General features: G+C 37.5%; 3 protein-coding genes and 1 pseudogene across 9 annotated transcripts; 2 read left to right on the top strand and 2 right to left on the bottom strand.

Moving 5' to 3' along the window:
- Positions 1-6,051: 6,051 nt before the first annotated feature.
- On the top strand, positions 6,052-24,828 carry BTNL2 (butyrophilin like 2). Of its 4 annotated transcripts, XM_033093526.1 has the most exons (10): positions 6,052-6,096; positions 6,315-6,666; positions 10,561-10,644; positions 12,319-12,669; positions 14,330-14,611; positions 16,534-16,554; positions 20,357-20,704; positions 21,741-22,022; positions 22,695-22,791; positions 23,388-24,828. In XM_033093526.1, the coding sequence occupies exons 3-10, from the start codon at positions 10,566-10,568 to the stop codon at positions 23,437-23,439; spliced, it is 1,512 nt and encodes a 503-aa protein (XP_032949417.1). In that variant the 5' UTR covers positions 6,052-6,096; positions 6,315-6,666; positions 10,561-10,565; the 3' UTR covers positions 23,440-24,828. The 4 variants fall into 4 exon arrangements, with proteins under 4 accessions (XP_032949417.1, XP_032949427.1, XP_032949408.1 ...); XM_033093536.1 differs by lacking the exon at positions 10,561-10,644 and having other exon boundaries at positions 6,053-6,096; XM_033093517.1 differs by lacking the exon at positions 6,052-6,096 and having other exon boundaries at positions 6,315-6,391.
- LOC117015137 (ubiquitin-conjugating enzyme E2 L3-like) lies at positions 8,899-9,585 on the bottom strand. Its single transcript, XM_033093560.1, has one exon. It carries the CDS (start codon positions 9,550-9,552, stop codon positions 9,088-9,090), a length of 465 nt encoding a protein of 154 aa, XP_032949451.1. The 5' UTR covers positions 9,553-9,585; the 3' UTR covers positions 8,899-9,087.
- An 11,481-nt stretch (positions 24,829-36,309) lies between the features above and the next one.
- On the top strand, positions 36,310-58,836 carry LOC117020324 (butyrophilin subfamily 1 member A1-like). Of its 4 annotated transcripts, XM_033102716.1 has the most exons (11): positions 36,310-36,588; positions 42,165-42,275; positions 45,907-45,924; positions 46,162-46,194; positions 49,308-49,328; positions 49,471-49,491; positions 50,887-50,907; positions 51,248-51,274; positions 52,055-52,081; positions 57,828-57,854; positions 58,062-58,836. In XM_033102716.1, the coding sequence occupies exons 1-11, from the start codon at positions 36,528-36,530 to the stop codon at positions 58,667-58,669; spliced, it is 975 nt and encodes a 324-aa protein (XP_032958607.1). In that variant the 5' UTR covers positions 36,310-36,527; the 3' UTR covers positions 58,670-58,836. The 4 variants fall into 4 exon arrangements, with proteins under 4 accessions (XP_032958607.1, XP_032958608.1, XP_032958610.1 ...); XM_033102717.1 differs by lacking the exon at positions 50,887-50,907; XM_033102719.1 differs by lacking the exon at positions 50,887-50,907 and having other exon boundaries at positions 51,216-51,274; positions 58,062-58,194.
- An 8,795-nt stretch (positions 58,837-67,631) lies between these two features.
- On the bottom strand, positions 67,632-70,350 carry LOC117020343 (nuclear autoantigenic sperm protein-like; annotated as a pseudogene).
- Between the last annotated feature and the right edge of the window lie 1,739 nt (positions 70,351-72,089).

Below are 72,089 nucleotides of genomic sequence, written 5' to 3'. Positions count from 1 at the left end.
ACATTGGGGATATTGACCAGGATTGTATCAAAGAGAATTGGTATTTGAACAATCAATTCTTCCTAATGCAAACATATTATATAACTCTCCAGATATTTGGGGTTTCATTAATTTCTCTTATCAGTGCTTTGTAGTTTTCACTGTAAAGACACCACACATATTTTCGTTAAATTCATCTCTAAGTATTTTATGTTTTTATTGCTATGGTAATGAAATTATTTTGTTATTTTATATGCAGTATTCTGCTGCTAGTATATAAAAATTACAATTTTTTTTGTATGTTGCCGTTGTTAAGTTCACACATTCTAGACATTTTTAATAGCTTTAATTAGAATTTTCTGTGTAAGCATAAAAAATACTTTCTAGGATGCAATAGTCTCCCAAAAATAGTTTCCCAAAAATAGTCTCAAATGATATGAAATCTTCTTGGCTCATTGAAAATAATATCATTTTGAGATATAAGGCTTACTTAAAATATTTAAACAATATTTTAAAAAATATATGGTGATGGAAAGAGAACTGACTCTGGGTGGTGAAGACACAATGTGATATATAGATGAGGTATTACAGAATTGTACACCTGAAACCTATGTAACTTTACTAACAATTGTCACCCCAATAAACTTTAATTAAATTTTTTTTTTCATGCCCAATGTTAAATTACAAGCAGACACAGTTAGTTAAGTATCTTATACACAATCATGGAACTGAATAGTTATCAATTCCCAGACTGCCTTTTAAATCACTGTAAGGGCCAGGATATCCTTTAGGGTGTAGGTTTCCTCTCTGCCAATGCCTGAAATACTCGTTGTTCTCATGTGTCCACAAGCACGTACTTCCTTGACACTGAAAGCGCCTTGTCCCTAATAGAAAATGCTCCAGCTCCTGCCACCGGCAGCACCTGTGCCTCAGTGAAGTATGAGCCATGCCCATGTTCCATCCCACACACCACGTCCTCCATGAACGTTTTGACTCCTTCGTTAGTCATTGAATTGTCATAATTCGGTGCCTATGTTCTCTCCTCTTAAAACTGTAACTGCCCTTGAGAGCTGAGTTACTAGTGTTTCAGCGAGGCTTCCTTAAGAATGCCTGGTAATGAAACATGATGACTTTAAACTTAAGACAGTGAAGCAGCCTCTCTCTCAGTAAACCTTTCCCCTTTCCTTCCGCCTCCTCTTCAAACTCTCTTCCCATGCCTCTCTCCCTCTCTTCTCCCCTTTCCAGGATGGTTCAGTCATCGAATTTTTCTGGGGCCCGGAGGAGGTTGAATTATGTTCGGCAGCAGTAATTTTCCTATTATTCCTATTATTTTCCTATTATTTCCTATTACTCCCATTCCGCACAATTTACGGAAGGAGGAAACTGAGGTTCAGATCTGGGACGTTTTAGGACACAACTCTCAGGCCTTCCTTCCTCACTCTGAAGTCGCTAAGCCTCCTTGAAACGCGACGCACGTTCTTGGGCACACATGCCATCTACTGATGACATGCGGAACTGCAACAGTCCGCTAGGTTGTGGCGTCCAAAGGGTCCCGTGCTGCACAGGAACCAGGAATTATGGTAGGTAGGGTACGCGGGTGCAAATGCGGGACGCTTGGTAGGCTGCTGTGCTTTTCTTAACCCTTTTTCTCCTACATTCGGCAGCTTCTCCTAGTTCCGGTATGAGACCTGCCTGGCTATGTCTGTGAGTGCACTCTCTGGAGTCCTGGAAGCAATGTAAAAGTATTAACACGCATTCGTGGTTCTTCTAATTCTCCACGCGAGTCATCTGCGCTGGTTTGCTAGTCAGCTAGTGACTGGTGTGAGTTTCACCAATGTTTATATCTCTTCCCAGGAACTTCACTCCTACAGGTTGAATCCGGCAGCGAAATCAGTTTTATATAATCTATCATTTTTCAAAAAAAGAATAATAATCATGGATAATTAGTGATTGTTTTTACACTTTTGTAACTTTTTCATAAAAGTTAATTTATAAATAAAAAATTTAACATACATTTTTAAAAACTTAAACATTTCAGAAGAATTGGTTTGTCAGGCACTTTTGGGATTCTAAGGCGGTGATGAATCTAAGAGTACAAGAAGCTCTTCAGCTTGGACTATAGTCGGTCAGAACAGGAATCACCTCAGTGATTCCCCATCCCGGGGACTTTCAAGTACCACTATGACTGACTTCTGGTGGAAAATCTGGCAAGGTCTGTTATAAAAGCTGGGTCTGGACGAGAGTCGTTGGGGGGCAACTACGGTATCAAAGTTACCTTATTCTGGTGGCATAAACTTTAGAAATCACCGTCTTCTTCATTCTCTTTTAAATGATTCCTCAGTCAATCCACAGGATTTCACTGTGCCACTGATTCTTTTTCTTCCTTGGGTTTTGGCCAGACAGCAGTGCTGTGCTTCCGTTTGATTTGAAGGAACATTGTCAGAGCCCTAAGCCCTGGAGGTCTCAGCTGGGGCAGCCCAACTCTATGTCCACTGTGTCCCCGGCTGAGGCCAAGTTAAGACGACATAAGGAGGATAGGACGAGGAGGCTCACACACCACGGAGCCCTCGTAGCTGTGTCTTGAGAGTTTATTCCTATTCCACCTCTATCTCGACGGACCTGAGATATCAGAGAGGGACCTCCAATATGGCCATGGACACAGAACACCTTGTTTCTATCCCTTCGGGACTTGAGCTAATCTTCAGGCTCCTTACACCTTGGGACACAGCAGTCTGTGAGACGCAGCCTTCCCAGAGGTCGGAGTTGTTGACTTGCCCCGTCCCCCTGCACACGTAGCCCCCTCTAGGGTCTGCTTCCACCCTCACTGACCGTAATGAGCACCCTGCGCCAATCATTTCAGGCTGGGATACTACCGTAAAGCGGGGATCACTCCCCCCTCTCAAAGCCAAGTAACTTTTACCCTGTGTTGGAAGCATACATTTGCAAGAGGAACCAATCTAAGAAATGTTGTTTAAAACAATATTTCAGAGTCTCGGGCTTCTTCTGAACAGCAACTGTGAGAGTCAGATGTTTTTGTCTGTGGCTGTTCCAGAGCAGAAAGAGTAACGGAAGGACCGGGATCCCCTTCCCCGGTGCCCACTGGACTCTGGCCGGCTTATGAGGAAAGGCCGCCATCCACCCTTGAGCATCAACCCTCAAACCTCCTGAGCATCTCTGGGGAACCCCAGGCCCAGGACCCGGCATTTGGGTGGGAGTCTCAGGGCTCTGCCAAGTTTTCTCCCCTCCAGTCAGAAAACAAACCACAAGGACTGTAGAATGACGTACAGCTATGACACCAGGAAATGAGTGTAGATAATTTCCCTTTCTTTTCCCTGAAGGAACTCTGCATTTGTAAGACCCATGCTAGGGGATTCCATGAAATCAATAGTTATTGTCTTTCTGGTGAGTTGACCTGACAGCTGTCAAGAAGGTTTCCAGCAAGTCCCCAAGAACTGACCTGAACTTCTCTGAATTCATAGCAAGACTTCTGACATCCTCTTACATTACTGTTGTTTTCTTATTTTCATTTGCTACCTTCTTTCCATGACTCTCTACTTCCAATAACGGAAACTTTCACCTAAATTGGGATTTTGCGTCATGATTATATTCTCACACTACCCTTTTAGGAATATTTAAATGTGAGCTGTGGTCAGCTGGTTAGTTCAACTGGTTAGGGGATCAAGGTTGCAGGTTCCATCCCTGCATGGGGCGTTGAGCTCTTTAAAAAAAAAAAAAAAAAAAAGGAGGGTAAATGTGAGCTGTGCACATATCCTTATTTTAAAGCTAAGGAAATTGAAGCCCCAGAAATGAACAAACATCTAAAGTAAAGTTTAGCAAAATTTATAGCAAAAACTAGATTTAAAATCTCAGACATCCTAAGCTCAGGGCTCATTTTGTCAATGACTGGCTGAGGGGGCCATGAATGTGGGTCACACATGACAGCAGCATTTGGAGGAGGAAACATCTGTGAGTGAATCACGTGTTGAAGAAAAAGCCCTGGAAGGCCAGACAGTGAGCGTGTCTCTGCTGCCCTCTGGTGGCCATGTACATGCATGACTCTGCTTCCCTTCTGTTCGTCCTCCCGTGGTCTGTCTCCTCAGTGATATGAGCATTTGCCTTGTTTTCCTGTCCCTCTCTCACACATACCAACGTGTCCCTACACAAAATGGACGTTCATAATTCATAGCATAATTCTGGATACAGTATTTATTTAAAAAATGGTATACCCTTGAGAAAGAGCCTTTTGAGAAGAGATGCACAAAAATTTAAACAGAGCTTCTTTAAGTGGTCAGTTGGTGCAAATGTAACTGGCCATAAACAAAATGCAAAGACGGGTACAAAGATACTTGGAAGAGTTCCAACACTCTACATCATTAAGATGATACCGAATATATGCAATGAGTAGAATATTTGCACACCACAAAATGAGGTGTGAAAAATAAATTTCTGTATTTTCTTATTGCTGATTCCAATTTTTATGTCAAGCATAATGTGTTATAACAGAGGAGTTAATACAGTAATTTCCAGATAAACTCAGTGCTTTCACAACAATTAATAATTTAAAAACAGCCGTCCACCCAGGGTTATTTCTAAGTTCTGAGGTAAGAGATGGGTTCTCCTCATACTTCTAGCGTTGACTCCTACCGTCATAGTCACCTCGTGACCCCCCTTCCACACCCCGCCCCATTGTCCCCCTGTGTTGATGACTGTTAAATCTATAACATCAATTTCTGTAGCCGAGCCCAATGTCATTTTAATGTCCCCAGTATTTTTTGGCAGCTAGAATTAAGTAATTTAATTCTTAATTAGGCCTTTGTTCACATGTTAACACTCTTCCTTCTTAACTTCTTTTGTTCTCAAGAGTGTAGTCATAAGTTGCTGATGTGAAGTCTTTTTGTCAGCAGGAGGAGTAAACTTCAGCGTCTTGAGGAGAATTTATGAGTTTGTTTTGGCAAAGGAGAGAAAGTCCCCAAGGTAGGTGGCACTGATGTGGAAAAAGTGTTACCTCAGACTGAAGAAACAGACTTCTCTCTCAGTCCCCGGACACTCCTCCTCCCCTACTCTCTAGCTGCATAAAAACTCCCTACTTTTGCTCTCAGGGGAGACAGATTTGAGAGATCCTGCCCTCCTGTCCTGTCGCTTTGGCCAAATCGAATAAACCCTCTCCTTCCAAGCCCCGTGTCTCAAGGTCTGGCGTACTAGCGCATGCGGCACAGGGACTGGAATTTTGGGCGGTGATTTCCTAACCTCTCCTCTTGCTGTACCATCCATGCCCGCATTTTAGGCAGCAAACTTCCATGTCAGTATTGGAGTCTTCCAGGACCCACCACCTCTTCTTGTCTTGGGGAACTTTCCACTTGCTGCTGCTCTTCAGTGCTGCTGTGGGGAGGGAGTCTGTGGGCACCACTGCCATTTGGGAACCAGAGGGAAGTGGGCGCTGTGCCCTCTACTCTATGAGAGAGAGAGAAACAGGGTAGAGACTCTCACCAATGCTTTTTTTTTCTCTCTCTCTTCAAACGTCTCGTCCTCCATAGTGGAAAAGGTCTTTTCTATAGTGAAGGATGGAGAAAAAATTCTTATATTAACAATTGCAACCTGAAGTTAGGTCGTCAAACGTGGGCTGGTCATAACAGGAGAGGGGAAGAAACTTCAGGGGGAAAAATCAGCTTAAACTTTATCACATCAAAATGTCACATATACTTACATTGAAATGAACATCTCAAATTAAATTTAAAATAATTCTGGACAACTCTGGAATCCCTGAGAATACATATGCAGACCCCAGGGGTACTTGCACTCTGATTAAAGAGAAACTGACTTAAGGGGAATTTAAAGGAAAACCTAACCTAAACAACACATATACAAAAAATGTGCCTCCAGCCTCTATTTTGTTATAATTTTTGTGCCTAAACATTGTGTTGAGAAGCTTATTAAATTTCTTTGGTCAATATCTGAGCGTAATTAAACTCTTTATTACCCGGCAAAGGAAGATAAAGAACCCAAGTAAAAAGCAATAAACTAGCACACAAGGGACCTTGGCCTGGGGCGGTGATGCTGGAGAAGGTTAATTCCATTCTCTGGGCCTCTTGCTTTCTCATCAGGAAAACGAAGGATGAGGTAATTAACATCCAGTCTTGCTTTCGACTCTAAGCCCTATGAGTTCTGTGTTCTGGCAACTTGGCACTAGGTGGGCAATCCTTATGGTGGGGCAATGTGAGGGAAGTGTGAAGACAAACCGCTCCACGTGCTGTGTGAGGACGCTAGAGAGTGTCAAAGGGGGGCCCTGGCTTTCCCGGGAGGGGTGAGGAGTGCTAATGTCACCATTCTGTCTGCAGGTCTAAACTCATCACTAAACCCAGTCAAAGTCCACTTGTCTGAGTTTCACTTTTCAGAGGCTTAAGGCTGATGGGAGGTGAGCACGCTATTCTGGCTGGAATTTGATTTGCAGAGTGGGCCTTGGGGATTTGACTCTCCGTTCAGCTTGGGCGAGGCAGCACAAACCCTCCCTCGCCCAAAGCCCGGGCACAGGGCCGCCTCCACCCCATCTGGCTGTCTCGCAGTTCTCACGCGTCAGCACCCCAGCCTCTGACCTGCCTTTGGATACCTGGGTGTGGATGAACGGTGTATCTGAGACCGAGTGAGGAGACCCAGCAGCCGCCGGTTTACCCCTGAAGGGGAGAACGACACGTGAGTGGGTTGGATTGTTCCCAGCGGAGGACAGCCAGGGGAGTTGGGGAAGAAAACTAAGTTGAGGAAATAGGGCATAAGGCCAGCACTCTGCAGGGAGACTGACACTCGTCCTAACACCTCCCACTTGTACTTTATACTCATCCCCACTGTGCATTTTTCAAAGTGCTTATGTGATTCTCACAATATTGCTGTGAATCAAGCTGGGTGAGGGAGGGGCACTAAATAACACTCAGAAAACCAGGATCACACCAGTGGTTTGTCAGGCGTGATGTTGTGCTTGTCCCTGAGCCTTGGCTGCCCTGTCTGTCACATGTCGATGACACAGCTGGGAAAATGTGGGGAATAATTGTGTTTACCAGAGAGGAGAGAAGGGGGAGTTTCAGGAAAGTACGGTAAGATTCTCTAGGTCACAGAAGTAAACACAAAGTCACCTTGTCTCCAAGAATTCTTGTTTTACTTGGCTTTTCCTCTCTAAAAATGTGTTGTTTAAACATGTGATAAACTGTATCTGCTTTTGAAGTTATATACATATATATAAACTTCAAACGTTGTGAACTGACTTAATTTATTCTCACCAATTAATTACTGAGGTTACTTGGCATTTGAGAATTTAAGTTTTGAGGATTTTTTACTTGGGAAAAGAAAACCGCTAATGACCCATGACATGTAGCAATTTGTAACTTTTTTGGCGTGAACTTTAATAGTGTATGCACAGACGTTGGAATTCAGAATTGTCGTTCACCTAACACCTAAACACAAACCACCACTCATTACATCTTAACACTAGTATTTCATCCAGAAAAAAAAATGAAACCGGTTTCTGAGCTTTGTGACACATAAACATATTAGATCATATTCTTGACAATATCAAACTTTCCCATACTGAACATCAATGGTAGTTTCAGAAGATTCTTGGCCTACATTGAAATAGTAAAAGGGAAATGTTAAAAACACGTATAATTAAAATGCTTTGTTCAAAGCTTACCAAAAAAGTCCAGTTATTTATTTACAAAAAATGTGCCAAAGGGGCAGCCGGGTGGCTCAGGCGGTTGCGGTTGCCGCCTGGTGCTCCTAACACCAGGTGGCGCGTTGGATTCCCACATGGGCCAGTGAGCTGCGCCCTCTACAGCTAAGATTGTGAACAACAGCTGGACCTGGAGCTGGGCTGCTGGGAGCATTTCCCCCACCCCCCCCCCCCCCCCCCCCCCCCCCCCCCCCCCCCCCCCCCCCCCCCCCGTGGGGGTAAGCTGCCCTAGGCTGCTGGGAGCTACCATGAGTTGTTGGCGGCGTGAGTGGCTGGCAGCCAGAGCAAGTTGCTGGAAGCTGCCCGGAGCTGCCAGGGGTGGCTGGCCGAGGGCCCGCGACCGACTGCCTCAGCCCGGTGGAGTACAATGCTCATAATACCAACATGGGCCAGGGGGGAGTGGGTGGGGAATGTGCCAAAGATTTTCAGCACGTTTACAGCTGGTTGTCTATGGCAGTGTTTCTCCTCAGCACTACTGACATTTTGGGCAGGATAATTCTTTGCTAGAGGCACTTTCCTGTGCATTCTAGGATGTTTAGCAGCTACCACCTATGAGATGTTCCCTCCCCTGTTGTGACAGCCAAAAACGTCTGTAGACATTGCCAGATGTCCTCCAAGGTCAAAACTGCCCCCTTCAAAAAAAAAAAAAAAAAAAAACTGCCCCCTTCCCCATCAAGAACCCTGGTCTAAGGCAGTTTTTGTCCTCATTTATGCGCATGCATGGATCTCTCTCTGAGCACCAGTGATGGTTAAAGTGCATTTTCACAACTTTCTTCAAAAGCTTCATTTATTTGCACAATTTTTTTTCTAGAGTGCATTTGTAGGTTCCCCTCTGCTTCAACATAAAAGTCCTAAAGGAACACAGACCTATAAACTGCTCTGCAGCAAGTGTGGGTCCTTCGTAGTTCCCACGATCGAGCGACGGTGCTTTGCACGGTCTTGGTGGCCGCTCTTTGCTTTTGGTGGGGAAAAAAATGTTTCTCCTTTCGCAAGGCGAGTCAAAGAGGCAGTCAAAGAGGCTGTTTCCATCAGCCTAAGGGGAAGTGACTGATACGTTTCAAAGTGCTCAGCTCATTTTCATGTAAATATGATAGTGCTCTTTCAGATCTAGGCATTGTGACTGGGCTTCTGTCAGTTTCCTTAGCGGTGTTTTGATGAAAGCTTGCATCGTGTGTTTTTTTGTTTTTGTTTTTTTTTAGAACATCTTAAGTTTTTAATCCTTTTATAGGTTACCTAAACCACTTTTGATTAAGAAAACTGTAGAAAGTTAGTAACTGCCACAAGCAAACGCCAGGCGGTGGCACATGTCAATTTTCCACAGAGTCCTGCTTTGCGGGATGTCTGCACTGCTCTGGGTCTCTGCTCACACTTGCTGGAATCAATCGCGGCAGATTTTAGTCCACAGGTCGCTTTTCCCCATATTTCTTTGTAAACTCTTCAGCATTCTTACAGAATTTTTTACAGTCCTTAGAGTATTCTTCAGCTAAGTCAGCCCGAAAGGGGTGCTCGGGCTGGGGGTCGTTCACCAGGGCTATCAGGGACTGGATTACTTGGTCGGTTTTGGTTGCTGGCTTCCAGTTTTCAGCACTAATTACTGGCAGACAGACCTGCCCCTTTTCATCAATGTTGGGGTGATAGATCTTTGTTTTAAATGTGATCTTCGATGGTTTGAATGGGTACTCTGCTGGAAAGTTGATTTCGATTCTGAAGGCCCCCTTATCATATGGAGTGTTATCAGGAACAATAAGCCCTTGCCAAGTCAATAAATTAGCTTCATCAACCTGGATGTTACGGAAGTTTTTCATTCCACATTTGCGGATTTCTTCAAGCTCCTTCATCAGCCTCCTGCTGGCCGCCATCTTGGATCTGGTTAAGCTTGCATCGTTTTTGATAGCAAATAGAGTCATAATAGAGCAAAAACTATCTCCTGAACCACTTGATTCATAGTCTCCATTTCGGATGGCTGGTGATTTCCCCCACCCTATAAAATCTTGCCAGTATTAGTGTCTGGAGAAAGAGAAGCAGTAACCAACTGATCATTGCTTCTGAGCATGTTCTTTTACTCAGTGTGAAACAAGTTTTCTTTCAATAAGATACTTGACACATCAGATAGAATAATTCTCAGGCTTCTTTCAGTCTGGGTTTTTCAATTTTCAAAACTAAAGCTAGCGTTCTATTTTTGTCCTGGTAGTTTTAAAACTTTTTAGCGGTGAAGAAGTATTTTTATAATGCTGGTACAATGGGTGTGTTGGGCTTGCCAATGTCTGCCGGTTGGGCTATTTCTTTTATTCATTCTTATGTGTCTTCAAGATGATACTGAAGGACCATTTAGGGTTATTTCCTTGGCCATCTCCTTGTGTAGCACCGTTTCTGCTACTCATTCCTTCACTTTCCAAGCATCCCCTTGCCTCTGGGGTCTCCTGAGGCTGCAGCATGAGGATACAGAGACTTCCTGCTCGTCCCTCTACATCTAGGAAACTCAAATGACAAAGGAATTTGCAGGTGGGACTGGAGGATGAGGACAAATATTTGACACCTGCTCCATCATTTCTGCATGCTCAGAATAGATGGAACTAAGGAGATGTTTTTAATGTAAATATTATTGTCCCTTTAGCTCAGGTGAGCTTTTTATATCAATCGGAAATCTTCCTTCAGGCCTAAAACATAGTTTAAACTACAGTGCATTCAGTAAGGGGTCAGAAATGCTCTGTAATTGCTGGGAAATGGCGCCTAGCCTGTTTTGTGTTTTGATTGTGGAGGTGTTGATTCCTCATTCTGACCACAGGACCCCTGGACACCACGGAGTGTGCTTGAGGTCTTGCAGCCTCATTTAGGTATGATCACGTTTTCTCTTGTGTTTGCTCCAGGGAGGATGGTGGATTTTCCAGGATACAGTCTGTCTGGTGTAGTTGCCTCCTTCGTCTTCGTACTGCTCACCATGAAGCAGTCAGGTAGGATGCCCTTCCTCCCTTGACTGTCCCAATGTCCGAGAGATGCGGCCCAGATGCAGAGGTCCAAATTCAAAAGGGCCAGTACAATACTAAGAGCAGGGGTCTAGGGGCCAAAGCATCTGTGTTCCAAAAAGGGCTCTTCCAGCTGTGTCACCTTTGGACAGTTACTTGAAGATCTCCTGCCTTAGTTTCCTCATCTTTGTGGTAAGAATAATGGCATGCCTACATCTCAGCAGCTAGCACAGGACTTCGGGTTAAGAGAGGCTGTACATGGAAAGCACTTGAATCACCATGTGGGACACGTTACCTGATGCAGCTGCTCTCCTGCTTACATTCAGGACCGCACTCTGGAGGCTAGAAAACTGGCTGCTTTGTACCATAAACTAAATAACATAAAAAATATTTGGAAATAAGAAACTAGGAAGAAGAATTTCCAAGAAATGGACATGGAAATCTCAGTAGCGGAATTTTGTTGGTCAAAATATTGTACCTTGGAAGAGGATTATGAAAATTCAGTGTCAGTGGGTAATATGAGAGCCCTAAGGAACATGCAGCACAGCAAAGTGGGGAAAGCCCTGGACAGGGCATCAGAAGGCCCAGGCTCGAGACCCAGTGCTGCAGGAGCTGTGTGACACACGAGGCCGCGCTCCCCTCTATGCAGTGCACTTTCCCAGCCTGTAACAGCAGTCAGCTGAAGGTATGACAGCAGTACTGGCTTCGTATTTACACTCCATCAGTGAGGAATACAAGCAGATCTCCACTTAAGTTCCACAGGGACCTTCTGAGCAGCACCTGTCGAGCACCAGCTAAGCAAGGCGAGGTTTCTTCTGAGGAGGATTGAATCTGCACGGAGAAAATGCAGGTGGCCCTGGGGCATTGTAGGATGAGAAAGACACAATATACGCCATGTGTGAAATTAGTAAATACCACGCAGAATTATTAAACATCTCTTAAATTTGCAGATAACGACAAAGAAGTCAAAATTTTACCGGAAGGCTCAAAATCTCTAGACAAATCACTGCCCTCAAACCACCACAAGACATCCTTGTAAAAACTTCATTTTAAAATAACCACAGGAACTGGAATCTTGCTTGCTCCAGACAAAAAAGAAAAAAAAAAGGAAAGAAATAGAAAGCTCAGTCATTTTACCTAGGACAAGAGCAATCCTGAAAAGTTGAGAAATCTATTGAGTAAATGTATTACTTTAATTTTAAGAAAAGTGATTATCAAGTCAGTCACTAACAATATAAAATGAAATCACTATAAAATATAAATCACTAATAAATTTTCCAATTACAAAATGGATTTATACATTAAGTTATTTGAGAATAAAAACAACCCAGAAATGATGGTTTTAGTATCTTAAAGATGAAGAAATTGAAAATCCAAATCTCAAATCTGACTGAAATAACAGATTTGTCCCCCAGATTACACAGCCGGTAACAGTTTCAGCACTGACACTCACATTTTTGAACTGCGTGTTATTTTCAGCACACAAAATTGTCTCTGTAACAGCAAAATGTGCAATCGTCATGCAGGGCCTCTCTAAAACATTGAAAATAAAGCCCTCCCTCCTCCGGCTGCCTCCTTTTGGATAGGGTGGGCATTCCAAAGCAAGCATATTAATCTTCCGTTTGGCATTTCCTGCCCCCTCTTTTTCGCTCACTTTTGTAGACGACTTCAGAGTGATTGGTCCTGCCCATCCTATCCTGGCCAGGGTCGGGGAAGATGCCCTGCTAAGCTGTCAGCTGCTCCCCAAGAGGGCCGCCCTGCACATGGACGTGAGCTGGTACCGCTCGGAGCCCGGCACACACGTGTTGCTTGCACGCCGGAACGGAGCTGAGGTGACCGAGCAGCAGATGGAAGAATACAGAGGCCGCGTAGAGTGGATAGAGGACGACATTGCCGAGGGAGGTGTGGCTCTGAAGATGTATAACATCCAACCTTCTGATAATGGGCAATACTGGTGCCGTTTCCAAGAGGGGAGCTACTGCGGAGAAACAAGTCTGCTCCTCAAAGTAGTAGGTAAATATCTGGGAGAAGACAGAGGGTCTCTGAGGGAGAAGTATGTTAATTTGTGGTAAGTTTATAGCAGGTTAAAGAACTCCCTTTAGTCATCAAGGCAATTCCTAATGCCCCGTCCTCATTCTGATTCATTTGAAAGCAAGCCGTTCTGAAGTCCTCCAAGCAAGCTCACATAAGCAATATCCTCAAATTTAACTTACATAGTTTTGACTATTCTTGACAATTATTTGAAAACCATGACATGTGGTCATTAGCAATTTTGCTGAGCCACATAGGCTGGCATGCAAGGGCCAGTCGGTTACGAGTGAGTGAGCCTAGCTGACTGGCCAGCATCTGTATCTCAGTGGAGTTCGTATTTCTTTACTCAACAACAGTAACTGAGACGTAAACACCTGGTGCAGTGCCTCCAGTTAGAAAGCTAGTGGTGAGACGAAGAAAGTAAGAGCGTTGTGCTTTTACGGAGATTATCATGAACTGTGTTCAGTGAACTGGGGACCTACAGGTGGTTTGGACATACTGTGAATGACAAGGTCCTGCATGATGCTTTGTATTAGCAAAGTAGGAGGGAGTTGGGAAGAAAGGGATCACTGAAGAAAGGGTCTGTCTTAAGGGAGAACAAATATCTGAAAAATAAACTATCGTATGTTTTCCTGGCAGGAATAACTCCTCCATGTACTGTAGAGAAAATCAGGCAAATCCATTTACCTTATCAGGGAACTAGTTCTCTGGAGATGATAACAGCTCTGGCTGATACGGCTTCCTTTTCATGTCCCTATGAGGCTGTTTCCTAACACCTTTTTTATTAACACACATAACTATGATTATTATTGTTGTTTGTTATGTTCAAGGTGATTCAAGATGGATGAAAGAATCCTTGCGTTTCTGAGATGTGGAGATGGGAGGACACATACTAAGGCATTTCTGTATCGGGGACATTTGAAAATAGGCCACACATTTTCTAAGGCTCTAGGTGAAGGGAGTGGGTCTCTGTTCCCCAGCAGTGACAGAGACAGAATAATCATTTAGGGAAAATATAGTCCCTTTTGTTTGAGTTTGAGAGTTGTGTTAAATAGAGAAAGAATTTCATGATTATATAAAAGTAGGATGTCTCAAAAATATGTTCGCATTGAATGGAATATTTAGATACAAGATTTCCTCATGGAGTTTCCCATTTTTATATACCCCAGGTGATCTACTTACACCCCAAGACACAACCACCAACAAAAACAATGGGAAGAATAGTCCCCATGAAGGAGATTTCTGACTTTATATTAAGTATGTAATCTATTTAAATTGGATTCAAGATGTCATCCAAAATGGCAGACAACGTATATTAGTATTAAGATGAAAAAGGCAGAATTTGTGGTATGGGGGAGTTCATGAATAAATTATAACACATCTTTGTTTACAGTACTAGAGACATAAAAAAATGTCATTATGTCCTTTGCTCTTATTCTCCTGTCTGAATCTGAAGAAAAACACTGCTCATGTACTAAAATTTAAAGAAACAGACAGGGGAACAAATACAGTGCATGTGAACTCCAATTTGAATGGGAAGAAGACTTTGGAGTGGGTTTTGCTCCCCAAACCCATGAACCCCAATGTCACTGGGGTCAGTCTCCATGGGCTGCAGACTCAGGCCTATGTCTTCCCTCCACAGGTCTGGGGGCTACCCCTCACATCCACATGGAGGGATCTGTGGAAAGCGGAGTCCAGCTTGTATGCACTGCAAAAGGCTGGTTCCCAGAGCCCCAAGTCTATTGGGAAGACATCACGGGAGAGAAGCTGCTGACTGTCTCTGAGTATCAAGTCCAAGATGAAGATGGCCTGTTCTACGTGGAAGCCACACTTATGGTCAGAAATGCCTCTACAGAGACTGTGTCCTGCTTCATCCACAACCCCACCCTCACGGAGGAGAAGGGGTCAGTCATTTCCATCCCAGGTGAGCGCCTGCCTCTAAGACCAAGACATTCAGGTTAGCAGGAAAGCTTCCAGGACGGTTCCATAGCACCTAATATTTTTTTAATCAAGGAAATTACCTGCGACAACATGGATGGACCAAGAAGGTGTTATGCTAAGTGAAATAAGTCAGAGAAAGACAAATACTGTACCATTTCACTTATATGTGGAATCTAAGCTAAACAAATGAATAAACAAAATAAAATAAAAAGACTCATAGATACAGGAACAAACTGATAAACTCAGCCGGAGGGCTGAGTGATGCGTGGAATGGACAAAAAAGGTGAAGGGGATTAAAAGGTGGAAACTTATAGTTATAACATAAATAAGTCATGGAGGTGTAGTGTACAGCATAGGGAATGCAGTCAACAATATTGCAATAACTCTGTACAGTGAAAGATGGTCACTACACTTCTCATGGTGATCACTTCGTAAGGTATATAAATGTCGAATCACTATAGTACACCTGAAACTAATATAATATGTAACTCTACTTTAATTGAAAAGAATTCATTTTCCAGAAAAAAGGAAAAATATCTAACATTTAGTAATATGTATTAAAAGCTATAAAACATCTATGACTGAAAAAAATATATACTACATTTTAATTGAATAGTTATTGTTAATGGTAGTCCAGTTATTTTCAACTTCAAGATTTTTTAATCATAAGTACGCATCACGTTGTAAAGAAAATAAAACTATATTCTTTCAACGGAAATATTTTCCTATGCTGTATTGTGCTGATTACTTCCAGGAACCTATCATATGAAGATAATCAAAGATGGCGAAAGCTATTTACATAATAGCATTTTAATTACAGCTTCATAGATAAATAGCAACAAAAACAACAGCCAGTACAACAGTAAAGTATTAAGTGTCTTATGTTACTATAAATTATAGCATTTATTAAAAATGATATTTTCAAATAATTTTAATGATTGAAAAACTCCTCATGTTGGACTATTTAATGATGAAGATTACATCTATTTATTTATCGATCATGTATCTATACACATTTCTAATCATGTAAACATGTTTGGCTTTAAATAACTTACGACTGCACCAAGATGTTTAGGACACCTTCTATATTTAGATATAAGGATATAAATACATAGTTATCCTCATTATTATAAGTGGATATAGAAAAAATTAAGTATTATATATTAATATTAAAATGAGCCTATATCTATATCTATATCTATATCTATATCTATATCTATATATATATATATATATATATACCATGGGTGCCAAAAAAATGTATATATGTGGACACTGGTCAATGTTGCTCAAGCAGTAGTTCGCCGTCATGAGAAGTGTCTGGACACTGATGGTAACCACTTTGATCAGAAGTCAAATATGACTTGTATTCATCTTTTGTTATCAGTATATATTTAGTATTACAATTTAATACAGTTTTCCTTTCTTAAAATGTGTATACATTTGTTGGCACTCTATATATATTTGCAAAACATATATATATATATATATATATATATATATATATATATATACACACACATGTGTGTTTTATCTCTCAGTTTGGAATTATAGATGATAATTGTCTATGTCCATAATTTTTATACTTTCTGTGAATTGATGAAAAGAATATGTATTATTTTTATGACATAATTAAATATCAATATGTTAAATAGCAGAAACAAACAGAATTACGGGGTGGTAGAACCGAGAGCATTTTTGTTGTGCAGACAAAAGGAAAAACAGCTGGACTAACAGGTGATCCATGGGAAAGAATCAATATTTTTCTGAATTTATTATATTTTCTTTTTTTATGAGTCAAGTTTTCCAATAAAAATCTAGCACTTGCTTTTATTTTTTTTTAATATATTATCTCCTTTCCCTTAGAACAAATTGCTTAATATATTCTTCTCATTCTTTTTCCAGAGAAAGTCCAGACTGAGCTCGGTAAGTAGAGCTGGCGGCAAGCACGAGTGTAGACGAGCCTCTACGCCCACCAGGGGGAGGCCGGCTCCCTGGACCACAGGAGCTCGGCTACTGCCACACCCCGTGAGCCTCAGGAGACCCTGAGGCCTGACTTGCCCAAGACTCAGGTTCAGTGTCACCTGCCACTGTCAGTGTTCACGGCAACTCCAGTGAGCCTCAGATGAGCCCAGTGAGGGGCACAGATATAATCTTTGCCCTATTGGGCGGAAGGAAAGGGAACTGCCTCAGAGTGGGTAGGGGTCAGCACAGGACAGCTGGTGGGGCTCTGGGGGAACTTTTAAAACACTTCCAGTGCGAATGAGGGCAATGTCATCATGATAACTGGAGGTCACCACCCACCACCTCCACCCCCTGGTTCTGCTATGGTTTCTGCACCTGCAACCAGTAGGTGCCAACCTCACCACTATTGGGCGGTTACTTTCACAGATGATCCAGTGCTGCCTGAGCTGACAATTTTCCTGGGGTGTTGTTGTTGTTGTTGTTGTTGTTGTTTTGTTTTGTTTTGTTTTTTGCTTTGGTTTTCTTTTTTTTTTTTTTTTACTTAATTGTTGTACTGCAGGTATTATTTACTGAACCTAAGGTAAGTGGTTTAAAAAATAACCAACTGATAGTTGAAACTTTCGATTTCTCCTTTACCTCTTTACCTTCTTCCTCCTTTCTGTGACCTCTTCTCCCAGCCCATGACAACCAGCCTGCTCCCTGCCCAGATGCATATGAACTTGTAACACTCATTTTCTCTTCCATCTACAGTTTGCTGTCCCTCAAGTCACCTGTTACAGGAGTGTACATATGTGCGTGAGTGTGCCTTAAGCACACTTTTCAGCCCATGTAGTAGTTTTTTGAGGAAAATCAAGGTCATCCCAATATCAGCCAGAGTCTAGTGTGACACTTTCGACCCCATTGACCATAAAGATAAAGGGAAGGGCCTCAGGAAGTTCAAAGGTAGCTCCATAATCTGAAGAGAGCAGCACACCTGTGAGCCTTACCTTCCAAGTCGGACCCCCTTCTGTCTCAGCGGCACCTGCTTGTGATCAGACAGAAACCTTAACCAGCAGAGCTTGTTACAGACGAGAAAGCCAACGGCAGGTTGACACAAGTCTCTGTCCATTAGGAAGATTTTAGGTGAAGAGATATCTGAACCAACTTGATATGTTCGTTGGAGACTCAGCACACAAAATACAATCTGATATCATGTGGTTCCTACGGTGTGCTGACCTTCGGGGACCAAAATAAAACAAGTGAAAAGACAGAGCTTCCCCTGGCTCCCGGTCAGATGGGGTAGGAGGGCTGTGTCCTCAGGAGCTTTGAGGGTGTGCTGTTGATTGGGGAGATGACAGCTTCACAGCCCCCTCTGTGTTATTCTCATGAACCAGAACTCAGAGGCCAGGACCCACCACAAAGGGCTGCTGGCAAACGGAGATCTCTATGGAAATCCTGAGACTGAAATCCCAGTTCCCACTCGGACAAATGATGTTACTGGTTTATAAAAATAATGACTAGTTCTTTGAAATATTAATTATATGCCTGGCACTATGCTAAGTGCTTTACAGGAACATTTTTTCTTATGATAATTATAAAGGTTAATAGATTTATCCTCATTCTACAGTTGGGAAACAATCTTAAGAGACATATGTGTTTGCCAAAAACCACCAAGAAATTGTGATGTTTGCTTTCTAATTTTTGTCTGACTTAAGAGTGCAAGTTCTTACTTATTCAAGTAAAGCATTGGTCCCTATTTTTCTCATCTTTAAAATGAACGTTGAATTTAATCTCTAATGTACTGTCAGGTTCTAAGAGTCTAGATATGATTATATGTAATATAATGTAAGTATTGTAATATAATATAATATACATAACAAAATATAATATACATAACATAATTTAGCATATTTGGGGAATGAGATAGCCCACTTAATTGAATATGCTGATTGGAGGAGGATTATATGATATCATGAGATTATCAGGTTTCAAGGAATTAGTGTATGAGTCAGTGTACTTCACACTCCAGGAAGGATTTAATTTTTCAGTTGACATTCAGAAGGCATTTAAGGAACAGACATTCAATATTCAAAAATAAAACAATAAATGTGAGCACAGATTGTGTATAAGGCTGTGTGCAAAACTGTAGAAAAAGGAGATTATGCAGAGCTGCTCTTAAGGAGCTCTTAATTGAGTAGAACAGAATATTAATTATTAACGAATAGGGCTGCGTGGTTTTTCTCCAATACTATAAACTTTATTTTCACTTGGTTTCTAGAAAAAATGGGAGTTTCATATATCTATAATGCACCTAATTAATTAAATCTCCAAAGTTATATTTTGCTCCTTTTAGTCTCCATTAAAATCAATTTTACCTCTTAATTAACCCATGCCTGGCAGGGTAATTTAGTTTGATATATACCACAGGCCACGAATAGGGGAAAAAGTCCTCATGTCGGTAATAGAGATGTTTTCCTAACAGTCTGTTTTGCTAAGTAATTTACTGCAAGATACATGGAGAAAAAGCAGCAAACTGTTCCCTAGGTCATTTTTTCCTGACTCTTATATTTCTTTTTAGATTTTAACAGATATATATGGAATGGAGACAATATTGTTTTAGGTAAAATTGAAGGACAAAGAAAACAAAATGCTAGAAAGAACTAGAAGTCAAATTTTAGCTAGACTATAAGGGAATAATCTGAAAATTAGAGTTATGCTGACAGCATTTTTTTTCCCCAGAGAAATACCTAGTAGATTTTGAATAATTGCATAGTGAGGACATTTTGCCTTTGGTCGTTGACTCCCATCCAGACAACACACAAATTTATTTCTGTTGTAAATGATCATAATATATGTGAAATCATTCCTACCACTTGATGAAAAAAGATGGCTCTCAATTTAGAATAGAGCAAAACTGGTTTGGCGAGGGCTTAATGAGAACCGGAGCGGATTCGGGAAAGCTGTCAGGGAAAACCTTCCATTCTCTGCAATGGGAAGAGAAAATTCCTTTTGTGTATTCATCATTTTTTGTATTTTGTATTTGACCAACCTCCCCAGTTCTTGCTCTTACTTTTCTTAAAATCGTCTGAGGGCATTGAGCCTCCTGTGTGTTTAGAGCCTCTTGTATGTAGGACCTTGGGGAACTAAAATATGATAGTTGATCAGACTTGTAAGATATTATAATGTTTCTTCACATTTCTGATTAAAAATCCACCTGAGACTCATTTTCATCTGCTCCCCATTATCAAGGCAGAGGGTTGGATTTGCTCCATAGCCCTCTGGTCTCACAGTCTACGCCTCCACACATGCTGCATGGTCATCCAAGAGCTTTGTATAGATTATTTTAACTCCAGAACAATCTTATGATTTTGATAATGGTATTTTTGCTTTATAGTTTGAGAAACTGAGGCATGCACCAATTAAGAAGTTGTTTAAGGTCATGCAGATTTGAAGTGACAAATATTAATTTTATTCCAGGAGTTTTAATTGCAAAATTATTTTATTGGGGTGTAATCTGAATAAAATTATAGTTAGGGGCAGGTGAGGTTTCCGTTAGTGATTTTTTCAGACTGACACACATGGTGGGATGGTTCTGCCTTGGGACAACCTCTACATTGATTACACCAAACATCCCCCTCTCCAAAGGGTGACCTTGAGCTTCAGAGCTCCCCTGAGATGCCCATCTTGAGATGGGCACTTAAACCCCACTTGAGATGTTCTTGCTGATGACACAATTTGCTCCATTTTGAGTCTTTCATTGTTTTTTGTCTGTTGTATTTAATAGCTTCCTTAAAAGTGATTGGACCTTCTCAGCCCATTCTCGTCAGAGTGGGAGAAGACATACAGTTAACCTGTTACCTGTCCCCGAAGGCTAATGCACAGAGCATGGAAGTGAGGTGGGTCCGATCCCACCGTTATCCTGCTGTTTACGTGTATGTGGATGGGGACCATGTGGCTGGAGAGCAAATGGCAGAGTACAGAGGGAGGACAGCACTGGTGACTGATGCCATGGACGAAGGGACACTGACCCTGCAGATACACAATGCCAGACCTTCAGACGATGGGCAGTACCGCTGCCTTCTTGAAAAAGATGGTGTCTACCAGGAAGCCAGTTTGGATCTGAAGGTAGTAGGTAAGGATTCTAGAGAGATGGTTTGGATTAACATCTGTTCCAACTGTTTAAACATGCTAGTTCCTGGAAAATTTTCCTGGAACCTGAAATTTTCTTAATGTCCATTCACTCATCAAATTTATATTGAACCCTCAAATGTGCAAGAACTGTTGTATATACTTAAAGTCTATGAACTCCAATGGACCAAATTTAATTCTTTGGGTATAGAATTTGTATCCTTCCAACGATCTCCATAAAGTGACCATACATTTAGTATAATTTGAGAATTTCACTCTATAACTTTACTCAGAGCTCATTATTTCACAAACTGCTATAGAAATTATGGGAAATGTATAGTTTCTAAGTGTAATGATTTCAAGACTAAACTAGATCCACATATAAACAAAAATAATAAATACTGACAGAATTGGCAGGATTGAGAAAAGACAAAATTGCTTCCTTCATCGTAATTTCCCACTGTCGACATCTGTGAGTGAGAATTGATTTTTACAAGCTAGCAAATGCCATTGAAGCCACTGAAGTCATAGGCCAACATCTTGGATATGCTATTTGTTTCCCCCATTGATTTTGTGTCTAAATTAGTAAACACATTTAGGAAATATCGACAGGAGTACATGGTGTGAACTTAAATGGACTTCATCATTTTCTACCACTGGACATACATATTTATAAGATTTTGGTCTTTAAGCCCATTCTGTTACTCATTTCCTTGCTCACTTCCTGGCCCTGTGATCCATGCCATGGTCAAAGTTATTTTGTTCTCAGGCATAGAAGAAAAAAGATTGAATTTGAGATTTATTGTATTCCTTAATCTGTCCCTCAATGATTTTAGAAATACAAAATATAAATAAATAAAAATAAGCAAATAAAACAAACCGAGAAATAATTCCAGCTAGTCTCATCCCGAAGTGGAGTATAATTTCCTCCACAAGTTTCGCTCTCTTTCCCAAGTTTCTACATCCCCTTTCCTCTCAGGGAAGTCACTGACCATACAGCCATTGGCAGAGACTCTAGGTTTTGTGTCTTTATTCCGCAGGACTGGGTTCTTCCCCACTGATCACCATGGAGGGACTGAAAGATGGAGAAATACAGCTCATGTGCACTTCAGAAGGGTGGTTCCCACAGCCCCATGTGCAGTGGAGGGACATGGAAGGAAAGGCTATCCCATCATTTTCAGAGGTCCTGACTCAAGACAGCCATGGACTGTTCCACGTGGAGGCATTTCTGTTGGTCACAAACAGCTCTGTTGTGAATGTGACCTGCTCCATCAGCAACCCCCTTCTTGGGGAGGAGAAAATGGCAACTTTTTCTCTCTCAGGTTGGTGCTTCCATGTGTTCCTCTCATCTGTGGGAAATAAATATGAAGACCAGCCCAGACTTACTTACTGTACTGCTGTTTCCTCATATTTATGTTCATCTCTCTGATGAAGTTTCCTGCAAAGCTGGTCTTCAGGACACCTAGGGATCTACTCTTCTGGGTTTCTCCCTGACATCCCAAACTGAAGCCCTAGGGTTACACTGTCACATACTAAATCCTAAGAATTAAGTCTATCGACATTGTATCTACAAGCTTTTTTCTTCTGATGTGAAAACAATGACATCATTTTGTTTTCTTCTGGATTAGAAACTAATTTCCCTTAGTGTGAACTGTGGACTGGGTAATTTTAGTCTATGCCACCCTCATTATTCCAGTGATTGTAGTGATATAACTGGAAAGAGAGGGGGAAGAGTGTGTGTGTGTGTGTGTGTGTGTGTGTGTGTGTGTGTGTGTAAGTGTGTGAGTTTCTGTGAGAAGCAAACAATAAAGCTAGCATGAACTTTGAGTTTCTCCTCAGTGTCTGCAGAGCAGGAAGAAGCAGACCAGCTTCCTCCCTGAGAAGCCCAGTTCTCTCACCCTTCTTTCCAGTTCAGGAGCTTTTCAGATAAAATGGACGATCTTGCAATTTTTCCGGTTTCATGATTTAATGGGGTTTTGGGGTTTTCATTTTAGAGACCAGGATGACTTTTACATGGAAGATACTGCTTATTTTGGGATTGCTTCTTGCAGTGGCTATAGGCCTGATCAGGAGGAAGAGCTGCAGAAAAAGGTAAGTTAGGTAAAGAGAAACGGTGTGGAGAACACGTGTGGTGGGAACCTTACTGAGCGCTTTCCCTAGCCTCTCTTTTCAGTAGTCACATAGGACAGTCATTCAGTGAACATTCAATAATTAATGAAACATGAGAGTCCATGACTTACAGTTATGCAATTGAGGACCCGTGCTGAATCAGATCGGTGTTTACAGAGATTATAGAAGCAAAAGGACTAAAAGACAGTAATTTGATCCCCTAGTGCGCGTTCCCAAGAAATCTAGTTAAGGGAGAGGAAGAAAAATAGTGGCATAACCATCCTTGCTTTCAAGGCTGAAAGCTGAGACTTCCTTGGGGTTATGTGGGCGTGAGCATTTCACTGAGACCGTTAACAATATGGTGAGTTGCTTTTAGTGGCTCCTGCTCTGCCGATGAAAGACTTCCTACTTATTGATAGAAAGGCTGTTCTGAGTGCCCCAGAAAGTTCTTTCATTTTAAATTTCTTGCATAATTGTAACTGTTATTTGCCTGTTTGGTTGTTAATATCATGAAATTAATATTTTTCAATACTTCCACCATATTGATTATTATCAGAATGAATTTTCTTTCTCTGCAGTGAATGTGACACTGGATCTAAGTACAGCTCACCCAGACCTGATCCTTTCTAAGGGAAACAAGCACGTGACCCATGGACAGTCATACAACCAGACGTCCCACAGAGATTTGAAGGCTCGCTCAACGTTCCAGGCCAGGAGGGGCTCATGTCAAGGAGGTGGTGGTGAGAAGGGGAAGTTGGGGACAGGACAGGAAGGGTCCCAGGTATTGCCAAGGACAATGTGAGGGAGTCATCTCTCTGTCACCTGAGAATGGTTTGGGGCAATTGGTTGCTATGGACATGAGCACTGGGCCATTGCCTCTTCTCCAAGCCTCCTCTTCCTGAAGACGGCCCCAGGATGGGTCAGAATCTCCCTTGACTATGCATTTGGACACCTCTCCTTTTATAACATGACCAAGTACCCCATCTACACCTCTCCCTCAATTTTCTTCTCAGAAACTGCACACCCTCTTCATTCTTTGATCCCTGAATATAGGTTCTCCTGACACCATTCACACATCCAAGGGAGCCTCTGCAACACCTCCAGGGAAAACAACCTTGGATTCTGGATGCCAGGATTAGATTTCAAGCTCCAGCTTGTTTCTACTTTCATCTTGAAAGGGAACTTACGAGACCATCCTCAGTCCAGATCAAGAGTGCTTCAACCTCACTCTGGCTTCAAATCTGACCTGGTGACTGATCCCTTCAGAGACCTAACTTATCCCAAGCTCTCTGATATCCTGCCTACTGATCACAATCTGATATCTGATGACCAAAGACCCTTAGAAAATCCAGTGGGGAATGCAATTTAGCTTAGAGGAGGACATGCAAGGAATGATTTGATTGGTTTCTTTAAGAAGAACTTGGACAATTAATTATCCATGTAGGGCTAAGTAAATGAAAAATACAGCTAAAAAAGAATAAGAAAAAATACAGCTGAGTATAAGGAGAAAAATATGATCACTAAGATATAATCTAGAAAATAATATGAAGTGTGGAATCCCTGCTCCAGACTTTTTTAAAAAGTTAATAGAGAATGTAGAGTGAGGACAATTTTTAGAAATTCTAGTCCAAGAGAAAAATTATACATCATGTATATGAAAATGTCAATTGTATTTTAAGAGCAAAATAAAGCAAAATATACACAATTTAAAAGTAATAATTATAAAATAAATGAACATAAGCAATAAATGCAACACAGTAAAATATTTTAAAGTCATACTGAGTTAAAGAAGAGAAGCTACATGTTGAAGAATAAATAATGTGAAAAAAGGAAGACGGGAAATGTCTTAAAGTTTTCTGAAGTGAGAATGAGAATGCACTCTGCTGCTATCCAGGATGGCAGACATCACAGAGTTTTCACTGTTTTTTGAAGAACATTTATCTACAGCATTCTGGAGTTTCTCTTTCAGGTCATAATTGTTTTTCTATTTTTGAATTAATAAATTTATGTTTGAAATTATGTATTATTCTCCCACAAGTATTTACACATTTATTTTATTTAGTTCTTAATTTTTTTCAATTGTGGTATAATACACATGACATGAAATTAATCATTTAAACTGTTTTAAAGTGTCCAATTTAGTGGTATTGATACATTCACCATATCATTATCCAGTTCCAGAATATTGTCATGACTTCAAGAGGAAACTCCATACCCATTAAGCAGTTACTACCCCTTTTTCTCTCTCCTCAGCTCCTGGCAACCACTAATCTACTTCTTGTCACTATGAATTTGACTAGTCTGGATATTTCAGGTAAATGAAATAATAAAATATTTTTTTTTTGTCTGGCTTTTTAAATCCAGCAATGTCTTCAAAATTCATCCATGTTGTAGCATGTACCAGTACTTCATTCCTATTTTTATTATTATTATTAAAATACTATTTTTAAAAGCTTTTTTAGGTTTACAGCAAAACCAAGTGAAAAGTCCAGAGCATTCCCACATGTCTCCTCTTTCTCCATAGTTTCTCCTACTAGTAACATCTTGCATTGGTATGGTATGTTTGTTACAACTGATGAACCAATATTGATGCATTATTTTCAACTACAGCCCACAGTTTACATTAGAGTTCACTTTTTGTGTTGTACATTCTATGGGATTTTACAAATTATTTACACATATTTGATACATTGATATACTGTATTTTGCCGTGTATAATGTGCACTTTCCTGCCCAAATTTGTGAGGAAAAAATAAGGATGCACATTATACATGGGTGGTACTAATTCCATATCTATATAAACATTTTTAATTATTTTATTTATGCTTATGAGCTAAAAGTGTAACTCTAGAAATCAATAGCGATATCCATATGCAAAATAATACCCTGGAATACAATAATCGGTTTTGTTGACCTTACAACAAACTTGCAATGAAAGTCATTTCAGCCAACAATTCAACAAAATGAAACAAAGAGCGACATATTGTTGTCCACAGAGTAAGTGACTCTGACTTGACAAGATAGGTGACGCCTACTTTATTACCAAAGGCAACGTTTCTCTTCATACACTTTAGGTGGGAGCTAGCAATCTAGCTGATATTTTTATAAAAATTATTGGAAAATCCCTTGGAAAATTAAAATGAAAGATTTTTCCCCTGAAAGTTTGGGCCAAAACCGTGGGTGCACATTATACATGGGAGTGCATTGTACATGGCAAAATATGGTACCTCTATATACCTTATATATTCTTTATATTTTTAAAGACAAATTTATAGGTAAATATGTTACCTCTGACTTAAAATATTTTAAACATAACTCTATTTTGATTTAATGTAATTAAAATATTTTATGTAATAATGTCTGAATGTTAATGGTCCTTTTTCCTTCTGTTTTTTCTTTTTTGGAGGGGGGCAGGGTATGTTTTGGCCTTCCTTTCAGTCAATCGAACTCTTTGTTAGTCTTCTAGGCTTGTATAGGCACTATATATAAATATATGGGCTTTCCCTAGAAAAGTATCATGAATGTGCTTTTTATCAAATTCTTTTACTATGTATTAAGAAACACATTTTTCTTTAGCTTCCCAAAGTGGGGATTAATTTACTTTCTCAGTTAGGCAAACTATAGGGAAGGAGAGTGATGGCTTAAGGAAGGTGCCTCTGTCATTAAAACAGTCACTGTGGTTAATGGATGAGTAATTGGATTGGTCTCTCAAGGATCCAGTTCTCTCTTAACTCCTGATGCATAGATAGCTGGCTGTAGTCATATAAATCATGGCAACCCAGAATAGATGTAAAGATTGGATGGACTCAGTTTCAAGACGAGGACTGGAGAAAACAGGGAGACTAAATTTGTTAACCCCTCTATAGGAATTTTTCCTTACTTGTCAATAGACTATAAGTTCCATTAGGATAATAATATTTTTCTTTTTTATGTATCTTCACAACCAAGAAAAGTGACATAAGTTAGTTGATCAATAAACATTTGTAGAGAGCATGAATAGATTTATAAAATAAAATATATATTGAATCCTTATTTGTAGAATGTGCTGTACTGGGATCTAGAGATAAAAAGCTTAATAAGACATAATTCCGGCCCTAAGATATTTTTTTATTCTATTGAAGTTTGTTTTTTGAATGTCCTCTTATACCTTCATAAACTGTACTCAAAATGGGATTGCCAGAGTAGTTTAGCAATAAAGAATTAATTGATGGAGTCAGGAGGTAAATTAAAGGCCGTTACTTTGCTGGAAACCATAGGCTACTTGGAGACCATTCACCATTTGTTGATTTACCCACAGCTAGAGATGAGGATATGAGGGAAAATATCATCCCTGACATTTCTACAACTGTGATTCCAATAGAACGTTAACCTTCACATTTTCTTTCATTGTCCACCTCCAGCCTAAACTACCGAATCTCTAAGCTTAAAAGGACAGAAACCCATTAAGAAAAGTAGAAAAAGGACACGTGGAAGAATCCTGTTATAGAACAAAATATGAATTTAGTTCCTGCAGGAGAGATTCTAAAAACTCATTTGAGAATCTCATGCTGAATGTCCTAAGTATATAAAAAAGAAAAATATCCAAAACTGAACCCATTATCCTTCCTAGTCTATATCAAAGTTCCAATCCCATATGCTTTGTTGTTATCCCCATATATAGTGTCATGTCCAGAAATCCCTTGTCATCCACCATATAATTGATTAAACCAGTTAATATTTTTCCACTGTTCATTTACCTCTCTCCTGCCATTATTATCTCTTGCTTATTATATAAGCCCCCCTGACCCCCACTGTCAGTGAAGTTAATACTCTGGGCTCTAGGTTTATTCTTCCTGAGTTCAAATACTGGTTTTGCCACTTAGTGTGCCAGGGAAATTTCACTAATCTCTCATTTTCCATGAGAGATTCCTAAAGGGACTTGTGGTTTAAAGATCTGTCAATACAGTAGAAAAATCTAAATGGAACTCTTCTATCACCAGGAAGAGAGGCTTATTTAACAGAAGAAGCTCATATTTTATATCCTTGAAGACATAAGCTTGGTAATAGCAGCTAATGAAGACTGATTGCATTAAAAGCAAAGGAAACCCTCAACGGGGGAAAAACACTGTCAAAAAGAAAAATAAAAGGCCAGTGTTACCAATGACTCTTTCTCCATGAAGGATGCGGATATTTCTTCATTCCATTAGACCAGGTTTTTTTTCTCTGAAAACATAAACTGCAACATCAATTCCTTTGTCATTCACATACTCATAGAGGACAAAATTCTGGGTTTGCTGGCCAATGTAAACTTTTTTTTTTTTAAGAGCTCTTATTTCCCAAAAGGTTTGGTCTCCTGCCCAAATGGTTTACTGTCATACACTAGACATCCCCACCGCTTGGCAAATTCCAGGTTTAAGTAGATGGACACTAGCTATTAACTTTCAAAAGGCTTCAACAGATTTCTGTGTGCTTTCAACAATAGTAACATGTGTTGAGAATTCACTCAACTGTTGACTGTTCCCTTCGAACACCACCCATCCTCCATAACTGATAACATAAACAGTAAGAGAAATTTTTCCTTTAAATGTAGTTTTAAAACTATTTATTTCAACACACAGTGAGCACCAGAACAGAAGAGAGGCCATGCATTTATTTGGAGTTTTCTTGTGATAAATTGTTGCTGCTCCTAAAAATACTGTATTTCCCCAAAGATAACACTAGAAGAAATTCCCCCAAATATTTTCCAGTTGTCCCGTTTCTTTTCTGCCTTTTCCTCTTTGAAAGGGGCTGGAATGATACCGAGTGAAAATGACCTGTTCTCCACACAAGGACAGCTTTCTTGGAGAACATGCCTACAAGAAGCTTCAGTGGAGGAAGCAGAGATACCTAGGTGGCTGATACTACTTTTAAAGGTAACGGAGAGTTAGCTCCACGGGGGAACCCCATATCATAACTCCTTAAGTGAGTTACAGAGGTCTTTGGAGAATAATCAGGAAAATTTTCAGTGTGATCTGAAGCTAAGAAGATAGTCACAGATGTGCCAGCACCCTGAAGGCTAAAATAAGGATGCAGGGTTCAACAGAAGGTGATTCTAGTAAAAGAATAGACCCATCAACTATGTTGTAAAAGGACACATGCCCAGCCTCCACGTCCAGGAAAACTCCTATATTATGGGGTCACTGACTCAGCGGCAGAGACTTTGGCTGGGAAGTGAGAGCCTTAATTTCTCCTTCCTTGTACACCACCACCCAGAAATTCTTCTCTAGATTTTCTGCAAACAACCCGTCTCTCTTCACTGTACCTGAGCAAATACCCAGAGCCCATCTAGTTCCAGGTCCAACTTCTGTCCCCACATTTACCTCTACATCCCAGTCATGTCTCCCCAGGGTAAAGCAATCCCGGCCCAGAACTCTGAGGTGCTTTCAGGTGCATGTGTGTGTGAAGGCATTATCGTCCTGAGGAACATCTTCTATTGAAGAAACAGGTTTTCCAGCACAAAAGATCAATGAAACCAAAGCTGGTTTTTTGAAAAGATAAACAAAATTGACCAACTTTTAACCAGACTCATCAAGAAAAAAAAGAGAGAAGACTCAAATAAATATTAGAAATAAAAGAGAAGGGACAACCAACAGCACAGAAATACAAAAAATTTTAAGAAAATACTATGAGCAACTATATGCGAAGAAGTTAAACAAGAAATGGATAAATTCCTAGAAGCATACAATCTTCCATGGCTGAATCAAGAAGAAACAGAAAATCTGAACAGACAGATTACTACCAACAAAATTGAATCAGTAATCAACAAGCTTCAAACAAACAAAAGTCCTGGACCAGATGGCTTCACAGGTGAATTTTACCAAACATTCAAAAAAGAATTAACATGTATTCTCCTCAGACTATTCCAAAAATTCCAGGAAAAGGGAAGGTTCCCAAGTACATTTTATGAGGCCACCATTACCCTGATTCCAAAACCAGACAAAGACATTACCAAAAAAAAAAATCCTCAACAAAATATTTGCAAACCAAATTCAGCAATACATTAAAAAGATTATACATCACAGTCAAGTGGAATTTATTCCTGGTATGCAAGGTTGATTTAATATCCACAAATCAATTAATGTAATACACCACATTAACAAAATGAAAAATAAAAATTATATGGTCATATAAATAGATGCAGAAAAAAGACATTTGACTAAATCCAGCATCCATTTATGATAAAAACCCTTAAGAAAGTGGGAATAGAGGGATCATATCTCACCACAATAAAGGCCATATATGACAAACCCACAGCTAATATCATACTCAATGGGGAAAAGCTAAAAGCATTCCCCTTAAGATCAGGAACAAGACAAGGATGCCCACTCTCACCACTTTTATTCAACATAGTGCTGGAAGTTCTAGCCACAGCAATCAGACAAAAAAAAGAAGTAAAAGGCATCCAAGTTGAAAAGGAGGAAGTAAAATTGTCATTATTTGCAGATGACATGATACTATACATAGAGCACCCCAAAGAGTCCACCACAACAAACTATTAGAACTGATAAATTTAGTAAAGTAGCAGACTATGAAATTAATATTCAGAAATCAGTTGCATTTTTATACACCAATAATGAACTATCAGAAAGATAAATTAAGAAAACAATCCCATTTACAACTGCCTCAAAAAAAAAATAAATAAAATCCTTAGGAATAAATTTAACCATAGAAGTGAGACCTGTACTCAGAAAATTATGTCATTGAAGAGAGAAATTTAAAAAGACACAAATAAATGGAAACATATACCATGCTTATGGATAGGAAGAATTAATATAGTTAAAATGTCCATACTATCCAAAGCAATATATAGATTTAATGCAATCCCTGTCAAAATATCAATGGCATTTTTCACAGAACTAGAACATATAATCCTAAAATTTATATAGAACCATAAAAGACCCCAAATAGCTATGACAATCCTGAGAAATAAGAACAAAACTGGAGGTATCACACTACCTAATAGCAAATTATACTGCAAGGCTATAGTAATAAAAAAAACTATGGTGTTGGCATAAAAATAGATACATAGATCAATGGTACAGAATAGAGAGCCCAGAAATAAACCCATGGCTATAAGGGCATTTAATCTGTGAAAAAGGAAGCAAAAATTTACACTGGGGTAAAGACAATCTATTTAATAAATGGTGCTGGGAAAACTGGACAGATACATGCAAAAAAGAAAAAGAAAGAAAAGGAAAAAGAAAAGAAACTGGACCACCTTCTTACACCATATACAAGAATAAACTCAAAATGGATTAAAGACTTAAATGTAAGACCCAAAACCAGAAAACTCCTAGAAGAAAACATAAGAAGTAAACTCTCTGACATTACCCTTAGTAATATTTTTACTGATATATCTCCTTGGGCAAGGGAAACAAATGAAAAAATAAACAAATGAGACTACATAAACTAAAAAGTTTTTCACAGCAAAGGGCACCATCAACAAAACAAAAAGACACCCTACTGAATGGGAGAAGACATTTGCCAATAATACATCTGGTAAGGGGTTAACATCCAAAATTTATTTTAAAAAAACAAACAAACCTCACACAACTCAACACCAATTAAAAAATGGGCAGAAGACATGAATAGACATTTCTCCAAAGAGGACATACAGATGGCCAATAGACATATGAAAAGATGCTCAATGTCACTAATCATCATAGAAAAGTAAAAACCACAATGAGATGCCATCTCGCTCTTGTCAGAATGGCTATCATCAATAAATCAGCAAGTGACAAGTGCTGGCACGGATGTGGAGAAAAGGAAACCCACATGAACTGTTGGTGGGATTACAAATTGGTGCAGCCACTATGAAAAACAGTATGGAGGTATCTCAAAAAATCTGAAAATGGAAATACTTTATAACCCAGCAATTCCTGGGTATTTATCCAAAGAAATCCAAAACATTAATTCGAAAAAATATATGCACCCCTATGTTTATTGCAGCACTATTCACAATAGCCAAGATATGGAAACAACTGAAATGCCCATCAATAGAAAATTAGATAAAGAAACTGTGGTACATTTATTCAATGGAGTATTTATCAGCCATAAAAAAAAGAATGAAATCGCATCATTTGTGACAACATGGATGGACCTAGAGGATATTATGCTAAGTGAAATAAGTCAGACTGAGAAACACAAATATCATATGATCTCACTTATATGTGGAATCTAAAGAACAGAATAAATGAACAAACAAAACAGAAATAGACTCATAGATACACTAGAAAAACTGATGGTTGCTAGATGGGTGGGGGATGGGAAGAAGGTGAAAGGATTACAAAGTACAAATTTGTAGTCACGAAAAAGTAATGGAGATGTAAAATGCAGTATGGGGAATATAGCAAATAATGTTGTAAAGATTATGTAGGGTGTCAGATGGGTACTGGACTTATTGGGGGTATAGAGTTTTAGATGTAAATGTCTAGCCACTGTTGCTGTACACCTGAAACTAATGTGAAATAATAATTAATGTCAAATACACACACACACACACAAACACACACACACACACATCACGGGATGTAAAGTACAGCATAGGGAATATAGTCAATGGTATTGTAACAGCTATATATGATGTCAGAGGGGTAGCAGACTTGGTGGGTTATCACTTTGTGAGGGGTGTAAATGTCTAATTATTATGTTGTTTTGTACACCTGAAACTAACAATAAAAATAATAAAAATTAAAAAAATAAAAACATTTTGCTAGCATCACATAAAAGAACACTCATAAAATAAACAGAATTTCTCATAAAAATATTTACTTTATGGAAAAGAAAACTAGGCAAGAACGCAAAAAACTTGTACTGGGGAGTTCTCTGTCTTTGTCAGTTTTTTATTGTAAAAGTAATTCTCTGTAACAAACCACCTTAAAACTCCCCCCAAAAGTTAGGACGTGGTCACCATTAAGTCAGGAGAGTGGTTACTTAATGTGGAAAGAGGGAGAGCTCTGGGAGGGGGCACATGGAGAGTCAGCAGGAAGTCCCTTCAACATATACAGAATTTGACGCGGTCAGCATCTGCAGCGGTGGAAACACAGCCGGCATCCGCAGCTCCAGAGACACAGGGGATCCCAGGATGGAACAGAGAACACAAAAGCCAGGAGGGCCCAGCTTAAGAGGCACAAGATTCAACACACCCAGAGGCCAACTGTAGACCAAACCAGAGTACTACCGGGTTTGACCTACAAGTGACACACCCAGAGGGAATTCTCTACAGGCACAAGAGCCCACAGAGGTCAAACCACACTTAAGTGGTCAACCCTCATGCAGCAGAACAAACACCCTGCGGTGGGCAGAGCCAAGTCTCTCAACTAGTCAGCCTAGGAGTTAACCCCACCTACTCACAAGCGAAAAGCAATTAAAGATCTTCTTTAACAGGACAATATACACAGCACAAGAGTCACCTTTGGAGCACACACAGAGGAGAACGAAGTAGTACAAGTCAAATATAAAGGACATGTACTACATAAGATAACCTAGCAAGAACTTAGAACTCTAGAGGATCTACCTAATACATCGAAGCAAACACAGAGAATCAGCCAGAATGGGGAAACAAAGAAACATGTCCCAAATAAAAGAACAGAAGAAACCTCCAGAAATGGAACCAAATGAAACAGAGGTAACCAACTTATCAGAGACAGAGTTCAGAACACTGATGATAAGAATGTTTAAGGAGCTTAGACATGACATAAAGAAGGATGTACAAATCATAACGAACAACCAGTTAGAAATAAAGAACACAATTACTGAAATAAAGAACTCACTTGAAGGAATTAACAGCAGGTTAGATGAAGCAGAGGATCGAATCAGCGACTTAGAAGACAAGTTAGCAGAGATCACCCAAACAGAATAGAAAGAAAAAAGAATAAAAAACAATGAAGATGGTTTAAGAGACCTCTGGGATAACATCAAGCGCAACAACATGTGCATCATAGGAATACCAGAAGGTGAAGAGAGGAAGCAAGGGATTGAGAACATATTTGAAGTAATAATGTCCGAAAACTTCCCAAACCTGATGAAGGAAACCAACATACAAGCCCAGGAAGTGCAGAGAGTTCCAACCAGGATAAACCCAAACAGATCCACACCAAGACACATTATAGTTAAAATGGCAAAGCTTAAAGACAAAGAGAGAATCCTAAAAGCAGCAAAGAAAGACAGAGGGTTACATACAAGGGAACTCCCATAAGACTATCAAATGACTTTTCTACAGAAACATTGAAGGCCAGGAGGGATTAAGAAACTGTGGTACATTTATACAATGGAGTATTACGCAGCCATAAAGAAGAAAGAAATCTTACCATTTGCAACAACATGGATGGACCTAGAGAACATTATGTTGAGTGAAATAAGTCAGACAGAGAAAGACAAATACCATATGATCTCACTTATATGTGGAATCTAAAGAAAAGAATAAGTGAATGAACTAATCAGAAACAGTTTTGGAGACATAAAGGAAAAACTGAGGGTTGCTAGATGGTGGGGTGGGGATAAAGGGGAAGGTGAGGGGATTAGAAAATAGTCAATAACTACAGGATGGCCATGGGGTTTTGAAAATTAATTTGGGGAATGTAACCAATAATGTAAAGATTTTTTTTTTCTCTTTTCTTTTCCATAGTCAACTCTAGTTATTATTTTTTTGTATGTTCCAGAATTTTCATGTTCTTATTTTAAGGGTGAAAACTATTTATATCCAACAAAATTATATAAGGAAAATGAACAACATTTCTATAAAACAAAGTCCTCTCCCCCCCAAAAAAAATCCATTATATGGCTTTAATATGTTTTATCTCATGTATATATATACATATATATATATAGTGGCATTTATGTGTTTTTCAGGAGCAATGAACAAAATCAGACAGCGAGAAAAACATCTTGAGAGAGGAAGAAAAAAGAGGCTGTATCTCCTAACTAGATTCAGTACACTCAACATGACACTATGAAATTGGAAAAGATCATTAAATGGTAATCACAACTACTCATTTTTAACTTCGTTGAGAATAGATGGATGTAGGCATAGATTAAAGGAGGAGAGAGAAATGGAAAAACAATTGGATATGAGCATTTTTTATTCACTCTTCACGCATTCGAAAGTCTTTACTGAAAAAGATTATTTTTTAGTGACTGTATTTAAACCAGGCACTGTAAAATTCACTGAAGTGCCAAGAACACTAGAGAAAATTCTAATAAACAAATAATTACCCAATATGGTCAACATATAATTCTTTTAGCAAATACAAATATTTTGTGAGATATTACTCTGTGACATCGCTACATGTTTGGTGCCCTTTATATCAATCTGTCCCCCAAACATCATTGTGACTGAAAGGAAAGCAAAAACTTGCATTCTTGAACTTCAAGTCCTCACTCGATGCCGTAGAAGTCCCAAAAGTCAAAGGAGTTAGCCAGATGTGAAAAACAGATACAGTAAGGACATAAAATACTGGTTCATCTATTCTAAAGTTTATTGGGGTGGGGGGGAGGGGGTTGTAAGTAAAGCCATAAACCAAGAAAGATATTAATATTTTAAATAAATTGATTAATTTAAAACTTGCATTAAGTCATGTTCTGTACACACACTGAAAATAGAGCATGGAAGGGAGCAGACACAAATCCATACCTTTACGAGTTTACATTCTCACGAAGGGGAGACAGTTACATTTAAATAAGTTAAATATGGAGAGTGTTAAATGGTGATAAATACTAAGGAGAAAACAGAGTAGCAATGCTGTTCAAGGGTAACAACATTAGACAGTTTGTCTGGCTGGAACGGTGAATAAAGACCTGAGAGGGTGATGGGAAGTCTTGTGAAAATCTGGAGGAAGAGTATGCAAGACAGGAAAGAGTAAGCACAGAGCAAAAGCTGCTTGGAGTGTGCAGGGAACCACGATTTCCATTTGGTTAGAGCAATTAATGAAGTGGGTGTGAGATAAGGTCAGTGATGGAGTCTGGGGAAGGCACTGAAGAGCCTCGTGCGCGAGTGGAAGGACCTGAGACACACAAAGAGAACCCATGGGAGAGTCTAGGTCCAACATAGCAGGCGGGGTTCAGAATGTTGCCGAATCTGAGGACAGAGGCCGGAACTGAGCTCGGACTGCAGAAGGACAGCCTTGGGGAGAGAAGGCTGGAATCAGTGGGTAAAGTTTTGTTAAAAAAAAAAAAAAAAAAAAAAAAAAAAGAGGAACCTACTTTGTAACAATCCTGGCTTGGTTTTATTGGTCTGTATAAACTATCAGGTGAACATAAAATTTCTCCCTTTTTTAGCAATAGACAGTCTCACTGGGGTTGATTGAAGAGAAAAATAAAAAACAAATCTACTCTTCCATTTATCAACTGATCTTTCTTGTCTATGTAATTATTTGTGCATATATTCAAGTGAGCAAATTAACAACTGCAACTAAAATGTTGTTTTATGATCCTATAAGGTCCAGAGTCCAGAGTCTCCTTCCCTGCTTCTGGCTTAATTCCAGACTCCACTTAGCTACGGAGCTCAGGAGCAAGAAACCTGCTTCATGCGACTGAAGCTTCTCTCTGACCCAGGGGTATTGCTCCGGCGTTTTAGTCTCTTCCCCTTGTGCTTGTAGAGGGAACACAAAAACATTTCAGAATCCTGCCAACTCAGCTAAACACAGGGTTGGGAATTTCCTTTGGGCTACGAGTGAGAGGCCTGAAACAGATTCCTTCCTGCGATGGCGACTCAGCCAATATATCAGTATAGAAAATTAGTTACGAAGAATAATAGTCATGAAGGTGAGTTGTAATTTTGTTACTGCTGTTATTGTGTGTGAGTGTGTGTGTGTGTGTGTGTGTGTGTGTGTGTGTGTGTGTGTAGTGCCTCTAAGAAAAGTATTTGAGCCACAAATATTAAGTATTTGACCCACAGACCCTAGGATATAAGGCCTAAAAGTTGGATCTGTTACTTTTTCAGTTCTGGTTAACTTAATTCTCAATACTTTTCTTTCCCTAATTAGCTACCACAAAGGAGTTCTCAGTTCACTAACATCTCTCATTAAATATTCCTTTCTCTTCCACCTCATTTTCCTTCCTCACTTCTACCAGTGCACTCTAATTTGGGAATACCATCTCTCTCCCTATATTTCTCCTCTTTGTACTTGTAATGTTCTAAATAATATCCTTTCTGCATATTCTAAATTTTGTTCTTCTCCCTATTTTCACCTTACAATTCAAACTCCTGAAGTGATCTCCCTTCAATCAACCCTTTCCTATATGTCATTAGAATTTCAAATATATGTCATTTATTTCAAAAATATAACCAGAAATTAACAATAACTGTGATATATATTAATACAATCTAAAAGTAAAAAAAGAAAAAATAACCTTGTGAGATTGAAAACTAACACTCTGATACTGATACTGGCCGATCTGTGTAATAATGAAATAAAAGCTTCTTTTAAACACACATTGCTGTGGAATTCTAAGAGGCTATTAATATTCATGGTGAATACATTTAAATGTGCACTAACTGGGGGTTTTAAGAGTGGAGTAGAGATCCAACTTGTAGTGGCCATAGTTTTGATTCATAGGAAGTCCTAAAAAAAATGAGGTCTAATGTGACGATGGGTAAATAATTAACCTTTTCTGTTTGAAAAAAATGAACAGCGGGGTTGTAGGAAGAGTGGGAGTAACCTGGGGTTCTGTCTTTATTGGGGTCAAGGGTGGGATGCCTAGGGTTTCATGGATTCAGTCTTTATTGGTGAATTTAAAACAGTAGAGCAAGAATTAGAGCATGGGAAGGGAAAAGCAGAGTCACTCAAGCAGTCAATTATCCGGGTGACCCAGGGCTTTCTAGAAGGGGAGCTTCATAGGTGGAGCAGCCTGGCTCTTTATCTGGTTGTGTAGCTGGCAATATGTGTGTTTGAGGTGCATGCATTTGAGTAGATGCCATGCCAATCAAAAGCTTAATGTCAGGCACTTATAATCCAAAGAGTAAATTGTCTGATACTACAGGCACTGATACTGCACTGTCTGTAGGGGTTTACCACATGGGTAGGTTGCATACATTTAAAAGGTGGAATTGGCAAAAAGTCAAACATTTACCAGTATCTGCATTGTTATTTTTACCAACAAAGACACACTAGTGACACATGGGAAATCAGTTGTGGTGAATTTTTGAACTCTTCAGTGTGAGGCAGAGCAGTATTTCCAGCTCAGAAGACTGAACAAATGTCTATTAATTGCTCCGATTCCAAAGAAACCTAGGTCGTTACTCCCCAGAGGTTTTTTTATTTGTGCAGTGATGGTAGCAGTGGTCATGGTTTGTCTTTGTGTCTGTGTGTATGTAATCTCCAAATAAAATTAGAGTCAGTATACAAAAATATCGAAAAATGGCAAGAGTTAAGACTTTGTGACTGTCGGCTGATCACATATTATTTTCATTTTCGACATTCACTACTTTGCTTCCTCTAAAGAGACCAAACCAGGAGACAATCTCTTTCAGTACCTCCTGATACCTTCCTTTCCTTTACCTTGTTCTCTTTCATTTGCAATGGAATTCACCTTCCTCTTCTCCCATTTGCTCACGTTGGTTCTTTCTGCGTATCTAAGTCCCATATTATCTCAGTTTACAAAATTATCCAGGACCCTTTTTCTATCACTGTCACTCTTGCAGTCTATTTTCTGTGAAGTGAGGACATCTTTGGTCCATTTTATTCCTTCATCCTATACGGCAACCCACAGCCTGCATGCAAATGATTCCAGTTTACCTTCCTCTCTAAATCTTTAATAAGCAATTTCATTTAAAAATGACTGAATTATTTAATTTCCACATATTTGTGTTTTTTTCCAGTTTTTTCCCTGTAGTTGATTTCTAGTTTCATGCCATTATGGTAAAAAATATGCTTGATATAATTTCAGTCTTTTAGAATTTATTGAGACTTGCTTTGTGAACTAGTTTATGTGATCTATCCTGGAAAATGTCCCATGTGCACTTGAAAAAAATGTATAACCTGCAGTTTTTGGATGAATACTGTATAAATGTCTATGAAGTCAAACTGGTCTAATGTAGTATTTAAGGCCATTATTTCATTATTAATTTTCTGTCTGGATGATCTATCCATTGAAATAAGTTGAGTATTAAAGCCTCCAACTCTCATAGTATTACTGCTGATTTCTGCCAAAGCCGTATTTGCATTGCTAAAGAGGGCCATAAATAAAAACTTCACAACATTTATCCACTCTATATCCACCAAATTTAATCTTCTTTACATGTTTACATGAAATATCTGACTTAGTATAAAACATTTTTCCTTTTAATATTTGCACCATTAGGGCATTCTAGATTCTCTTCATTCTTAAGCTAGTATATATAGAAAACAAAAAATGGATGTTTGTGAAATGAGAATTTGGAAACAAGCTCATTCACTTCTATGTATAAAATTCATCTGTGTTTCAACCAAAACCACACGGTTCTAGAGATATGCATGTGAGTCCGTGTGGTACAGCAAAAATATGTCTCACTAGAAGCCTCATCAGTCGATTGCATCTTCAGGTTCCAACTTGAATGGCACCTCAGAGGAGTTAAGCTGTTTCATTCAGGTAGAGTCCCTCCAGTTTTGTTCCCAGATCAGAGGTCAGCAAACATTACATGTAAAGGAGCAGATGGTAAATATTTCAGGCTTTGCAGACCAAGAGGCAAAATAAAAAATATTAATTCGGTACTTATATAATAACAGAAAAAACAAATTTCCACAAAAGTTTTATTAATGAACATCAAAATGTAATAATAATTATTGAGTACAATTTTTGCAATGCAGACTTAATAATGAGAAGAAATGGAATTTGGGGAGGAAATAAGATCTTGCTTAATTATGGTTAAAGTTAATGTTCCTTAGAACACTAACAAAGAAACAATTGTAGGTGTTTATCTGTTAATAATGTTCTGTGATAAGATTTATGTATTTTGTCTTTGAAAATATCTTTTCACACAAATAGCACTGCTAAATACTGATTCAGTCCATGAGCATATGGCTTTAATTGAGCTTGAATCACTTGAAAAGTGATACTTGATTCTTCTCTTATTATTTGTTTTAGAATGTCATTACATTGCAGATTAGCCATTTCCAATTAAAGAGTAGTTAGAAGCTCCTCAATTGCATAGTTAAATGTGTGGTATCCATCATAACTTCTCCTCTTTCATTTCTGATTTTGTTTATTTGTGCCTTTTTGTTTTTTGCTTAGTGAGTTTTGCCAGGGGTTTGTTTATTTTATTAATATTTTCAAAGAACTAGCTCTTCGTTGCATTCATTTTTTTCTATTGTTTCTTTGTTCTCTGTTTCATTTAATTCTGCTTTAATTTTTATTATTTCCTTCCTTCTGCTGACTTTCATTTTTCTTCTTTTTCTAGTTCTTTATATCTAATGTTAGGTTGTTTATTTGGGATTTTTCTTGTTTTTGAGATAGACCTGTGATGGTATAAACTTCCTTCTTATTACCACTTTTGCCGCATCCCAAAAGTTTTGGTATATTGTATTTTCATTATCATTTGTTTCTATGCATCTTTTGTTCTCTCCTTTTATTTTTTCTTTGACCCAGTTGTTCTTTAGCTGCATGTCATTAAATCTCCACATGCTTATTTGTGATTTTCCTACCTGCTTTTTGCAGTTGCTCTCCAATTTCAAAGCACTGTCGTCAGAGAGTATGCGTGGTATGATTTCAATCTTCTTAAGTTTGTTGAGGCTAATTTTGTATTCCAACATATGGTCCATCCTTGAGAATGTTCCATACGTACTAGAGAAAAATGTATAACCTGGTGTTCTGGGATGAAATGCTATGTATATCAATTATGTCCATTTGGTATAATGTGTCACTTAAGGCTGATATTTCCTTATTGATTTTCCATTTGGATGATCTATCCATAGCTGTCAATGGGGTACTTAGGTCCCCTAATATCATTGGATTTTTATCAGTTTCTCCCTTTATTTTTGTTAGTAGTTGCTTTATATATTTTGGTGGTCCGTTATTAGGAGCATATACACGTATATTGATATGACTTCTTGATGTATTGTCCCCTTTATCATTATGAAATGTCCATCTTTGTCTTTTGTTATCTTTTTTATCAAAAAGTACTGCTACATCCCCTTTTCTCTGCATGCCATTTGCTTGGAGTATCATTTTCTACCCTTTCACTTTGAGTCTGTGTTTGTCATTGCAGCTGAACTGTGTTTCTTGAAGGCAACATATGGTTGGGTTTTGTTTTTTGCTCCACTCTGCTATTCTGTGTCTTTTTATTGGTGACAAACACAATTTAACTCACCATTGGTCAAAAGTTTTTCTTGTATGACTAAGAAATGAGCCCTTGAAACCTTAGTTTGAAGTCTCATTTTTAATTTTCATGAAGAAATTATTGTTATGATAAATTTAATTTTATAACTTTTCATAGAGTTGTTTTACCATAATTTGAGAACACTGTAATGAGTGTTAGTCTGGTAATGCCAATGTACATTGTTATCTTTTAGCGCAGCTACAGTGTCGTTACATAAAAAAATACATGTAATTAAATAATAAAATAATCCACACTCCAATTTACCAATTTATCCTAAGTCTATTTTTTTCTTCTTATCTTTTTCTTTTGACATGAGTGGTGTTCTCTCATAATAAAACAAAGATATAGAATAATTGTTGCCATGCTGCAGGAGTCAAGCCACTCCAGATAATGTTGAATTATAACTGCATCACTGCACTACAAACAGTCTTGATTGCAACTAGTCATCTCTGTTATCGTAATGAAAAAGCAGTTATAGACCGTACATATATGAATGAGCAGAGCTGAATTCTTTGGAACCTAAAATTTGAATTTCACATTATTTTGTGTTACAAATAGTGTTCTTCCTTTCATTTGTTTCAATGATTAAAAACATAAAATCAATTCTGAAATCACAGCCTTTCAAAAATATAAGTCAGACTTGATTTTGTGTGTGGGCCATCATCTGCCTATCCCTGCTCTAGATCATATCTGGTTTCATAGGCAATAGCAAAATGATGAGGCAGACCTGGGACTTTGAAGAGATTCCCTCATTTGCTGTGAGGTGTCCATACTCTGGTATCCTTCACAACCTATGGGGGAAACTTCTTCCTAACCATTGTCCTATCCTGAGATATTCAATCCTAGACTGTCCCCTGAGTGGCTGCTGAAGTCTATCCCTGTGGTACTGAGGAGTAATGGGATCCCTCACCTTTATGTATGAAGAGTGAAACTTGGTCATAGACCTACAGGTTACTTGAAATGTAAAATAAAAATTATATTGTAGAAATAGCAATAGGATTGGTCTGGATGTTAATAAGGAAATTCTTTGGCATTTCTTTTGCAGGATCCTGCCCCAAAGAAGATGATGTAGACACCTTGCCATCACCTCGCTTTCTCCAATGCCTAGTGATATGCTTTATTATTTATATGTACAAGAAGGAACGTCACAAAAATGGTATGTTAGTAAGTATGTAAAGTCATGATATCTTAAGGGAACTGTCCACTACTCTGGCTGATCTTGACGTGGTTCCTGAATGGTGATGATAACAGAGATGAGCAGGATCTGACCTTCCTATTATAAAAGCCAAATTGGAGGCCAGAGATGTGACAGTCTCACTCTATTGCTTACTTTTCACTTTTTCTGGGAACTCATTTATTTAGTTCTGGACAACATGTTTTGAGAGAGATTTTGACAAACTACTATTCATCAAGTGCACCATTCCCAAAATTGTAGAAGTTCTGAAAACACTTCTTTAACATTAACAGTGTAAATAAATAATATGTTTAACAGGGAAAAGCAAAACACTTGAGTTACTACACATTTTAGAACAGCTAAAATTTTTTTAAGTAAATAGAAATTTATTATTTGCAAAACTCTTTCACATACATTATTTTGTTAATCCTTAGGTCCTTTCAATGCCCCACTATAAATCAGTGTTCCAAGTTACAAAAATGGATAATGATAAAAAAGCTTTCACCCTATTTTATTAGTTTCTTTGTTTTTAATTAAATTTATTGGCGTGACATTGGTTAATAAAATTATATAGGTTTCAAGTGTACAATCTATGATACACCATCTGTATATTGCATTATGTGTTCACCACCCAAATGCAGGTCTCCTTCTGATCCCCTTTACCCTCTTCTACCTCCCCCCACCACATTTTCCCTCTGGTAACCACTAAACTATTGTCTGCGTCTATGAGTTTTTGTTTGTTTGTCTTGTTCATTTCTTGCTTTCAGTTTTATATTCCACATATTAGTGAAGTTATATGATTCTCAATTTTTCTGATTTATTTTAATTAGCACGATAATCTCAAGATCCATCCATGTTATCACAATTGGCAGTATTTGTCTTTTCTCATGGCTGAGTAATATTCCACTGTGTGTATGTACCACATCTTCATTATCCAATCATCTATTGAAGGACATTTTGGTTGTTTCCATGTCTTGGTCACCATGAATAATGCTGCAGTAAACATAGGGGTACATCTATCTTCACAAATAAATGTTTTCAGATTTTTTGGGTAGATACTCTAAAGAGGGATTGCTGGGTCACGCGATAATTCTATTCTTAATTTTCTGAGAAATCTTCATACTGTTTTCCATAGCAGCTGTACCAATTTACATCCCTACCAGCAGTGTATGAGGGTTCTTTTTCTCCACAACCTCTCCACTACTTCTTATTACTAATCTTGTTGACAATTGCCATTCTACCAGGTGTGAGGTGATCTCTCATTGTGGTTTTGATTTGCATTTCCCTAATAGCTAGTAAAGTGAGCATATTTTCATATATGTGTTGGCCATTTTTATGTCTTCTTGGGAGACGTTTCTATTCAAGTCTGCTGCCAATTTTTTTTAATTGGATTGTTTGGTTTTCATTGTTTTTGAGTTGTATGAGTCCTTTATGTATTTTGGATATTAGCTCCTTATTGGAGGTGTTGTTTGCAAATATTTTCTCCCATTTGGCTTGTTGCCTCTTCGTTTTGTTGATAGTTTCTTTTGTAGAACAGTTAAAATTTAAAAACAAAATGGAAAATTATCCAGCGCTGGTGAGAATGTGAGGAAACTAGATTTCTAACATTGCTTGTGGGAATGTAAAACCGTACCGCCAGTCTATTAAAATTTTGGCATTTTCTTCAAAAATAAATATGCAATTTCCATATGAATCAACAATCACACACTTAAGCATTTATTCCAAAGAAATAAAAATATGTGCACACAAAATCTTCTATGCAAATATTCATAGCAATTTTACCTATGTTAACAAAAAACTGGAAACAAAACAAATACCCTTCAATGGAAGAATGCCTAAACAAACTGTGGTATATCCATACATACAATTAAATACTATTCAGCAATAAAATTGAGTAGTGTATTGAGTCATACAACGACTTGATGGAATTCAATGGCATTACGCTTAGCGAAAAAAATCTATCACAAAAGATTACATATGTATGATTCCATTTGTACAACACTTGAAAAATGTCACAAATATAGAGACAGAGTATAGATTAGTGGTTGCCAGGGTACACGGGGAGAGCAGGGGTGTGGAGTGAGAATATAAGAACATCGCAAAAGAGATTTTTCTTTGTGGTTATAGAATAGCTCTATATGTTGATTGTGGTCATAGTTACTTAAGTCTATATATGGGAGGAAACTGCGTAAACACACACACACACACACACACTTTTATGGGATAATGGTGAAGCCTGAATGAGGTATTTTATATAGTTAGCAGTATTCTACCTATGTCAATTACTTAGCTTTGATATTTTGCTACAGGTATACAAGGTGCTATCTATCATTAGGGGAAATCTGGGTGAAGGATATGCAGGACTTTATATGCAATATTTTAAACAGGAAAAGAGACTGTGCTGTGTTACATCATGTAAAGTTAAAGAGACTAGAAATGAAAATTCACAGCACAGAAATAGAAAAAAATAGCCAAATCAAAGTTTAAGAACTGACAAATATAATACCTGAAATTTAAATATTACTGTGTTGGCACAAGAGTAGAATGTAGATGACAAAGACCAGAAACTGGAGGACAAATCCATAGAATGTATCTGAAGAACAGAAAGGAAAAATATAGTTAACCAATCAACAGAGCTGTGGGAGGACCTCTGAGATAATATCAAAAGTTCTAACAAAAATCACGAGATTCCTAGGAGTGGAGGCACAAACATAGGGCACAAAACATATTTGAAGGAGAATGCCAAAATTTTCTTAAACTTGTTGAATGATTTAAATTTAAGAATGCAAAATTCTTGGCAAAATAGAAACAGGATAAACTCAAACAATACCTACATGCCTATCACAATCATAATTCTTGCAAAGCAAAGATAAAGAAATAATGCTTGAAAACATCTAAAGGAAAACAGTAGAGGAGAAATGATTCAAAGAAGGTGATTCTGCATCAGAAATTATAGGGACAAAAGTACAGTGAAGCAACATCATTAATGTGTTGAAAGAAAAGACTGTCAATCCAGTGAAAATAGACTTCAGCAATAAAGACATTCGTGCATGGAAGAAAGAAAAGTCAAGAAATTTGCTACTGGGATATTTGCTTAGTAATAAATGCTAAAGGAAGTTCTTGAGGGAAATTATAACAGGAAGTAAATGAGAGTAAGAGAAGGACACAGTGGATAGAAATAAGATTAAGAGTTTATCAGTTCCGAAAATCAGAAATTTCTTCTATTTTTTTTTTTTTTGGAAAGCATGAGGGAAGAGAAAGGTGTTTTATTTTCATCCATATACTAAAGATTTAATTAATTAATAACCTAATCAGTTTGAACCTCTTAATTCATTTGTGAGTTATATCAATTTATTTAAAACAAATGAATTTGTCTAACGTGTTTATTCAGAGAAAAGAAGTAAAAGGGGAAGTTTTCTCCACCGAAAGAGAAACTATACAATTGAAGGAAAACCAGTGCTGGATTGTGTGAAAGCAATGGTCTTGGTACATTGGCATTATGTAGAAGTAGAGTTTTGCCCCTTCAATAACTAATATTTGATCATCTGCAATTTTATTTGTGAATTACTTCAATTATGTTATCTAACCAATATCTGTCTTGTTTGTTTTGCAGAGAAAATGATAGAAAATGGTGAGTTTTAAATCTTGATCTCTTACAAAGGATATCATTGCAACAAACCCAGTTTCAGACAATAACAAGAAAAGGGTTTCAGTATCTTCACATTATATAGAATAAAACTTTCCCCTAGTATACTAATCTATTTGAAATGCTATTACTCCATTTGCAATTTGCTTCAGTTTAATCTGTAATAATATTTTCCTTTTTGTTTTTCCAAATTGTCCAAATTATTGTCTAATTCTTTTTCAGAAACAATGAAGACAAAATATAAGCAAGCGCAAGGTACGTCTTTTATCTTCACATAAATACAAATTATGTAATTAAAGCAATGTCAGTCCTTGACTCTATGAAAGCAATACTATGGGTATCTGGGCATTTTGTCAAACCAAGGGCTTTGCCCATGAGTAAACTAATTGATTTGACCCTTCCTACTTCATCTGTAGATTATTCCTATTGATTTATTTTTTCACTTTTATTGAGGTAAAATTCATGACATTAAATTAACTATGTAGAAGTGTACAATTCAGTGGCCTTTAGTCCATTCACAATACTGTATAACTATAATATCACCTCCATCTATTTCCAAAGAGTATTTCATCACCCCAAAAGTAAACTCCATACTCATTAAGAAGTCACTTCTCAATCCCTTCCAACCCTTAGCCTCTGACAACCAGTAGTCTGTTTTCTGTCTCTGTGAATTTACCTATTCTGATATGATCTCCATGGGATTATACAATATGCGAACTCTTGTGTCTGCCTTCTTTCACTTGCATGAAGTTTTCCAGGCTCATTCATGTTGTAGTATGAGTCAGTACTTCATTCTTTTTTTATGGCTGAATAATATTTTGTTGTACAGGTATACCACATTTTCTTTATCCATAATCCATTGGTGAACATTTGGGCTTTTGCTACCTTTTGCTATTGTGAATAGTGCTGCTTTGAAAATTCTTGTACAAGTATTTGTTTCGATACCTGTTTTCCATTTTGAGGGTATATACTTAGGAATGGAATTGCAGGGTCATGTGGTATACAGGTACTATGTTTAACTTTTTGAGGAACTGTCAAACTGTTTCCCACAGAGATGGCACCATTTTGCATTACAACCAGCAATGTATTAGAACTCCAATTTCTCCACATCCTCACCAACACTTGTTATTTTCCAATTTTTTTTTATTATAGCCATATTAGTACTTGTAAAGTGGTATCTCAGTGTGGTTTGGATTTACATCTCCCTAATGACAAAAGAAGTTGATCATCTTTTCAAATGCTTTCTTGGCCTTTATATGTCTTCTTTGGAAAAATGTCTTCAAGTTCTTTGCTCATTTTTTAAGTTGGTTGTTTTTATTTTTTGTTACTGAGTTGGAAGAGTTTTTAATATATTCTTGAGAGTAGGCTCTTAAGAATATATAATTTGCAAATATTTTCTCCCATTTAGTAATTGTCTCTTCACTTTATCTCCCATTTAGTAATTGTCTCTTCACTTTATCTTTTAATGCACAGTTTTCAATTTTTATAAAATTCAATTTATGTTTTTATTTTTCCTTTTCTTGCTTATGCATTGGTGTCATTTCTAAGAATCTAAAGTCATGAAGATGTACCTCTATGTTTTCTTTTAACATTTTTATAGTTTTAAACTCTTGCATTCATGCCTTTGATCCATTTTGAGCAAATGTTATAAATGCAGCAGAACATAAAAAAATGAATGAGAGGCCTGTCTACATGATTTAATAGTTGAAGGTTTTTGCTGACCTTTTTCAGAGCACTTTGTGTCCTAATAAAAGAAAAGTAATGTGATGTTAAATCGCTCATTGGATTTTCAAATAAAGTGGTTGAAATAAGAAAAGATGTATGTAATATACTATATTTAACTTTTTGAGAGTCTACCAAAATCTTTACATGGTATTGCTATGTATTACATAGTGTTACGTAGCACTACATAGTATTAGGAAAGTGCCGATTTAACCTAATGCTTTTTCTCTTCTATTAAAAATATCTTTCCCTAATAATAAAATACACAGGCAAATTTGTGCCTTATTTTCTCTCTTCTATCACATAATAAGTTACATTGAAAAAGTAAATTGTATTTATTAATCATTATAGTAACTTGGTTAAAAACAACTAATTATATGCTTGAAACTTCTCTACAAGGGAAACCTGGTAATATGAAAATTACATTAGAATGAAGGTCAAAACAAACAATAACAAAGGGAAAGAGAGAGGCCATAAGACGACAAGATAGTTTTAAAATTTGTAGAAAACAGAAAATGGATGAAATATTAATACAAATCGGAGCAACAGGACCATAAAACAGAAGAGGAACTCTCCCATATAAACTCTTCACAGGTCCAGACATCAATGTCAAAGGCAATGAAGAATTAGAGTGCACTTGGAGTTGACAATAGGATGTTAATGGAAACAAGTTATATGAATTTTCCCAGCATGACTCTTACTGCCATGTGCTCTTGATAATCTAGGAAACTGAACATCACACAAAAGACAATTAATACTTTACTTTTTCAAAACTGAATTATTCTAAAGAAAAAAGTCTTCATAATCCATTACATAGATGTTCTCCAAAATAATGGCTAGCTCTACAGCTTATCAACCTAAAGTGAAACTCACTTTTTATCAAACCATATGCAGGGACAGAGGGTGTCCAATTTACTTTTAAATGGCTTTACCCTTAAATATGAATTCATTACTAAGCCTCACCCATCGTTTGACATGTTGTTCAACACAGAAGATGAATGTTGGAGGGCGTAGAGATAATACAGAAAACAGAACAGATTTTTATGGATAAAAACATCAACTTTGATGTCAGACTCACTTTGGATAAAATTCAAACTCTGAAATAAGCAACTATGGGAAACTCAGCAAGTAGTGTATCCTTACTCTAATCTCAGTTTACTCTTCTGTATAAGTGTAATCATTTAATTCTGAGGCAATCTGATGATACAATGTGATGCTGCTAAAAAAGAAAAAAATGTGATGCAGCTTGCACAGAGCATGTGTCACAGAGCCTGGTACAGAGAAACCACTCAATGAATGTCGATGGTAATGCTGCTGGTGGTGGTGGTGGTGGTGGTGGTGGTGGTGGTGGTGACGACGATGACAATGATATCATGTCTACAGAAGCCTTCAGGAAATCATTTTGGGGGATTTTAAGTTCAGTCATGTTAAATTTAACATTTTTAAAATCTATTTTACCTTTTGATTTAAAACAATGTAGGCCCCCTTAGATTTTTTTCAGTAAAACACCTAAAAAATATTCTAAAGGAAAAAAGTTTCCTCTGAAGTGGCTAATCTATTATATACAGAATAGGTGATAAGATTTTTGTTTGTTTGTTTTGTTTCTGTTTCGCAGTGATTCTTATATTACTCTTTTTATTTTTCAGATCAACTTAGGAAAGAAAATGGTAAGCTTTAATGAATATTTACAAGATATGATCTTCCTATTATCTCTTTCATAGTGATTCTTATATTATTTTTTATTTTACAAGATATGATCTTCCTATTATCTGTTCCATAGTGATTCTTATATTATTTTTTATTTTTCAGATCAACTTATGAAAGAAAATGGTGAGCTTTAATGACTATTTATAAGATATTTTCTTCATCTAATGATTTTTGCTTGCTTCCTGCTTTTGTCGTTCCTTCCTTTTTCTCTGTGTAATTTTCTCTTTTGTGATTTTCATTCATTTTATTGTATTACAACTTTTCTTACCTATTCCACTCTTTGTTCTTCTCCCATTCATTAACTAATTTTCCCCATTTACCCTTCTCTTTATCTAACATATTATTTTTTGGCAATCTCTATGATGCTAACAATAACTCCTTCTTGGGGCTCTGAGATGAGTGAAATTCTAATGAGAATGTATTTGAAAAAGTTCTATGGCGCTTGCTGTGCCCACATTCTAAATCAAAGAAAGACTCAAAAACTCTTCCATGCAAAAAGATTAAACAAAAAAAAAAATACTCTTTTTTAAAAAAAAAAAAAAAAAGAAAAAGTACAATAGGTGTTCCTTGTAGAGGATGCATCTATTCCCACCTTGTGATTGAAGACTCAGCTGACTGGACCAAAAGTGGCACAGTGATTAGGAGTCTTCATTTTGAGATTCAACATACCTCAGGTTCAAATAATTGATCTGCCCATTTACCAATAGAAACTCTGCCATGTTATTGAACTCTTTGATTCACAGATCTTTATTCTGTACACAGGAGCACTACTTAAAAGTTATTTTTAAATTTTTATTGAATTTGTTGGGGTGACATTAGTTAGTAAAATTACATAGGTTTCAAGGTTCCTTCCATCACCATATATTATATTTGACCCCCTGTACCCTCTTCTACTATGCCTCCCCCCAACACTTACCATCTGGTAACCCCTAAACTGTTGTCTGTGTCTATGAGTTTTTGTTTGTTTGTTTGTCTTGGTCATTTATTGCTTTCAGTTTTATATCCCACATATGAGTGAAGTCATATGGTTCTTGGTTCTCAACATGGATGGATCTTGAGATTATCACGCTAAATAAGCAAAATAAGACAGAAAATGTCAAGAACTTAATAGTTATTTTGCTAACATTTAATTGAGTAATTACATGAAGCCCTTAGCAAGTACCTAACTTATAGGAAGCATTGAAGAACTTGTAGCTGCTGTTGCACAGATGTTGTGACCATGACAACATTGCAAGTGATGATAGTCTTTAATTTAAGTATTTTAAAATAGTTCAAAAAGAACAACTCATTGGAGAAATTAATAATTTCCCTCTTGAATTTCAACTGTAAATTTTTTTATCTGTGTAAATATGTGATAGGTTTTTTTCCTTTGTTTTTCAACAAATGTTCTAGAAGGAAAAAGCGAGTTTTTTAATCCTTAATAAGTTAATTTATGTCATTGCCTGGAATCCTTGTAAGCAAGTTTAATTTTTCTTTTCTCTGTGACATTAAAATGGAGTTTACACTTTTGTTTTTCAGAAAAATTGAAAAAGGAATTTGGTAATTGTATTCCAATAGTTAAAATATTTGCAAGATTATATCATCCTCCGGTGATTCCTTGCTTCACTTCATCATTTCCCCCATCTTTTACATTTCCTTATTGCCTCTCTACATTGCAGTTAGCATGCAATTTACCTGCTTATCTTGATTAAGCCCTTACAATCAAAAGATTCAATTTTATTTTATCCATGAGAAACAATTTCGGAACAGAGCAATGTGTGATAGCAATGACCAATGTGATAGTAATGATTATGATAAATCCCTGAGATGAATGCATGTCTTTGTTTCTGCATCTTTATCTCTTCGAGTGTCCCAGACTTATGAGTGCATCTCCTTTCAGATGAGAGGAAAGCTCAATTTAGGAAGGGTAAGTAATTCAGTTCTTTCATGGATCAAATTCCACAAATAAGATGCCTAACCCTTCTCTAAACCCCATTCCCAGAAAGCCATGCATAGTGTACCATTGCCTATGTTCATTGTGCAGGAGCATAAATGGAAGAGATCTGTAAAAGTTAGTTAACTCATTTTTTTTCTAATTTGGAATATCCTTTTATTAAGAGGGAAAATAAAAAATATAGTTGTTTTCATGAATATTTCCCAAACTTTTCTTCTTTTCTCTTCCCTTCCCTATGACTTTCCTGTTTTACTATGTCTCATTTCTTTCTCAATTCTTTATTCCTTCACTGTGTTCCGAATTCCTTACCTGTCTTCCTTCTTTTCTCCTTCTTCCCCTTCTTCCTTCCTTCCATATTTTTATCCTTTTTTTATTTTCATTTCTCAAGCTATCCACCTTTCTGTCCATCATTCCTTTATTTTCTATCTTCTTTTTTTTTTCATTTCTTCCTTCTCTTGCTTTTAGCTTGTCTTTTCTTCTGACTTTATATTTTTCCACACATATACACAAACCTAACCATTTTCAAGTTCAGGAAAGGAATGGTCACATGTTTGTGAGGAAGGAAAGGGATAGAAATATATATATATATACACACACACACACACATATATATATAGTTGCATATATATGTGTGTATACACACACACACACACATATAACTGAATACTTAGAGAATGCCATTGATGAGAAGAAAGGAAAAGATATGAGAAAGGCGAAGAAAGGGTAATATTTCATCATTTTGTTCACTTGCAGACTGGCAGAAGACATCATTGTACACTGGTGAGTACATTGTCCTGACCCTGATAATTCTCCCAGATTCTAAGATATATAATTAAGCTCTTAAATACTGTAAAACATCATGCTACCAGCTACCACATGATAGAGAAAAATATATAGTATATAACTGCTGTTCCATAGAAAACTTAGCAAGAATGTAACTTTTAAAGTACATTTCTTTACATCATTTGCTCACCTGTATCTCATAAGACACAAGTTAATTAACATAGATATTATGAAATAATGAGATTACCTTTTCAGGGTAATGGATTTACTTTTTCGTTTTTTATGAATACAAGGAGGTTTTATATTTATGTTAATTAAATCTAGCTGTTCTTTCAAATGAACATCAAACCATAGTGGTTTAGCAAGCTAGAGTTTATTTCTTATGGATACACAAATATTCCTGTTCAAAAAGCTCTACTTGTTAGATGTCCTCCAAGCAATTTCTTTGATCTGTACTCTTTCCATGTGTAGTTTCTCAATAGTCTAGATGTCCTTCAATTCCAGCCAAAACATTTGGAGAAGAAAAAAATGTGAAGATCCCCAAAGAAGAATGTTTTGTGGCAGAGGCTGAAAGGGCATTCATCATTTCTGCCTACACAGACCAGTTCTCAGTCACATGGTTTCACCTAAATACAATGGGAGCCGAGAAATGTTTGTTTGCCCAGAAAACAGAACAGAAGTGAATATCACTAGAGTCTACCAATTTCTACAACATGCCATCTTTCTGGTCACCTAAGGCCAATTTAATGCTTCTTTCCATGTAATGCTTTTTCACTCAATCCTTCCTCAAAAAGAGAAGCCAAGTGTCCATCCAGTCACTGCAGCTAACTCAAAGGCCAGGATCTGTAGGAGATACCTAGTCTTCCTCAGGTCTGGATGGAACTCTTCTGGAACTTGTAATTTGTGTGCTAGAAGAGAGGAGTTGTCGGTACCCTCCATTCCATACTGAAATGAACTGCAATAGAACATGAAAGAAAAATTCTATTTAGAATAAGGAAGGAGAAAACAGAAGCAGTATCATTTGCCATCAGCAGTAAGGAATTCCACCCGGCAGATACTGTGAAGTCCATCTATTCCGAGGGTAGAAGAATTTTCCTGATTATGGAGACCCTTATCTTGTTCTTGAGGTGTAACTTGTTTCCTATTGTCTTTAGTGACCCTTGGCTGTACCTCACTTCAAATGCATAGTGTCACAGCACACTTCTGACTTGTGAAAAATCAGTGTCACAAAACATGCTTTGTAGCTTTCACACATAGAGAATTGTTTTAGTCTGAGCTTGTTTTCTGTGTAATTTGCATACCATGCACTCACTCATTGTGTTCATTTATTTTTTTTTAAGTCAATTCAATGATTTTTTAATACTTTTACATGTTGGGCAACCATCACCAAATCCAGTTTTAGAAGATTTCCATCACCCCAAAGAGATCTTTTGTTTCCATTTTCAGCCAAACTTTGTTTGCAGGACCAGGCAATCACTAGTCTATAGACCTTCTGTCTCTATAAATTTACCTTTTCTGGACATATATAATTGGAATCATATAATATATGTGTTTTTCTTATCTCTGATTGCTTCCACTTAGCATAAAGTTTTGAAACTCATGTTTTAGCATGTTTCAGCAGTTGGTTCCTTTTTATTGCCATACCATATCCCATTGTGTGGATATGCCACATTATGCTTATTTATTCCGCACTTTATAGGCATTTAGAATACTTCCACTTTGATGCCTTATGAACAATTCTGGTAGGAATATTCATGTATACATTGTGGTGTAAAAATATGTTTCATTTTGGTTATATACTTAGGAGTGGAAATTCTAAATCATATGGTAACTTTATGTTTAATATTTAATGAAATTGTCAAATTGTTTACCAAAGTGTCTGCACCATTCTACATTTTGAGCAGCAATACATGACATTTGTTATTATCTATAACTTGTATTGTGGCCATCCTATTGGATGTGAAGTGTATCTCATTATGGTATTAATTTGAGTTTCTCTTACGTATAGTGATGTTGAATGTTATCTCATGTGGTTTAGTCATTTGTATATCTCCCTTAGTAAAATGTCTATTGAACTATTTTGCCATTTTTAAATTGGGATGTTCGTCATCTCATTATTGACTTGTAAGAAATCTTTATGTATTTGGTTACAAATCCTTTATCAGATGAATGGTATGAATGTATTTTTTCCCAGTCTGTGCATTGTCCTTTCATTTTATTATTGGTGTATTTTGAAGTACACAAGTTTTTATTTTGATAAAGTCCAATTTATCAGTTTTTTCTTTTGTCATTTTAGCTTTGGTGTCACATTTCAGAACTACTTGCATAACTCAAGTTTACAAAGTTTTTCTTCGATTTTTTCTAATGAGGGTCTTATAGCTCTTAACTTTAGGTATATGACACATTTTGAGTTAACTTTTTTGTGTGGAGTGAGGGAAAGACATAAGAACATCTTTTTGTATGTGGATATTCAATTGTGCCAACACAAACTATTGAAAACACTATACTTTTCCCCCACTGAATTGCCTTGGCACGCTTTGAAAAAAATCACTTGATCACATGTTTATTTCTGTTCCACTCATCTGATTGTCTACCCTTGGGCCAGTATGATACTCTCTTCATCACTATAGCTTTATAGTATGTTTTCAGATTTAACAGTGTAAGTCTTCTTATTGTGAGCTTTTTAAAAATGTTGTTGTCTATTCTGTTTCCTTTGCATTTCCATATGAATTTTAGGATTGACTTAAAAATTTCTGCAAAAAAAAAAAAAATCCTGCTGGAATTTTGATAGAAATTGTGTTGAATCTATAGATAAATTTAGGTTGAATTGCCTTTTCAGTAATAGTGAGTCTTCCCACTTATGACCGTAGAATGTTTCCCTTTGTTCTTATATCTTCTTTATTTGTCTCAGCAATGTTTTTTCAGTGCACAAGTCTTGCACTTTTTTATTAAATTTCTTCCTGAGTACTTAACATTTTTTGCAATTGTGAATGGAATTGTTTTCTTAATTTCATTTTCAGACTATTCATTGTTAACATATAGCAATATGATTAAATGTTGTGTATTGATTTTTTTATTCTGTGACCTTACTGAATTTATTTATTTGTTGTAGTTCTAGTAGACTTTTGTGGATATTTTTATGATTTTTCTAGAAGCACAATGAGTCAATTATCAATAAAAGGAGTTTTGCTTCTTTTTTCAAATATGAATACCTATATATAACCTGACTATATGGAACCTCCATTACAATGTAGAATAGAGATAGCAAAAGCAGACATCTGGCCTTGACCCCTATCATGGAGTGAAAGCATTCATTTTTTTACCATTAAATATTTTGTCAGTTTTAAATTTTTCATAGATAGCCTTTATCATGTTGAAAACCTGCCCTTCTATTCTTAGCTTGTTGATTGTTTTGTTGTTTTTTTAATCACAAATGGGTATTGATGTTGAGATGATTATGTTATTCTAGCCTTTATTTTATTAGTATGGTTTATTACTTTAATTGTTTTCACATATTAAGCTGATCTTACATTCTGGGCATGAACTCCACTTGGCAGTAGTCTGTAATCGTTTTTGCACGTGTTGGTATATTTGGTTTGCTAATACTTTATTGACAGATTTTGCATCTGTATTCATGAAGGATATTTGTGATGTCTTTGTCTGGCTTTGGTACCAAGGTGATACTAGACTCATAGAATGAGTTGAGAAGTGTTCTATTTTCTAGAAATTTTTGTTGAATATTGGTATTATTTATCCTTCAAATGTTTGCTAAAAATCACCAGTAAAAGCAATTGTGCCTGGGAACTTCTTTGTGAAAAGTTTTTAATGAATAATTTAATTCTTTAACTTGTAGAAATATACCCAGATTTTTAAAAGATTTGTATTAAAATATAGCTAGCATACAATATTATATTAGTTTCAGGTGTACACCATAGTTATTCATCATTTAAATACCTAAAGAAGTGATCACCATGATAAGTCCAGCAGTCATCTGAAACTACTATGCTAACACAATATTATTAACTAGATATAAATTCAAGCATAGGGAATATAGTCAATAATATGGTAACAACTATGAAGTCTATCAAGATTTTCTACTTTTTAAGTCATTTTCAGTAATTTCTGTATGTTAAGGAATTTGAACATTTCCTCTAAGTCTAATTTATTGGCATAGGGATTTCCATAAAATTCCCATTTGAGCCTTCTTCTAATTTTGTAGAGTCAATAGTGATGTCTCCTCGTTCATATCTGATTTTGATCACTGTGCTTCTCTCTTTTTATTGTTGAGCAGTCTAATAAACTTGACTGACTTTTTCTAAGAAGCAACATTTGTCCAATCCATTTCCTCTACTGAATTTTCATTGAATATTAATCTAATATTTATTATTTCCTTACTTTTGATTGCTTCAAGCATAGTTTACTCTTTTCAGTCTCTTCTGGGAGAAGCTTAGGTTATTGGTTTAAGATAACGCTCCTTTTTTACTACAAACATTTAAAGTTTTAAAGTTCCCTCTAGCCATTGTTTTTAGCTACTTCCAACAAATTTTGGTATGTAGTATTTTCATTTTCATTCGATTCAAGATATTTTCTAAATTATTTCCTGATTTCTTTTTTGATCCATAGATTATTTATAAATATATTATTTAATATCCAAATTTTTGTTTATTTTTTCAAAAGTTACTTCTGTTTTCTTGTTTCCAACTTAATTCAATTGTAATTAGAGAACATCTTTTGATGAACATCCTTTTATTAATCATCTTAAATAGTTTTTCTTAAGTGAGTGTTTATTTGATATGTGCTTTTGTCAATTTCCAGTTTTTTTTTTAAGTCTTTATTTTATTTTTTTTTTAATTTATTTTTAATTTATTGGGGTGACAATTGTTAGTATAATTACATAGATTTCAGGTGTGCAATTCTGTATCACATCATCCATAAGTCACACTGTTAATCTGGGGAACGTAATTTGGTGGTTACCAGAGCGTAAGGGGGTAGGGGGGTGGGGGATGAGGGTGAGGGGGATCCACAGTTTTAAAGTGGTCATTTTGACAATTTTTCCAATGATATTATTGATTTTGGGGAGAGGATTTGCCAAGCTATTCACTCACTCCTCACTCCTCACTCCTCACTCCTCACTCCTCACTCCTCACTCACTCATTCACTCACTCCTCACTCCTCACTCCTGCAAATTATAATATGAATATGCCTGGTTCGGTGGCTCTCCTGGGCAACTCTCTCCAAAACGGTAACTGTGACACTGAGGTTTTTTCCAGTCTTCTGTCTTCTTCATTTTTAGGGCCTTTGCTTCCAGTGTTGTAGCCCAGGAGAGGGGTGGGAAAGTGTTATAATTAGAATGAGAATAATAAAAATCACACGAACCAGTTTATTTTGAAGCCTAGAAATGGCATGAATCTCTGCTATGAACACTTGATTGGCCACAACTCAGTCACATAGTCTCACCTGAATGCAACAGGGGTGCTTGTGGGGAACACGTAAATTTGCTATCTGTTCAAGAAGAGACTAACTCTACCTTGGGAATACCTGTAGTCGGTACTACAGAAAGAATAAGTTACAGGAATTAATTCTTATGGTTAATAAGAAAAGCAGTAGAAACTTTAGATCAAGCAAAAATTGCAAACTAAATTTAGGACATTTAGCCAAAGACATATTAGAAAGAAGAAATTACCTCTTGTGCCAGAAAATTCAAATACTAGGTCTGATAATGCATATTTATGTTCTTTTTCAGACTGGAAGAAAGAATTTTTCCAGGCTGGTGAGTCATTCCCTGATGGCCCAAGACGAACTCTACTCCTTAGTCTACTTACATTCAGGCTCAGACCCAGGAGAGATTGTTAGAGGAGGGCGGGTGACAGACTCCACACCTCCCACCAGCCCCAAGATATCTTAGGCCGATACAGATATCCCCAATTCCGGGATCACCACATTCTTTTCAGAGATTAAAGGGTTATTGTCTTTGCAGTGAATATTATTCTGGATCCAGCCACAGCCCATCCTGCCCTCATCCTGTCTGCAGGGAACAGATGTGTAACCATGGGAGAGAAGTCTCAAGATCTACCTGAGAGCCCACAGAGATTTCGTTCCCTTCCCTGTGTGCTGGGTTGTCAAGTCATCACTTCAGGGAGGTGTTACTGGGAGGTAGAGGTCAAGGACAGTGGGGCCTGGGACCTGGGAATTTGTAGGCTTAATGTAATGAGGACGGGGAGGATTTCCATCAAACCAGAGGATGGTTTCTGGGCCATCAGATTTTACAAGGATGAGTACTGGGCACTCACCTCTCCAGAAAGACAGCTTATTCTAAAAGAGCGCCTTGCCAGAGTGTGCATTTTCCTAGACTATGAGGATGGACTTCTCTCATTCTATAATATGACAGATAAATCCCACATTTACACCTTTTCTCAAGGCTCCTTTGAGGGGTCCCTAAGACCTTTTTTCAGGCTTTGGTCCAGTGATTCAGGACATCTGACCATCTGTCCAGTGCCCGAAGCAGCACAGCCTGCTGATAACCTTCGCCATGTTTTCACTCCTGCACTGGGAACATCGTGTAACCTGCAGATCAGTGTGCATTGAAGCATCGAGTCACGACATGAATTCTCTCATGCAAGAATCTTTCCTTATGGCTGACTAGTATTCCATTGTGTATATATACTACATCTTCTTTATCCAATCATCTATTGAAGGACACTTTGGTTGTGCCATTTGTGACAACACGGATGGCTCTTGAGATTATTATGCTAAGCAAAATAAGTCAGGCAGAAAAAAATCAAGAACCATATGACTTCACTCATATGTGGGATATAAAACTGAAAACAACAAAGGAACAAGACAAACAAATAAAAACACAGAAACTCATAGATACAGACAATAATTTAGTGGTTACCAGAGGGTAAAAGGGGGGATGGGTGGGAGATGAGGGTAACTGGGATCAAATATATGGTGATAAAAAGAAACCTGACTCTGGGTGGTGAACACACAATGTGATTATATAGATTATGTAATACAGAATTGTACACTTGAAACCTATATAATTTTACTAACCTTTGTTACCCCAATAAATTTAATAAAAAGAAAAAAATTTCCAAAAAGAAAGAGGCAAATTATTTTCCTTATCCTTTTGTATGGTTCTCCCTAACATTTTATCTCGCTCATAAGTAGTTCTCCAAAAGCATGGTATAGTGTGAAATGTTGCTTCTGCTATGTTTAATTTGATATACAGAGGGCACCAAAACAATGTATACACATTTTAAGAAAGAAAAAAACATATTAAAATTATGCTGATGGGAACCACTTTGAGCACCTCTTGTAATTGCAGAAGTCAACGTGACTTGTATTCATCTTTTGTTATAGATATATATTGAGTATTACAATTTTAATACAATTTTTTCCTTTCTTAAAATGTGTGTACATTTTTGGCACCCTCTGTGTGTATATATATTATATGTTAATATGTATACCACATATACACTCTCATGTAACATAATCATACTGTCACTATAAAATACAAGGAACTGTCACCGTGCATACAGTGTTAAAATTTCTAGAATATTTGACAAAGGTAAGAATATGGGAAGAATACCTTTTCATTTTATACTCTTTTGTACCTTTGGGTTTTGTACTATATTTTTTAAATAATATGCAGGAAAATAAAATTCGTTTTAAATAAATGAATAACTGAGGGCTGGCCCGGTGGCTCAGGCCGTTGGAGCTCCATGCTTCTAATGCCGAAGGCTGCCGGTTTTTATTCCCACATGGGTCTGTGGGCTCTCAACCACAACATTGCTGATTCAACTCCTCAAGTCCCGCAAGGGATGGTGGGCTCTGCCCCCTGCAACTAACAACGGCAACTGGACCTGGAGCTGAGCTGCACCCTCCACAACTACGATTGAAAGGACAACAACTTGACTTGGAAAAAGCCCTGGAAGTACACACTCTTCCCCAATAAAGTCCTGTTCCCTTTGCGCAATAAAAAATCTTAAAAAAGAAAATGAATAATTGAAATGTTCTCAGTTGTCTAACTTAGTATGACATTCAGAGGGCAGCAAACGTTATCAAGTTTATCCTTCAGCTTCTTGTACATGAACTTCACCTACATTACACTCTTACATTTTAACCCTCTTTATTCTCTTATGAGATATTGATTTATTCCTGTCTTTTTTTTTAACCACCAATTATATTTTACAAAGACATTTTCTTAATGCACATGAAATAAAATTGACCTTTTTTAGTACACTCCTATGAGTTTTAACATGTGTGTAAACTCATATAGCCACTGCTATATTCGGATACAAAGCGATTCCATTATCCCAATAAACTCCTTGATGCTATCCTTCTGCAGTCAAATATTTCATAAACCTAATCTGGCAACAATTAATCAGATTTCTGTCCCTATAGTTTTGTATTTTCTAGGATGTCATATAAATAAAATCAGATAGTGTCACCTGTTGAGATTGACTTCTTTTGCTCAGAACAAAGCTTTTGATGTTTATTCATGTAGGTATTAATACTTCATTCCTATTATTTGCTGAATAGTACTCCAGTGAATGAATATATCATAATTTGCTCATTTACCAACTGAAGAATATTTATGTTACTTCCAATTTGGGGTGATTACGAATAAAACTGCTATAAACATTCAAGTAAACATTTTTGTGTGGATATCAGTTTCCACTTTTCTATGGTAAATATCTAAAAATGGAATTACTGGATATGTTAAGAGTTGTTTGAACTTTATAAGGAACTGCTACTCTTTCCAGAATGGATATACCATTGTGCATTCCCTCTAGAAATGCACGAGATCTCGTTCCTCCACGACCTTGTCAACCCCCGCTATTGTTGGTTTTCTTGTCTGGTTCATTTTTTTTATTATTTAATCCTGTTCATTGAATACCGTAGTGGTATCTCACTGTTTTTTGTTTTGTTTTTTTTTTAAGATTTTTATTGGGGAAGGGGAACAGGACTTTTTTTTATTGGGGAACAGTGTATATTTCCAGGACTTTTAATTGGGGAACAGTGGTGTGTTTTTTCCCAGGCTCCTTCCAAGTCAGGTTGTTGTCGTTTCACTCTTAGTTGTGAAGGGCACAGCTCAGCTCCAGGTCCAGTCGCCGTTGTTAGTTGCAGGGAGCGCAGCCCACCATCCCTTGCGGGAGTCGAACTGGCAACCTTGTGGTTGAGAGCACGAGCTCCAACTAACTGAGCCATCCGGGAGCTCAGTGGCAGCTCATTGACTTCATTCTAGTTGCGGAGGGCACAGCTCCCTGGCCCATGTGGGAATTGAACCAGCAGCCCTGTTGCCCAGAGCCAGCGCTCTAACCATCTGAACCACCCATCCGCCCTCTCACTGTATTTTTATTTGAATTTCTCTAATGGTTAATGATATCGAGCATCTTTTCATATGTTTGCTTACCATTTGTATGTCTTCTAGGTGAAGTGTCTGTTCAAACCTTTAGTCTATTTTCTAACCATTTTTATAGACTCATTTTTAGAGCAGTTTTAGGTTTACAGAAGAATTGTGCAAAAGTATAGAAGGTTTAAATATACTCCCTCTTCTCTGCACCAGAGTTTCACCTAGTAACATTTTGCATTAGTGTAGTATATTTGCTATAATTGGCAAGCCAATTTATTATTATTAACTAAATCCCATCTTTTACATTAGGGTTCACTTTTTGTGTTATACAGTTCTGTGTGGTTTTTACAAATGCATAATATCATATATTCATCATTACAGTATCATACAGAATAGTTTCACTCTCCTAAAAATGTCCTGTGCTCCACTTATCAATCCCTCCTCTCCCTAAACCTCTGGCAACCACTGTCTTTATTGTTTTGCCTTTTCCTGAATGCTATATAGTTGGAATCATACTTATAGCTTTTTCAGACTGGCTTCTTCACTTAGAAAAATGCCTTTAAATTTTCCTCCATGTCTTTTTGTGGTTTGATAGTTCACTTCTTATTACCAAATAATATTCTATCATAAGGATGTACCACAATTTGTTTATCCATTCTTCGAATCAAAAACATTTTGGTTGCTTTCAATTTTTTGCATTATAAATAAAACTGATATAAACACTCACGTGCAAGTTATTATGTAGACATAAGTTTTTAACTCATTTAGGTAAATACAATTGCTGGATTATATGGTAAGGCTACCAGCAATGAATGAGAGTCATGCATCATTGATACAGTGAATGTATCATTGCCAGCATTTGGTATTGTCAGTGTTTGGGATTTTTGTTATTCTAATAGGTGTATGGTAGTATCTCATTGTTGTTTTAATTTAGAATTCCCTAATGACATATGATGTTAAACATCTTTTCATATGCTTATATTGTTTTTGATAATATGCCTCTTCAGATCTTCTGCCAATCTTTAAATTGTTTTTTTTAATTGTTTTAAGTGTTCTTTGTATATTTTGGATACAAGTCCTTTATCAGTTTTGTATTTTGCAAGTATTTTCTTCCAGTCTGTGGCTTGTCTTTTCATTTTCTGAACAGTGTTCTTTCACAGAGCAGATGTTTTTCGTTTTCATGAAGTGCTACTTACCTTTCTTTTTCTTTCATGGATCATGTTTTGATGTTGTATCTAAGATGCCGTAGCTAAATCCAAGGTCACCTAGATTTTCTTCAATGTTATCTTCTAGAAGCTTTATAGTTCTGAATTTTACATTTAGGTCTATGATTAGTTTTGAGTTAACATTATAAAAGGTGTAAGGTCTATACTTCGGTTCATTTTCTGCATGTGGACGTCCAGTTGTTTCAACACCATTCGTTGAAAAGAGTATCCATTCTGATTTGAATTGCGTTTGCACCTTTGTCAAAGACCAGTTGAGTATATTTGTGTGGGTCTATTTCTGGGGGTTTTCCCTTTTGGGAGGAGGATGCTTGTTTTCTCATTGTTGAGTTTTAAGAATTTTTTAATAAATCTTAGATACAAGTCCTTTCTCAGATATGTAATTTGCAAATATTTTCTCTCAGCCTGAAACTTATCTTAACAGTTTATTTTGCAGAGAAAAGTTTACTTTTTGACCAAGTCCATTTTATCATTTTTTTTCTTCTCATGTTTTTGGTGATATATCTAAAAACTATTTGCCTACAGAAAGATCATGAACATTTTTCCTATGATTTTTTTTCTAAAAGCTTAATTATTTAATATTTTACATTCTTATCTATGATCTATTTTGAGTTACAATTTTATAACTTGTACATTTTGAATAATTTCTCTTTTTTTTTGTATATAGATATCTCTTTTGGGTTGAATTGTGATCTCCTAAAATATATGTTGAAGTCCTTCCCTCTGGTACCTGTGAAGGAGAACTTATTTAGAAATGGTATCTTCAAAGACCTTTGGAAAGAACATTAGATACAATATTATTATATAAAACCAATGGCATTTTAATTTTCTAACAAAAAAAATTTTTAATGAAGCTAAATGCAATACCATTTAACATGACATGAAAAACATGAAATGCCAAGGAATAAATTTAACAAAATGTATGCTATTTAAACAAATAGCTAATAAACACATGGAAAAGTGCTTAGCACTATGAAAATTAAAACCACAATGAGATACCACTACACACCCACAAAATGATGGAATTTTAAAAAATTATAGCACCAAATATTGAGAGACTAGGAAGCAACTAGAACTCCCATTGTTGATGGTAGTGGAAAATGATACAGCCACTTAAGGAAATATCTGTTAGTTTATTTTAAAATTTGAACTTAAACCTGTCCTGTGATCCATCAATATCACTACTACGTATTTACTCAAAATATGAAAATGTGTTCATGAAGTGACTTGGTTTGATTATCCAATAAGTTTACTTATTGTTCAATGCTATAAAAAATTTTTCAGAATTGCTTACCCATACCACTACGGAAAGCCAACCACTAACTAAAGTTTAATAAATCTTCATAACTGTCTGTCTTTAGTCTGAGTGTATACATTTTTTTAAATTATACTTATAAGTTACTTAGATTAATTATATTTCCATTAGGGTGCTTATATTATTCATTTGAAATACAGTTAAGTGTATTTGTTGTTATTTGTATTTTAAGGTTCTTCATCTCATTTTTATTGATTTATTTTTAAATATATGAGAGAGTACCATGTTTTCAAAATGTTAGAACAGAGAATACACTAATGGTTGCCAGAAGGGCGGGGGGGTGTGTGGAGGAGGGGTCTGGGTGGAAAAGGTGAAGGGGTTAAGGAACACAAATTGGTAGTTACAAAATAGTCCTGGGGATGTAAAGTACAGCATAGGGAATATAGTCAATAATATTGTAATAACTATGCGTAGTGCCAGGTGGATCTAATCAGGGGATCACTGCATAAATTATATAAATGTCTAACCACTATGCTGCACACCTTAAACTAATATAAAATAATATTGAATGCCAACTGTAACTGAAAAAAATAAATAATTAAAAAATAAATAAAAATTTAAAAATAAGACAAAAGGTTAGAACTGTACAAAAAGGTAATTATGAGAAGGTTTACACTTTTTCAATGATTCTACCTCCATACACTCTCTCTTCTTTCCTCTCTGTTTCCACCCATTTCCATAGGCAACCAATTATCTTAATTTCTGGTTTATACTACCCTTGTATATTTTTGCAAAAAAATCCCTCTTAGAACTGCTTTCATGGTATGCCATAGATTTGGGGTCATTGTGTTTTCATTTTCATTTGTCTCGAGGTGTCCTTTGATTTCTTCCTTGATCTCATTATTGAGCTGCTCAGTATTTAGTAATATGTTATTTAGCCTCCATGAGTTTGTGTGTTTTTCAGTTTTTTCTTGTAATTGATTTCTAGTTTCATACAACTGTGGTCGGAGAAATCGTTTACTATCATTTCAATCTTCTTAAATTTATTGAGATGTTTTGTGGCCTAACACGATCTATCTTGAAAAATGTTCCACATGTGCTTAAAAAGAATGTATATTCTGCTGATTTTGGGTGAAATGCTCTCAACATATCAGTTAAATCCATCTTGTCTAGTGTGTCCTTTAAGGCTGCTGTTTCCTTGTTGATTTTCTGTCTGGAAGATCTGTCCAGTGATGTCCGTGGGGTGTTACAGTCCCTTATACTATGACTGTGTTACTGTTGATCTCTCATATTTGCATTATATATTTAGGTACTCCTATGATAGGTACATAGACATTTACAAGGGTTATATCCTCTTCTTGGATTGACCCCTTTATCATTATGTAGTGTACCTCTTTGTCTCTCATTATAGCCTTTGTTTTAAGTCTATTTTTTCTGATGTAAATATTGCTACCCCAGCTTTTTTCTTCCTTTTTGTTTAAATCCACATAAAATGTCATTTTCAATCACTGTACTTTCAGTCTGTGTCTTTTGATCTGAGTGGGTCTCTAGTAGACAGCTTATGTATGGGTCTTGTTTTCTTATCCATTCAGCTACACTGTGTCTTTTGTTTGGAGCTTTTAATCCACTTACATTTAAAGTGATTATTGATAGATACATAGTTATTGCCATTTCATTATTCATATTTATGTTCTTCCCACACACACACACTTTTTAAAGAAGTCCCTTTACCCATTTTTTAATTGGATTGTTTGTTTTTTTGTAGTAGAGTTGTATGAGTTCCTTATATATTTTGGATATTAGTCCCTTATTGGAGACATTGTTTGCAAAAATTTTCTCCCATTCCGTTGGTTGCCTCTTTATTTTGTTGATGATTTCTTTTGTTGTGCAGAAGCTTTTCAGTTTGATATAGTCCCATTCATTTATTTTAGCTTTTACTTCCCTCGCCTTTGGAGTCAAATTCATAAAATTGCTCTTTGAAAACAAGGTCCATAAGTTTAGCACCTACATTTCCTTCTATACAGTTTATTGTTTCAGGTATTATGGTTACATCTTTGATCCATTTTGAGTTAATTTTGGTACATGTGACAGATAGCAGTCTAGTTTCATTCTTTTGCACATGGCTTTCCAATTCTCCCAGCACCATTTATTGCCTGAATAGACATTTCTCCAAAGAGAACACACAAATGGCCAATAGATATATGAAAAAATGCTCAATATCACTAATCATCAGAGAAATGCAAATCAAAACCACAATGAGATATCACCTCATACCAGTTAGAATGGCTGTCATCAGCAAGACAAATAGTAACAAGTGTTGGAGAGGCTGTGGAGAAAAAGGAAGCCTCATACACTGTTGGTGGGAATGCAGATTGGTGCAGTCACAATGGAAGGCAGTGTGGAAGTTCCTCAAAAAATTAAGAATAGAATTACTGTATGACCCATCAATCCCTCTCCTGGGTATCTACCCCCAAATATCTGAAAACATTTATCCATAAAGATGTATGTGCTCCAATGTTCATTGTAGCTTTATTTATGGTGACCAAGACATGAAACAACTAAAGTGTCCTTCGATAGATGAATGGATAAAGAATAAGTAGTATATATACACAATGGAATACTATTCTACCATAAGAAATGATGAAATAGTGCCATTTGCGACAACATGGATGGATCTTGAGATTATTATGCTAAGTGAAATAAGCCAGACAGGAAAAGTCGAGAACCATATAATTTCACTGATATGTGGTGTATAAAACTGAAAACAACAAAGGAACTAGCCAAATAAATAAAAACTCATAGACACAGACAATAGTTTAATGGTTACCAGAGGGTAAGGGGGGGAGGAAGTGGTAAATGAGGGTAAAAGGGATCAAATATATGGTGATGGAAGGAGAACTGACTCTGGGTGGTGAACACACAATGTGATATATAGATGATGTATTGCAGAATTGTACACCTGAAACTTACATAACTTTACTAACAGTTGTCACCCCAATGAACTTTAATTTAAAAGATGAAGAAGAAGGGGGGAAACGGGAAGAAGAAGAAGGAGAAGAAGAAAAAGACGTCCCTTTAACATTTCTTGTAATACTGGTTTGGTTGTAATTAAGTCCTTTAGTTTTTCTTGTCTGGGAAGCTCTTTATTTCTCCTTCAATTTTTTTTTTTTTTAAATATGTCCTGCAGCTTTTTCTTTCTTTTTTTTCCTTTTTATTTATTTTTTTATTAGATTCAGATGTACAAAACAACATAGTAATTAGATATTTATACACCTCACAAAGTGATAACCCCAATAAGTCTATTACACATCTGACACTGTACATAGTTATTACAATATTATTGACTATATTCCCTATGCTGTGCTTTATATTCCCATGACTATTTTTAAAATTATAGTTGACATTCATTCTGAAGAAATCCAGAACACTAATTTGAAAAGATATATGCACCCCTATGTTCACTGCAGTGCTATTTACAATAGCCAAGATATGGAAACTACTGAAATGCCCATCAATAAATGATTGGATAAATAAACGGTGGTATATACAATATAATATTACGCTGGCATAATAGAAGAATGAAATCTTACCATTTGCAACAACATGGATGGACCTAGAGGATATTACACTAAGTAAAATAAGTCAGACTGAGAAAAACAAATACCATATGATCTCACTTTTATGTGGAATCTAAAGAACAAAATCAATGAGCAAACAAAACAGAAACAGACTCATAGATACAGAGAACAAACTGATGGTTACTAGATGGGAGGGGGATTGGGGCCTGGCTTAAGGGGTTAAGAACTCCAATTGATATTTACAAAAGAGTCACAAGTATGTAAAGTATAGCTTGGGGAATATAGTCAATAATGTTGTAAAAACTAGGTATAGTGTCAGATGGGTACTAGACTTATCAGGAGCACCACTTCATAAATTATAAAAATGTCTATCCTTCAGGTTTTTTTCTTACAGTCTTATTTAAAGTTATACAAAAAGAATCCCCCAAAGTAAAACTACGTTATATACAAAACACTTTCCCTTGGGAGGAAGGCTCTGCTCCCTCTTAAACGCAGCGCCAGCCTCCCCTGCTGCTTGGCTTTCAGCCTGATTCTCAGCCTCCAACGCTTGTATGGCTTTCTTGGTACCATCTGTCTGGCTCTCTTCCTCTGGTTTCCTCTTCTTTCTGACAAGGTGGGAGAAATCAGTCACATAATTTGATGAGGAAGCACCGTCTGTCGGCTTTCTACTGGCAGTCTCGGAGACTGAAGTGCCTTCTGCGCTAAGAGTGAAACCTGAAGTACAGTTGTCTCCCAGAACTGCCTTCCGAGCCAATTCAGCTACATTCCCACTACGCTGGGACTCCTTTGCTTCTTCTATCTCCTCTCTAATTTCAGGTAGCAGTTCCTTCAGCTCCTCAATTTCTTTCTCATATTCGCTAGGTGCTCCTTCAGCCTCCTCCACCTGCTCATTCAGTACAGCAATTCTCTTCTCAATGACTTGAGCAGATTTGCTGACCTGTGCCAGTGTCATCATGCTGAGAGCTGTGCCCAAGGGCCAAGCCCAGCTGCTCGTGGGTCTCTGCAAGGAGACAGTCATGGGCGTCCAGATACTGCCCTTGGAGATTTAGGCGAGCCTGCGACTCCTCCACAGCTTGGACGTAATTTTCAGATTCAACACTAACTTCTCCAAGTTTTAAGATGTGCCTGTGCAGCATAAAGCTGAGTTTCTTTTTTTTTTAACTTCTTTTTATTAGTTTCTTTTGTTTCTTGCTTTTAAAAATGATCTTTGCGAAATCTAGCATTTCCTAGGCAAGCTCTAGGTTTCCAATCTCCTCTTCATTTTCTTGAAGAGACTTGTTTTCAAAAACTGAATCATTGGGTGCTGCTTCAGCCTTGTCATTTTCTTTATCCTCCTCTTCGGAGCCCTCAGTTTCTACACCCCTTTCATCTGTGCTCTCTCTTGTGTTCCTTCATTAGCAGCTATCTTAGCTTTTGCTTCATGGGACTTCTCAGTAGCCCCCTGGCTATGTTGGTCTCAACCCCACCCCCAGCTGCCCCAGACTCTTCTATGGACAGCTTAATCTCCTCCTGGTTAGGAACCAGCTCTGCCCTAACCTTCTCCTATAGTCCTGAGTCAAGATGTTTCTGTCAACCCTTCTGCATTAGTCCCTGGTTCAGTAGGAGTCTGATCTCCTGCAGTTGACAGTCCAATGACTGCCTCATCCTTGGATAGAACGGTGGCCTCCTGCCCAGGCTTCTCAGAGATTCTGATCCAACTTCTGCAGCTGAGGCCTCTGCAGCCTCTGGTGTCACCTCTGGTGACTCTCCAACAGGAGGCTCTTTTTTGCCTACCAGCTGCTCAAGAACAGCTTTTCCTGGCTCATTTTCAGAGGCAGCTGCTTGCTCCTTTGGCTCATCCCCACACACACCAAGTGGATTGACTGTTGGCTGTATAGGCTCTGCCCCTACGTCCACTACAATGTCCTGCTTTTCTAGAGTCGCAACAGGCTGCTCTTCTGAAGCTTCTTTTGGCTCCTCCTCTATGCTCACAGTTACTTCCCCCTGCTTCTCCTGACCTCCTTTTTCTCTGTACCCTTCTTGGATGTCAGTTGCAGAAACTGATTTTCCCTCCTCAGCATCTGGTGCTTTCTGTTCTGGCTTCCCAGAAGTGACCTCAGCTTCATGCAGTTCGGCTGCCGCTGCTGCTTCTTTTGCATTTTCAGTAGTTTCAGTTAACTGATCTGGGGTTGATTCAACTTTTTCCTGTAGTTCCTCTGCAGGCTCACTTATGTCTATATCTTCTCTTTCACCCTTCTCCACTTCAGTCTCCTGTTCTTTATCAATTTCAGGCTTTACTAGAGACATGTCATCTGTGTTTTTGTTTTTCTTTTTTTTTGCTTTTTCTTTTTCTCCCATAGCATCATAAACTTGTTCTCTCAGCTCTTCCCTTGCTTTCTCATCTGTTATCATTATTTTCTACCAGAAATTCTTCTGTTTTTTTCTCCTTCATCTTCTACCGCAGGCACATCTTCCAGGGCATTTCCCAACACACCATTCTCCATTCTTGCCAACTCCAGAAGTGATTTCCCACAGGAAAAGAAAGCTTCTCCAGCTTCTCCACACCATTAGCTCTCTCCTTACTTCTTACCTAAAAGACTAGCTGCTTCTTGGAATGCATTGACAGCTGCTGGAATATCCCCATCACCAGATGTTTCTGTCCTAAACCAAATAGCTTCTTAGCTTCACTATCCACACCCAGACTCTCCACTTTATTGGCAGACTTAGAATGAGCAGGAGCATCTTCTTTAATTTTGTCGGTGGAAACGGGCTCTGTGGCAATAGCAGCAGTGGCTGTGGAGTCTGTGGCCATCATTTCCCTGAGGTACTGGGCCATGGCACGGAATACAGCCTGTGAAGAAAATAGAGGGAATTATTTTGGATGCCAGGGACTTATCTGTGAACAAAAAATAGCAGATTTGTCCCTCCAATTTTAAATGAAAGCCTTGTTGGGAAGAATAGTCTTAGTTGTAGGTCCTTACTTTTCATCACGTTGAATATTTCATGCCAGTTCCTTCTGGCCTGCAAAGTTTCTGTTGAGAAATCATCTGACAATCTTATGGGAGTTCCTTATAAGTTACTACATGCCTTTCTCTTGCTGCTTTTAGGATTCTCTCCTTGTCTTTAACCTTTGTCATTCTAATTATAATGTGTTTTGGTGTGGGCCTGTTTGAGTTCGTCTTATTTGGGACTCTCTGCTCTTTCTGAACTTGTATGTCTATGAGTATTTCCTTTGCCAGGTTAGGAAAGTTTTCAGTAATTATTTTTTCAAATAAGTTTTCAATCCCTTGCACTTTCTCTTCTCCTTCTGGTACCCCCATGATTCGAATGTTGTTATGCTTGATATTTTCCCAGAGATCTCTTACACTATCCTCATTTCTTTTCAGTCTTTTTTCTTTTCACTGTTCCAATTGGGTGTTTTCTGCTACCAGGTCTTCCAAATTACTGATTCTATCCTCTGCTTCATCTAGTCTGCTGGTTATTCCTTTTATTGCATTCTTCGTTTCAGTTATTGTATTCTTCACTTTTGACTGGTTCTTTTTTATGGTTTCTATGTCCTTTTTCATGCTTGCTATCTCTTTGTTGAAGTTCTCACTAAGTTCTTTGAGCATCCTTATAACCATTGTTCTGAAGCATGCCTCCATTTCATTTAGTTCTTTTTCTGGAGTTTTCTCCTATTCTTTCATTTGGGACATGTTATTTTGTCTCTGTGTGTGTGTTTGTTTCAACGTATTAGGTAAATCTGCTACATCTCCCAGTCTTGGCCAGGTAACCTTGTGTAGTATGTGCCTTGTGGGGCCCAGTGGCAGTGTTCCTGGTCATCTATGCCAGATGTTCCAGGAGTGTCCCTTGTGTAGGTTGTGTGAACCTTGATTGATATTGGCATGTCAGTGGGAGGGATTGAGCCTCAGGCTGACTGGCTGTGAGGTTTGGCCACATCCACAGCTTAGGAGCTGCTGTGCGGGGGGCTTACCACATGGAGCGAGATTCTCCCTAGTGGGCTTTGGTGCCTGTTGAGACCACCCTTTGCACATGCCACTTGTGGAGCTAATTGGGTGGTACTCTGCTGTGATCTGAAGCCAGTCTCCAGTTATGTTGGTTCTGGGGCCTGTTACAAAAGGCTCCGGTGCAGGCCCAGGTCACCCACTGCCTGTGACCAGTCGGGGACTACCTGGTAGGAGCTACAAAGTGACCTGCAGTTGGTCACTGCCTCTGCTGGACCTGGAGGCATGTTGGAGAAGCCATGCTGCAAACCTAGGACGGCTGCCAGCAGTACTGGGCCTAAGGTAGGTCCATAAAAAGTCCAGGATACCCCAAGGCTTGCTGCCACCTGCTGGCTCCCATAAGGCTCAGCCACTGATAGAGCTAGTGGTATGCAAGTCGGGTGAGGTGAGATCTTAAGGAATCTCCAGGGTAGCACGAGTTGTGTTTACTGGGTTAGTGCAGATTCTGGTTTGGTGCCAGTGCTGAGCCTGGAGCTACTCAGCACGTCTCAGAGCACACTGAGGCCACCCGCTGCTCACCTGGGGCTGGCGGACCCCCAGACTTGTCCAAGAAAGAGTGTGGGTGGGGGGTGTGGCTGCTTGCCAGAAAAGTGCCTCAGGCATTGCAG

This window comes from Rhinolophus ferrumequinum, chromosome 3, assembly GCF_004115265.2.
Source record: "Rhinolophus ferrumequinum isolate MPI-CBG mRhiFer1 chromosome 3, mRhiFer1_v1.p, whole genome shotgun sequence".
NCBI classification, from domain to species: Eukaryota; Metazoa; Chordata; class Mammalia; order Chiroptera; family Rhinolophidae; genus Rhinolophus; species Rhinolophus ferrumequinum.
The sequence above is the reverse complement of the archived record's forward strand: the minus strand, read 5'-3'. Positions and strand labels throughout refer to the sequence as shown.

Coding starts and splice junctions, on each gene's coding strand:
- LOC117020324 (XM_033102716.1), top strand. CDS start 36,528: ATGGCGACTCAGCCAATATATCAGTATAGAAAATTAGTTACGAAGAAT. Junction 51,275..52,054: donor GAAAGCTCAATTTAGGAAGG/GTAAGTAATTCA, acceptor GTTCACTTGCAG/ACTGGCAGAAGACATCATTG. Junction 52,082..57,827: donor GAAGACATCATTGTACACTG/GTGAGTACATTG, acceptor GTTCTTTTTCAG/ACTGGAAGAAAGAATTTTTC.
- BTNL2 (XM_033093517.1), top strand. Junction 12,670..14,329: donor TCTGCTCCTCAAAGTAGTAG/GTAAATATCTGG, acceptor TTCCCTCCACAG/GTCTGGGGGCTACCCCTCAC. Junction 22,023..22,694: donor GGCAACTTTTTCTCTCTCAG/GTTGGTGCTTCC, acceptor TTTTCATTTTAG/AGACCAGGATGACTTTTACA.
- LOC117015137 (XM_033093560.1), bottom strand. CDS start 9,552: ATGGCGGCCAGCAGGAGGCTGATGAAGGAGCTTGAAGAAATCCGCAAA.